General features: G+C 37.9%; 6 protein-coding genes across 7 annotated transcripts; 5 read left to right on the top strand and 1 right to left on the bottom strand.

Moving 5' to 3' along the window:
* Nucleotides 1-3,960: 3,960 nt before the first annotated feature.
* LOC103971306 (GDSL esterase/lipase At1g28590-like) lies at nucleotides 3,961-6,294 on the top strand. Its single transcript, XM_009385297.3, has 5 exons — nucleotides 3,961-4,195; nucleotides 4,287-4,496; nucleotides 4,615-4,763; nucleotides 4,848-5,121; nucleotides 6,004-6,294. Exons 1-5 carry the CDS (start codon nucleotides 3,961-3,963, stop codon nucleotides 6,234-6,236), a joined length of 1,101 nt encoding a protein of 366 aa, XP_009383572.1. The 3' UTR covers nucleotides 6,237-6,294.
* A 4,674-nt stretch (nucleotides 6,295-10,968) lies between these two features.
* On the top strand, nucleotides 10,969-12,134 carry LOC135652974 (nicotinamide adenine dinucleotide transporter 1, chloroplastic-like; the record flags this gene model as incomplete). Its single annotated transcript, XM_065174373.1, has 3 exons — nucleotides 10,969-11,071; nucleotides 11,162-11,256; nucleotides 11,365-12,134. Coding segments are annotated over 3 exons (435 nt in total), but the record flags the coding sequence as incomplete, so codon positions are not given.
* A 14,958-nt stretch (nucleotides 12,135-27,092) lies between these two features.
* On the top strand, nucleotides 27,093-29,158 carry LOC135652973 (GDSL esterase/lipase At1g28590-like). The gene is made up of 4 exons (XM_065174372.1): nucleotides 27,093-27,324; nucleotides 27,479-27,627; nucleotides 27,712-27,985; nucleotides 28,868-29,158. The coding sequence occupies exons 1-4, from the start codon at nucleotides 27,093-27,095 to the stop codon at nucleotides 29,098-29,100; spliced, it is 888 nt and encodes a 295-aa protein (XP_065030444.1). The 3' UTR covers nucleotides 29,101-29,158.
* A 4,696-nt stretch (nucleotides 29,159-33,854) lies between these two features.
* On the top strand, nucleotides 33,855-35,020 carry LOC135652972 (nicotinamide adenine dinucleotide transporter 1, chloroplastic-like; the record flags this gene model as incomplete). The annotated part of the gene is made up of 3 exons (XM_065174371.1): nucleotides 33,855-33,957; nucleotides 34,048-34,142; nucleotides 34,251-35,020. Coding segments are annotated over 3 exons (435 nt in total), but the record flags the coding sequence as incomplete, so codon positions are not given.
* A 15,018-nt stretch (nucleotides 35,021-50,038) lies between these two features.
* LOC135652971 (GDSL esterase/lipase At1g28590-like) lies at nucleotides 50,039-52,104 on the top strand. Its single transcript, XM_065174369.1, has 4 exons — nucleotides 50,039-50,270; nucleotides 50,425-50,573; nucleotides 50,658-50,931; nucleotides 51,814-52,104. Exons 1-4 carry the CDS (start codon nucleotides 50,039-50,041, stop codon nucleotides 52,044-52,046), a joined length of 888 nt encoding a protein of 295 aa, XP_065030441.1. The 3' UTR covers nucleotides 52,047-52,104.
* Nucleotides 52,105-57,044: 4,940 nt separating this feature from the next.
* Nucleotides 57,045-62,271, bottom strand: LOC135652666 (uncharacterized). 2 transcript variants are annotated; one of them, XM_065173767.1, is made up of 3 exons: nucleotides 62,032-62,271; nucleotides 61,807-61,912; nucleotides 57,045-57,325 (listed from the first exon to the last, which is right to left on the bottom strand). In XM_065173767.1, the coding sequence occupies exons 1-3, from the start codon at nucleotides 62,164-62,166 to the stop codon at nucleotides 57,243-57,245; spliced, it is 324 nt and encodes a 107-aa protein (XP_065029839.1). In that variant the 5' UTR covers nucleotides 62,167-62,271; the 3' UTR covers nucleotides 57,045-57,242. The 2 variants fall into 2 exon arrangements, with proteins under 2 accessions (XP_065029839.1, XP_065029841.1); XM_065173769.1 differs by lacking the exon at nucleotides 57,045-57,325 and adding an exon at nucleotides 57,426-57,653 and having other exon boundaries at nucleotides 62,032-62,270.
* Nucleotides 62,272-72,089: the final 9,818 nt, after the last annotated feature.

The raw sequence follows: 72,089 nt of genomic DNA, 5'->3' as shown, positions 1-72,089 counted from the left end.
CAAACTATTCCACCATGATCCGTTGCACCATGTCGCCTCCTGGTGACATCTCTATTGCATTTTGATCCTTGTGGGATGAACTCGAATTGTGATCCCTCCATGTGTGGCCTCTGCCAATACATTGCAGAGTCTCTTCCACCTTCGATTTTGTTCGCTCCTTTAGCAATCGACCTTCATCCACCCACTCTTGGGTCACACCTAGATGAAGCACCGCTCTAGGACAGTCCGTCGCCTAGTAGCTCTCAAAGTCCCCCGACTTCGCTGGAATTAGTGCACCATTGTTTGGATCCTGGGCCTCTACCCCTACTAGCACAATCTTCGCTCCACACCGCTTCCTTCATGGCAACTTGAATAGAAACACTATGGCATATTCTTCAAGAGTACCCACCTCCGCGTCCTCTTGCCCCGTGCCAAGGCCTTCTAAACTCAACTTCGCCTCCGCAAATTGAGTCGCCTTAGTTCCTCCATCAAATGCTTTTCCGAGATAAGGTGCATGTGCCCAAAAGCTATCTTCATCTTTGGCACCATGCAAGATGAGTCTGCTCCGTTAGAATGAAGGACCCATGAAACAACATGATCCTACTCTTGCCTCTGCAAGAGTTCATGTCCTTGACCTTTGTCCAAGGAAAGCATTGTGCCTCTGCTCCATGTTCCATCTTCTATGCTAGCTCCCTTCATGTAGCTTGGATACTTCGCCAAGTTACACCCAAGTTGCTCCGCTCCTCGTTTTGCATTAAGTTGATGGTGGCCCTCGCGCCCACCATTCCACGGGTCAGCCCTCCCTTGAGTCGGATCTCCATATTGACTCCAATTGTGCCTACCGTTGTGTTGCTTTGGGTCTCTCCCCCGCTTGATCTCGCAATGCATTCTCTCGAGCGAGATCATGTGATGACTCCTCGCCGCTTGTTTAGTCCATTGAGCTTCGTGGAGTTGTTGTGTGTTGAGATTCTCCTCCTCAACATGTGAGGTCCGTCCCACATGATTCTCCCTCTAGAGAGCCGGGACTTATCCCTCCTGGATAACTATCCCATTGGAGCAACATCTCTCTCCGTTTCGGAGACCATCATCCCCTTGGACTACTCCGATTTGCTGAATAAACTGTGCATTATTCTGCCTCCTGCAAACGTACTTGCTAGATTGCGACTCCATATCAATACAGCACCCGCTGCACCACTCGAGGCCTAGCAATATGCTGAACTCGTTACACACTTCAGCCTCCTACAGATGTATCCTTCACATGCCGAAGAGAAAGTTTCAATGCTCCATGGCACCAAGTTTCGGTCGCCTTGGGATGGCCGCGAACATTCCATTGTCCGCATACAAGCCCATGTATGAGTATCAAATTCTTTGAGTTAGCAATTCCCCTTACCTCTGCGAGCTTTGCACAACTCTTACGGTCGCTGAGCAACTCATTCCACTTTGCATGGTCTCATCCTTTACCAAGCACCTCGCTTGCCTTGAGTATCATCAAGTATAGTTGTCAACGTTGAGCCGTAGCTCAAGCTCACCCATCCCAACCTTTGTGCGCTCCGCATTCTTCCAAGCTTGCCTGTTCTCGTGGTGTCTCTTGCGCGAAGGGTTGGTCATTCCTCTGAATGCTAATCTTATATGCTCGCTCCTTCGAGCGACTCCTTTTCCCTACATCTCCATACCGGTTTTCCCCCAAATGGTCGCGCGTGTGCTGACTGCTCTCAACGCAGCCCCGCTAGGTCCCCCACGTTTGCATGCTAAGTGTTTCTATGAGTGCTTGTCCCACTCTGATACCATCTATCATAGACTTAGCTAGTTTTGCCTAAGTCGTGCGATACCCTTGCGTGTCCGTCCGCAAAGGTCAGCCTCCTTAAAGCCTCCCATGGTCCCTTAGGACCCACAAAAGAGAAAACGGGTTAGAGAAAATGCCTCACTCGGGATCCACAAGCAAACATTCCAGGAAACACTTCATAGACAATGCAAATTATAAACAGACTTTATAAGCTCTGAACAGTTGCACAACAAATGATCAAAATAGTCCATTACAGACCGAAAATCTCTCACAAGTGTCCACATTACATAACCCTTATTTACAAGCTTAAAGCGGCCACCAAACCCAACTAAAATGAGACTATTAAGTCTTCAGCTGTCCCTCTATATGCTAGGCAAAGTATGAACATACCAAAAGACACGGACATACATAAGCATTACATCAAACATTCTATTTAGAAGTTTGTCCGTGGCATTTCGGGATTGATTTAAGTGAAAATGCCCTACTAAGGTCTCATGCAAGTTTGAAAGTTTTTTTTTAGATAAAACATGAATGAAAATTAATATATTTAAAAAAAATTATATATATTTTTTAGAAGGAAGCAAACAATAGTATAACCATGTCAGAATACAGTGGAACTGAATATTCTTCAAAATTTATGCAGAACATCTATGAAACACATGGATTTGTGAAAATTATTTCTAAATTCTACTTATTTTGGCAAACTATAGAAATATATGAACCAATATAACGATAAAATGAGTTATAGACGATAAAGGTTTTACAAAGGGAGAAAAACAATGAACCATATCATAAGCTAACATAATATTAAAAAGAGTGTTTAGGTCAAATAAGATATTTAAATAGCATTCTCTTTATAAAAACCCAGAAAGATTTTAACCTCTAAACAATTATGAAATGATCAACAACTAACTAAAACAATAATATACTTAGTGAAGGGTTTTTATCTTTTTGATTCAATGCTCTAACACAAAAACCCAACTCTTTAAAGACACCATAACAAGGACAAAAGAGAAGGAAGGAAAATAAGAATAAAATAATAGATAAATATAATAGAAGAAGAAGGATAAGAAGAAAAAGGAGATGGAGGTCTTTATTGAGCTCAGCACCAGCCACCTCCTGTGGAGAGTAACCCATATCTTTCCTCAATTAGGTTAAACCCCTCGCGGATCATATTGGATGGAGTAAATAAAGTTGAACAGGCGATTCAAAAGATATGGTTTTGGGCTTAAAAAAGAGATCTTTGTTGTTCAGGGTGTAAAACAGTCAATATATTTATTTACAAAAATAAATGGAAAAGAAAAAGGCTAATTGAAAAAAAAGAAGAAAAAAAAAGTTTGCATATATAAGTTGGTTTGTGATTTTGAAGATAATAAGTTTCAGTCTCAGCATATTGCCTTTTTAACCCCTTCCAAACTTGATTGGATTATAATTCCCAGTACAATGTAAACCAAAATGATACTTAGCCCTGACATTACCTAAGTAATTAATAATTTCCTGTTTTTGGATAAAATCCACACACAAAAAAAAATTATTAAAAAAAAATTGGATCAATGACGGCTTTGCCAATTGAACCAACACAAAAATGATTTCCCGTGGTAACCTAATTGTAGGAGGCTTTAACTAATATTGAAGAATGACAGATTTGCCAATTAAACCAATATTCTATTGCTGGTACAAGGAACTAGCTCATGCATTGTGAGGAATGAAATGAGGGATGCATGCATAAAGCCAATGGTGATCTTGCCATATTCTGCAGAAACTTTGGTACTCGACGGTTTATACACGGATCACTAGGTCGAGGACTAATGTTGGGTCCAGCCCATATGTGGGCTTGGACAAACTGGGCCGTTTGAATCCAAAAGAAATTAAAAAGAGAAAAAAGAAGGCGAGGAAAGAGATCATATGGCAGCGGGTGTATTGGCGAAGGGAAGAGGAGAAAGAAATAAAGAGAGAAAAATTAGGTTTCTAAGTTTTCTGTTTGATGATTTATCAAACGTTTTCGATCCAAATTTTAAATGGAGAATCCATAAAGAGGAACCCATGAATGAAGAGGAATCCATAAAAAGGAACCCATTTTGATTTATAAATAAGGAAAATATTTCGCTTTAACAGGTTTCCAACAATGGCCTTTGGTACTCGACAATTTATATACGGATCACTAGGTCGAGGACTAAGACATCTGGTTACACGCTACAATGGCCTTCAACGCCAATCTTCTCCTCGTCACGGCATTCCTGTGTCTTCTGAGCGTCCACCATGGACGCGCCTGCTTCCCGGCCATCTTCAGCTTCGGCGACTCGCTGCAGGACACCGGAAACTTCATCAACACCTTTGCCAACACCACCATCAGCAAGCATCCATGGGGCATCACCTACTTTCATAAGGCGACGGGCCGCTACAGCGATGGCCGTCTGATCATCGACTTCATCGGTCTGTGGTCGCTTCCTTTAGAAACTCGACGCACTCCTCTCTTTGTTCTTGTTCCTGACATGGTCTAGGATGCCGGTGGCGATACTTGCAGCACAAGCGCTTGGGCTGCCGCTGGTGCCGCCGTATCGTGGAGGAGGAACTTTCTCACGTGGAGCCAACTTCGCCTTCGGAGGGGCCACGGCGCAGGACCGGAAAGCCTTGGCCGGTCTTGGACTTAATGTTACTAGCTTTATGGACAGGTCCTTGTTCGTCCAGATTGGCTGGTTCAAGGATCTGCTTAAATCCGTGCCATCCCTTGCGGGTAAGATTTCACCGACTGAAAGTGTCATCTATCTTAGCTTCCGATGAGAGAGAGAGAGAGAGAGAGAGAGAGAGAGAGAGAGAGAGAGATTGACAGTCGTCGATTCTTGGATTGCCAGATCGCACGTTCTTGGGCAACTCGCTGTTCATGATGGGAGAGATCGGAGGCAATGACTTCAACGCGGCGTTGTCCCAGAACAAGCCGATAGAGAACATAAAAAATGCATTTGTTCCCGGTGTGGTCCGAACGATCAGCTCCGGTATCACTGTAAGTGTAATAACACGGTGAACGCTTGTTGTTGAGGAAGCTTTAATTTCTTCCATCTTTTTCACTTCATGTTTTGAACGCAAGACTTTAATCGAGCTCGGCGCCAAGAACTTCATCGTTCCCGGAAACCTACCGATTGGCTGCATTCCGGCGTGGCTGTCAAAGTATAAGAGATCAGATCCTGGTTACTACGATGCAAACGGATGCATCAAATGGTTGAACGACTTCTCGCAGTATTACGGCAGCAAGCTGCAGGATGAGCTGAACAAGCTCAAGAGAGCTCATCCGGAAGCGAACATCTACTATGCTGATTACCATGGCGCCGGAATGAGGTTGTTCTCCAATCCAAAACAATTCGGTGAGCTTCCTCATCTTCCATGAACGCAACCTATGTTGTTCCTCTGCGGCTCGAGTGATAGCCACCCTCTTCGGTGATCTCTTTCTCTTCTCCTTCCTCTATTTCCACTTCAATTTCCAGAGTTAAATCTTTGAAGAAAGGTCTAGAAAAGAACAAGTTTGCTGGGATTTCGAGGTAGGAGTCCTCGTGAACGACTACACTGGAGGAAGACCACAATCCAAACTGCAGTTGGACAAAACACACTGCAATTCTACTCAGCATATTTAGATTTCCTCTTTGGTAGGCATAGAAGACCACTCTTCTAGGAAATCTAAATATTGACAAGAAGCAATATCATCATCTCCTCTTTTTTTTTATCCTTGCTCAACAGAATGTCTTGTCACGGAAATGGTATTCTTTCCATCTTCACTCAGTAATTACTCTAAAGCCAATATAGCCAACATCTAACCAAAAAAAATAACATCTTACTTTCCTCTTTTAAGGACAATTCGTTGTAAAAAAGGCAAAAAAAAGTGATTCGGCTTCATGCAATGATTAACTAATTAAGTTGAAATCATTAATTCAAAATATTTAAGCTCATGTTCGTGACAGTATACATATAAAGCTAAGTCAATTCAGGTCCTTACTCACTTTCATGTATGACTAAATCAGACCTTTTTTTTCCTACTATACATACCTCAACCATCACTCTGTTGCATTCGACTCATTGACTTCAGATACGTAAACTCAAATTCTTATAATAATAATATAGGTACCAAATTCTTATAATCCAATTTAAATCACTCCCCATGTTAGATTAAACTATCCTCCATCAGAACTCCTTATATTGTCGTTTATCTAAATATATAATTAATTAACGTGGATTTATTTGTGTTGTTGCAGGTATTGCAGAACGATTCGTTGCTTGCTGTGGAGGCAATGGTCATGGGTGCGATGAGACTGGACCTGTTTGCAGCAATCCATCAACCTTTGCCTCTTGGGAAGGATTCCACCCAACCGAGGCATTTTATCATGCCGTTTCTGATGGACTCATCAGCGGGCCATTTGCTATTCCTTTGTTGAAGCAAACCTGCTCAAAGCATGCTCAAAAGAGAGCTTACACGTTGCATTATTAGCCATGACACATGATAAGTAGACCAAAAGATGCAAAGGCTGCAGTTCGCTGAGAGAATAAGATGCTCAGAAACCATTGTTGAGGCTGCAGACATATTTCAAATAAATCTTCATGCTTGTTTAATGATTGGTACATCCAAGTTCTCTTTCTCTCTCTTTTTTTCTGTCTTTGCTCTGTGTGTGTTCACAAGTGAAGACCACATTTGATTCAGCTATGCTTTATTCACCATGGATCAATTAAGAGCAGCCATTCCACCACTAAAATCTTCCTAGGAACCAAATGTTGACCTCGGACACAATCAAGGGTAATCGAAATCATGTGGTGGAATGACAAAGAAAATTATTACATGCGAAACCTAGATGCATGAATATATACGAAGGATGGATTAAGATTAGTCCCATATTATATATATATATATATATATATATATATATATATATATATATATATATATATATACATATATATATAGTGGTGGTTTTCGTTTTTCATCATCATAGATAAAAATATTGAAAATAGAACTTTTGAAATTTGAGAAAATGTGATGAATAAATGATAGAATGATTTCATTTGCTATTTCGGGCTTATACTTAAAATATTGTCAGTGATTTCTGTAGTAATTTATAGGATTGTTATTTTTTGTTAGCCTGAGTTGGATTAGGATATTTATAGTTGTACCTTTCTCAATATATTGTCTCTCACCAAAAGAGATTATGGTAGTCATTAAGGTGTCTAGGTAAACTTTGATGTCAAGTAATTCATGTTGAAAGGACTCAAACCTTTTATTGGGACTGCGTAAAAGTTAATATCTTTATCTATCAAGCAAAAGATGCTTACAAAGCTGATCACTTCTAGTAGACATGGTAGAGATACCAAATAATCAACCCTAAAGCAATGCTTAACATGATGGGAGAATTGGTAGGATGGATAAAAAATAAAAAGATAGCAAAGACATAAATAGAAAAAGTGAGAAAAACTTGATTTTGTAGAAATGTTAATTTAGCCAATAAATAATAAATGTTGGAGCTCAACACGTACCTCGATGGTTAAGGAGGAGCACTTTGAACATCTAATTGAACAGAAGAGAAGAAAAGAAGATAAGAGATTATGATATGATGTTTAGCAATCGATCACAGGGTCTTTGTTACAAGTTGGTTGAGGAGAGGACATGAGAAGAAAGGAAGGTAAGAGATAATCTTAGACTTGCTTCAAGTCTTCTGACTCAAAAAAATTATAGTCTCATAATTGACCTCTTTATATAGTTCACAAACATAAGAGAAAAAAGAAAGTAACTAATAAGAAAGAAACAAAAATCATCTTTTAATCTTGTAAAATAATCTTCCTTCAATGCACATGATGTCCTTCCTTTCTTGTAAGATAATGATTCTTATAATATTCTCTTTTATTTATTTATTTTATTGTTAATGTAGGAAATAAGATCTTAACTGCCTAGTAGGATGTTGTCAAGTGGCAATCTTAAAACGTTAATTAAACTCGAATCCAAGTTTATCATCAATCCAAAATGATTCGAGTCAGCATTTTTTTTCTTTTCACATCTGTGAAATGTAGCATGATTTCCTTAAAAGATTTAACGTAAAGGAAAAGAGTACAGTGTAACATTTAGAAACCATTGTCACTAATCCACTAAAATTATTTTGAAAACAACAAACTGAGTTGGAATGACTTAAATATTGAATAAATATATAACCCTTTTTCGCAATCAAAGTGGTCATTTTCAATCACCAAAATATCACCACTCGAATGCTTAGAAATTTCTTTGACAGCAAGAACATCCATCCACATGTGGTGATAAGTTAATGATTCTTATCACGTACAAGTGCTCTCTACAAACTTGTGTGGCTTCATGCGGTAGGCACACCTCTATCATATCAAACACTTGCAAGTTGTTTCAAGTCACTCTCGATGTAAGAATAAATTGTTAAGAGTGTTAGAAGATTTCCCAAAGCATCTGAGTTGGCTTATAGGATAGTAACGGATTCATTCTGATGCCAAAGCATCATTCATTCTGAGATATTCTAAAGCAGCCTCACTGCAGACAGAATAATGCTGGATTTCTCTACTGCTACATGTAGCTCTCCTTCAGGTGATTCAAACTGCTCAAGCCACTAGAATGCAGATTGGAACATTAATGCACATCCATCCCCATCATCGCATTTGATTATACGGCAATGATTTGTACAAATCCACTGTTCACCATGAGCTCCACCTATTCTTTGTTTGTACTTGTTTAGCAAGAAAACATTCCTCTTGTAATAATGTTGGAAAAGCATCAGATGCCAACAGGAAATTTTGCCTATATGTCCTCCAATGTCACAACTCCTCTATAACAGTGTACAGCTTTTCTATATTTTTGCAAAGGTAAATAAGAATTTTATTTAGGTATCCACAAGTATATATCTATATTTTTGCAAAGGTAAATAAGAATTTTATTTAGGTATCCACAAGTATATATCTATATTTTTGCAAAGGTAAATAAGAATTTTATTTAGGTATCCACAAGTATATATCTATATTTTTGCAAAGGTAAATAAGAATTTTATTTAGGTATCAACAAGTATATATCTATATTTTTGCAAAGATAAATAAGAATTTTATTTAGGTATCCACAAGTATATAGTGGTGGTATCACACAGAAGCCTCCACTGCAAATATACCATTCAGAAACAGAAAATTATGCAGGAATGAAATTGGTAAAAGAACACCCTATTTCAGATATACAATAAATTATATTCTGAACTTTTATCTTCTCCTTGCTCTCACTTTCAGCAAATGCATCTTTGCTGTTGTTGTTGTCTTTATAAATTCTACAAATCACTGGAAAACTAAATGGACTGTCTTGGACATTGTAGCTCTAGTTCTTTTGTATTGGTCTTCCTAATTGTCCTTGTGGTATATTTTATTGAATGAGATTGCAGTTCTCATTTGATAAATCTTTTATTTATGACAAACTAGTGTTTTAATAACATATAGTATTTTACACTTCAAGCATTAAACCCTAGTTTTTTTTCCCATAAACTTCTGGTTTCATTGGTAAGTTAAGGTATTTTATATACCTTCTTGATTGGATATAAGTCAAACTTGAGTTATTTATATTGGTTATAGAAATCATAAGTAGAAGAGAGAGAGAGAGAGAGAGAGAGAGAGAGAGAGAGAGAGAGTATATTATCTATTTTGTTTAGGTTTCATCTTTGTTATATGCTGCCTTCCTTTTCAGTTCATCCTTTATTTTAATTTCTTCTTCCTCATTTTATTTATTTGATCAAATTTGGGATACATGTTTTACCCTTCGTCTGCTGTTGCACACAACCCAATCGGCCAACTTTTCTTCTCACCTTCGAAGCATGCGCTTATTGCGTTAGTGCTCCATTCAAAAAGTTGGATATGGTAAATACATTCTTAACCAGTCTTTAGACCGAACTGGATCTAAAGAACAAGAATAAATCTACATAAAAGTTACTTAAAACCTTTTCTAGTGAAATTTACTTCACTACATCAATTAAAATAATCATATGGCTAAAATGTGAGTGGATATCTACCAGTCCTACCAAGCTCCATGGTATGTCTTCTTCCTTGTTAGATTTGAAAATAGCATTAGATGCCAATACTTCCCACATGCCGTCTTTATTATTTGTCCTTCTCAAAAGAGATCAGGGAAGATATTAAGCCAGATTCCTATATCATTGACTTGAGTCAACAAAGGGCACAAGACTCTATAAAAGCCGAAGGGCAGCACAGCAAGTTCAGCAGCAGCGGCAACCCAGCACACCTCCTTGAGACCTCCACTTCCTCATGGCGCCACAAGTTCAGCAGCAGCAACCCAGCAAGTCGACTGTCCTTGACAAGGTGGGCAGGGAAGCATTTGACATGATAGAGGTGTCCTTGGGCAGGAAAGGAAGGCCGCTACTACCTCGCAGCTTTCACCGCCACAACACTCCTCAAAAGAAAGAGCCAATGCTCGACAGCATCCAAGCTGCAAAGCAGTTTAATGGAGTTTTGTTTGTGGAGTCTGCTGGCCTCAAGCAGCGACACTAAGAAACTTTTCGTGGGCTTACCTAAATCACCTCTTGTTTGGCACATAGTTTCTTCTATAGCTACTGTGTCTCTCCTGCGGCATAGCTAGCCGAGGAGATCCATGAGATCTTGCATCTATATATTTAGTGGTGTGCTAGAAACAGTGTGCTGCTCTTGTAATTTCTATAAAGATCTTGATGTAGAAAAGCAGTGTGAAAAAGGTCTATAAAGGTCATCATCTTTTTTGTGAATGCTTAGATGTTTATTCTACATGAAACAAGCCTTTTGACAGTCCATGGAATCCAAATTACAGCAGAAGAATCTGTATAACCTAAGGTGCAGGAAAAGCCTGTGGAGTCACTTGCGTAAGTTTCTTTAATGAACAGGAAATATTTAGAGCTAAAACTAGTATTTTTATTGCACGAGGATGTGCGACCAAATGATATAGCATACCTTCATTCACGGGAAATAGTTATGCAACAAGGAAAGATTGTCGTGGTTGATATCATTGTCCTCAACTAATGTATTCAATATCGAAGCTCACAGATAACAAAAAAGTTGGGAAGAGTTGAATGATAAATGGATTGGAACAGAGAAGGGGGACGGTTAACTGTCAAGTTGCAAGTCAAGGCTATATCATACATGGTGGTGATCGAAAATGATCACTACTTGAATATCATATTAATTGAATGTGCTGATATTATGTCTTGCACAGTGGTCTAGTGCCTGCTTTGGCAGGGATAAGCCATGTTGCCATACAGTTCCCTGCATATGAGAAGATTAAATGTTGCCTGGCTGAACGAGGTATTATCTATCATTAATCTGAAACTATATAGTTAAGTTATTATAAATCTATTAATTTCTTCTTTGCATTAATATATGCTCTTATGTTAGATAATACTACAGTTGATTCGCTTACTGCTCGTGATGTAGCTGTTGCTTCATCTATCTCAAAGATAGTTGCATCGACATTGACCTACCCTCATGAGGTAACTTCCTCTAGCCAAGGATATTAAAGTCATTCACCATGCCAAACAAATTTACCATAGACAGCATTAAGTTTGTCTCCATTTTCCATAATTATCTTCTTATGATAGGTGGTACGGTCAAAGCTTCAAGAACAAGGTTTTCATGCTGAGATGCAGTATAAAGGTGTCATTGACTGCATAAAAAAAGTCTTTCGGAAAGATGGTATTTCTGGATTTTACCATGGTTGTGCAACAAATTTGCTTCGAACAACTCCAGCTGCTGTAATTACATTTACCAGCTTCGAGATGATTCACAGATTCCTAACCAATTTATTCCCACCCGAATCAAATCCACATGTGCTGTAATCAGGGATGATGCTCTGTCTACAAAATGTTGTCCTTGATGAACCAGCCAACACATACATTCTGTGCCATGCTGCAATTCTTTTACCTGAAGGCTGCCTTCTGGTACTGACCTTATGACTTCAACTACAATCATGAGCTATGACAAACTTCCGGTGATGAAAAAGGAAGTAGGAAATTTTGGATCTATAGAAGAACATGTCGTATTTGGAAGCATAAAGCAATTGGATGACCACTGAAATTATTATTAGTGAGCTTTTGAGTTCTTTTGGTGTTCATTTGTTGTTACGCAAGATTTTGCATTCTATAAGAACTAAAAAAATTCATGCTATTTTAGGGATGAGATGCTGAGACAAAATTGTCACTAGTGAACTACGATTTTATTTGGAGCTCATTTTTTTGGGATAGTTATTGGTAAATCAGAATTGTAAAACTGATGCTGATCCATTATTCATAGTCATTTAATATGTTATAGAAGACAGCAAAATTAGTGTGCGGGTCCTACACAACAGATATGGCTACCAAATTTTTGGTCACTATGAATTGTCTCAAATCTCTGTGCTTCTCTTCTACCAAAGCTCACAAGTAGTTCCTTGTCATCCATATCTAATTATCTTTTTTTTATTTCTCTGTTGCAGCCATATAGTTTTTTTCTCAGAGTAGAATGAGATGCATAAAATCTGCACTTGGGTTCGAATTTACGAAGGAGAAATCATGTGGTATATATATATAATTTGACATGCAAGGATTTTAGATAAACTTGATACTGATGCCAAAGATGCCTTTGTGGTGTAACTCCATTTGGTAGCTTCTTAAAAAGCTTTATTTTTTACTGGTGAGATTATTACAAATTATGCAGCATTTAAAGCTGACCTACTATAATGATCTGTGGACTAATGTAATGATCTTCTCATCGCATCTAATATTGTTTATTTCTCATAAGAAATATTTTATAATTATATGTCTTCTTATTGGTATCACTTGTATAATATGATTAACATTTCTATACCTAATAGCGGTCATTTCATAAGAGCATGGAAATTTTGATTTCTCAAGACAATGACGTGAACAATTTTTATTCTCTGAATCTACTTTAACTATTTTAAAGATATCTGCACCTATAATTTGATTTTAGTATCCAAGGATTTAAATTTTAAATTATACCGTAATTATAATTTGATTTGAGTACGAGAAAATATATTATAGTATCCAAGGATTTAAATTTCAAATTGTACCACCTGTATCGAGCAGTACATACCAGTCCTCCAGCAGATCGATATGCAGACCACCTATTATCGGGCGATACACTTGAAATACGGTGTTGTATCAGATGGTAACAATCGAAATTTCAATTGTATCGCCCTGTAACAATATTCCAACAGTCAATTTAATCGTTGAAATCTTTTCTATAAGCTTTTAAACCCATCATCTCACCTATTATACTCCATTTCACCCTCACACTCTTTTAGCAACGAGTAGCAAAAGTAGAAGCTCTAATATTCACCAATACATGTCTTAGGAGTTGTTTTGGACATATGTGATTCATAATGATTAACCTACGATCTATAAGGAAATCTAGGGGCGTCATCACATGCGTAGTGGAAGAATAGAAAACAAAATCCCCAAATTTCTCATAAATTATGTTCGTCGTAGTGCGAAGATTAGTGCGCAAAATCCGTAAAATCGAAAACTATGTATATGAAAGATTATGTTTTACCTAGGGAGATTGTATATCCCTGAATCCCTATAGATTTGTAGGAGAGGATGAAAGAAGTCAAGCACCCTCCTCTCTAGTGATGATCCACACAGTAGGGCTGCAATGACGCTCCTCAAATCTCCAAGTCTACTATTTGAGGAGAAGAGGAGAGGAGAATAGGAGATGACAACCAAGAGAAGCTCTAGTCTATGAACTTTGGTTCTCTCCTATTTATAGAGGCCCTTGTCAACTTAACCATAATGGATCCTACCCTATTGGGTATTGGATTTCCATCCAACTATCTAAGCTTCTTAAATTAGTGGATCTCTATCCAATAATCTCTTATTGGCTCTTATTGGATCTCATCTATAGAATCTAATAATTCAGGAGCTTATTGGATATCCAATAAGATAGGGGCTCCGACGGATATCTTACATCCGAACCTCTACTCGTCACAATGCTTACCATATGTGTGTGACCCTCTATACTTAATATCGAGCTGGCCATGAGTCATACCTATCAAAACTCCTTCTGGCTCAGTGAATTATTAGACCTAATATCCTAGAGACCTACTAGGCCACTACGCCGTAATCCCCAAACGATACAGGCGAATCCAATCCATTAGACCTATCTGTCCTCAATTACTATGTATCTATAGTTTCTCATTCATCTAATATCTCAAAAACTGTATACTGGGCATAGTACCATCAGGCCCATATAGTTTCTACTTGAGTCTCCCTCAAATCGGATTCTCCCGGAGAACTCTTTCTCTCTTAATCCGAATGACCCTAGCTAGGGATTTGTTTGAGCAAGAACACATAGGATATTCTTTTCATGACACCGAGAGTGGATGATCCTCTATCAACACTCAATAGTATTGGAAAATCTTAGGGGCGACATCATATGCACAGCGAAAGAATATAAAAAATAAAATCCCCAATTTCCCAAAAAGATATTCATCGTCGTGCGAAGATTAATGCATAAAAATCCATAAAACTTAAAAATTGTATATAGAATAGATTGTATTACCTATAGAGATTATATATCCCTGAATCCTTATAGGACTCTAGGAAAGTGTGTCGGAGGTCAAGCGCCCTCCTCTCTAGCGATGATGCACACAGAAGGGTTGCGACGATGCTCCTCAAAACTCTAGACCTACTCTGAGGTGGAGAGGGGGAGGAAAATAGGAGAGGCAAGCAAAGACTCTAACCTATGAACCATTGAATCCCTCCTATTTTTAGAGGTCCCCTATCAGCTTAACCATAATGGATCCTCCTATATTAGGTATTGGATTACCATCCAACTACCCAAACCTCTTAGATTAGTGGATCTTTATTCAATAATCTCTCAGGGCTCTTATTGGATCTCGTCCATGGGATCCAATAATTCAGGGGCTTATTGAATATCCAATAAGATAGGGGCTCCGGTAGATATCTCATATCCGAACCTCTACTGATCGCAACGCCTACCATATGTTTGTGACCCTCTAGGCCTAATATCGAGCTGGCTGTGAGTCATATCTATCAAAACTCATTCTGGCTCAGTGAATTATTATCTCCATAATAATTCACTCGACTTATCGATTACGGACGTACTAGGCCACTACGCCGTAGTCCCCAAACAATATAGAGGAATCCAATCCATTGGACCTGTCTATCCTCAGTTATCATGTACCTATAGTCCCTCATCCATCTAATATCTCAAAGACCGTATATCGGGCTCTAATCGGATTTTCTGGAGAACTTTTTCTCTCTCAATCCGAATGACCTTAGTTAGGGATTTGTCTAAGCAAGAACACATGGGACATTCCTCTCATGACACCGAGAGTAGATGATCCTCTATCGACACTCAATAGCCCTCGTAAGGTTGACTATCACTCTTGAAGATCGACTGTGCTAGATCTGGGATATCCAAACCTATAAGTCTGGTATTAAAGAGTGGAGCACTCATATAAGACATCCTTGATGTTTCAAGTCTAAGGACCAGATACATCACTGGGATCACAAAATCGCTGTCTGACAATAAGGCATCATCAACCATCTAGCATTTCGTAAGCGCATCAATCAGTGAACTCATTCTCCACTGAGCACCTGTACTATATCCCTAGTGTCCCTACACAAGCAACTATGAGACCAGCTATATCCATCATATGGACGGGTATATAGCATACCGGTCTATCTGGTTATCTCGAGTAACCTATGATTGGGATTATTTAGGATTTATATTTAAAGGCGGATCGATTTCATTATCATGATCTCATCACGATCTAATTTTGATTACACAGATCTAAGGACATCACTATATATATATATATATATATATATATATATATATATATATATATATATATATATATATATATATATATATATATATATATATATATATATATATATATATATATATATATATATATATATATATATATATATATATAATATAAAATGATAAAATATCAAATAATATAATGAGCAAAAATAATATGTATCATGTCATATATGTCATCACTCATGTGATTGGCTTGTAGGGCACCTATAACTAGCATAATCATCACCACATTAATGTATCAATGATAAACATTGTATCAATGTATTATTTCGTAGGATCAATTTCATGATTGGGTCTAACAAATATATCATATCGGTATATAGATACATAGGATCGAGGATCTCGATCCACCACCTATGAAGGGTTGTCGTTCATTTTGGTGACAGAATTAGCAATCAGGTATATATATATATATGTGTGTGTTTGTCTGATTATTTAATTTATTAGAATCTTAAAGTTTATATTATAACAAAACAATCTAATAATTCAAATAATTTTTCTATAGATAATTCAATATTAATAGAACGACAATTCGTTTCGAATAAAAATTGCATAAGACTATTCCTTAAAACCTAATATAGATATATGATACTATTCTTACTTAATTTATATTGATTTTGGTAAACCATATATATTTATTTTTAACTTAAAAATTATATTCTAATTATTCTTCGAAAATAAATAAAATATATATTTATTTTTAAAGAAGTTTACACCTAAATTAGGTGTATTGCTCGGTACATCGTATCGTACTATACCGAATAGAGCTCGGTACATCGGTGTGGTATAATATTATTATTATTTGAACATGAGTCTTAAGTCATGAATATTTAACTACCTTAGATAATAGAATTATATCAGTATGACAAATCAAAATAATCATAAACTTCATTAAGTACTATCTTTCATGCAAGATAAATATTTAGTATATTAACTCTAAATTTTCTTTTTAATACCAACCGTAGAGCATAATTAATATTTACCATTATTACTTCTTAAACACATATAGCATGATTTCATAAGACATTTTTAATCAAAATTATTTTTTTATTAAACATATAATTTTTATTATCATTTTTGAAATTACTAGCATGATCCTAATTTTTGTATTTTTCATTACATTATTAAACATTTAATTTTTTTAAAAAAAATTTATATAATTTTTTAAATAAAATTAAAAATAACTCATGAAGAACATCAAGTAATTTCAAAGTAAACTAAGGGAGTTTCATTTGAGTTGTTTACCTCATTGTAGAAAACTGTTAAGGCATAGTTTGCCACCTCGCCTTTGTTGATTTTTTCTTCGTCTTAGGAGGAGCTCGATTCATCCCAATTTGTATTTTTTTTCTTGCGTTCATAGTAAGTAGTTGCGTTCTTTTTGTGCTTTAATTTTTGTTTCATGAACTTTTTAAATTTCATGAATAATTCAAGTTCACCATCACTTGAGCTTATGTTCGAGTGATCTTCAATTGTTCTAAGTACCAAATCCTTCCGGTTCTTTGGAAGGTGATTTTGTTCATCATGTTCATTATGTGCATTATGCACCATTTCATATGTTATCAATGAACCGATAAGTTCTTCAAGTAAAAAAATATTTAAATCTTTTGTTTCTTGTATTGTCGTTACTTTCAATTCCTAAGTTTTAGAAAATGATCTTAAGATCTTGTTAATAAGTTCAAAATTCGAAAAACTTTTACGAAGTACTTTTAAACCATTGACGATATCCGTAAAATGGGTGTACATGTCAACAATGGTTTCACTTGGCTTCATTCAAAAAAGTTCAAAATCATGTATTAAAAAATTAATTTTTGAATGTTTTAATCTACTTGTGCCTTCGTGAGTGATTTTAAGAATATGCCAAATGTCGAAAGCCATTTCGTAAGTAGAAACCTGATTAAACTCGATTTTGTTTAAGGCACAAAGTAGAGCGTTCATAGCTCTAGTATTTAAAAAAAATGTCTTCTTCTCCAAATCATTTTAATCTTTTATTGGAAGAGAAGACCTTTTAAAACCGGATTCAACAATATTCCATAAGTTCAAATCCAAAGAAAGCAAGAAAACTCTTATTCGAGTTTTCCAATATATGTAGTCCATCCCACCATTGAAAAAGGGAGGACAAATGAGAGAGTGACCCTCTTGAAAGCTGAAAAGAGTCATTTCTCTTGGGTGTTAAACCAACTGAGAAATCATGAGGCTCTAATACTAATTGTTAGGATCAAGAGGTTGGTCAACACTAAGAGGGGGCGGGTGAATTAGTGCAGCGATAAAATAACATCGGTTTAAAAACTTTATTGTGATAAAATCGGTTTCGTAAAGATGTTAACTTGAAAGCGTGTTCGTAAAAGAGTAGTGGATGTAAAGAGTAAGTAAGGAGGTTTGCAGTTAAAATAAATTGCACAAATAAAATGTAAACCAGATTTTAGAGTGGTTCGGTCGTTGTGACCTACATCCACTTCGTCGATTCCTCTTCCGTCGAGGCCATCGACATCCACTATTAGTCTTCTTCAATAAGCGAAGACCAACTACCTTTTATACCCCTCTTCTCCTTTTCTCGGGTTTAGGAGACAACCCTTACAAGCACTCACTCCTCTCTTACATAATTCTAAACTTAAGAGTGGAGGAGGGAATTTCTAAAGAGATTGCAACAGCGTTTCTTCACTTTTAAAATCTCTACGCTTGTGTCTTTTAACCAGGGATGAGAGGGGTATTTATAGGCTTCAAGTTGATTCAAACTTGGAGCCTAAAAACATCTCATCCCGGGTTTCCCGGGCATGAGCGATACCACCACCTGCGCTGGGTGGTACCACCGCTAGTGTCAGTCTGATACTAACACTACACTCGACGGTACCACCGCCTGACATAGTCTTGAAGATTATGCCACAACGGTATCACTTCTTTGGGCATTGTTTAGGCCTTTTCATTAGGCCCAACATAATTCTTACATGGGCCTAGCTAGCCCCTAATTGGGTTATCCTAAATCCAAATCTAATTACATACTAATTACGATTCCTAAGACTTTTGCTAAGCTAAATAAGTCCCTATGTCTTGGTTTCTTCCGGCGAGCTTTTGACGATCTTCCAGCGAACTTCCGACAATCTCTCGGCAATGTTCCGATAGACTCCCGGCAAGCTCCTGGACTTCACGATAATCTTCTTGGGGAGTTCCGATGAGCTTCTCTAACAAGCTTTAAAACATCTCGGCTGGTTCCGCCAGAACTTCCGACAAACGTCCGGACTTTCGACGAACTCTCAAACTCCCAACGAAATCACGTCCTTGACTCTGGGACTTTATTTTGCTTCATGCCTTGCTATCGTAGTTAATCCTGCACATGTAAAACACACTTCGATCTAGACAATTAATACTAAGCATTAATCATGTTGTCCTACATGACATTGGTCCCTCGACGTTTCGTCTAATTCTTCGGTGCATCGTCCTCTCTTGCGGCCTATTTCCCAATCTACCAGTTGACTCTGTAACTCCGATATCCTTGGCGCAATATCTGCTCTTCTTGGCTCGATGCCTGAATCCATGGCCTGAAGCCTTCTGTTGATACGTCGACTGATCCTCCGGCCCGACGTCTAATCTTCTGACATGTTTTCCTCCGGCCCAATATGATTCTTTCTGCTTTAATTGTCTCATCCTGATTGAAGCATCCTACGTCACTCAAAACACAGATTAAAATATAAACACTTATCAATTGGTTTCATCATCAAAATCCGAGATTCAATAGATTTTGCTAAATCATATATATTTATTCCTAACTTAAAAATCATATCCTAATTATTCTTCGAAAATAAATAAAATATATATTTATGCTCAGTACATCGTACCGTACCATACCAAATAGAGCTCGGTACATCGGTGTGGTACAATATTATTATTATTTGAACATGAGTCTTATGATCATAAATATTTAACTACCTTAGATAATAGAATTATATCAGTATGACAAATCAAAATAATCATAAACTTCATTAAGTATAATCTTTCATGCAAGATAAACATTTAGTATAATAACTCTAAATTTTCTTTTTAATACGGACCGTAGAGCATAATTAATATTTACCATAATTTGATTCTATTTTTTTTAATGAAAGAACTATTATATCCCTTATGATTCCTATATAATCTTGATAAATTACATTAATGCACTTTATGAACTTGATATTTCTGATACTTTCAGTCTTCCCACGAGCTACTTTCATCCACAATTGAAAACTATGTATTGGACATATATCTTATAGCTTCTTGTTGCAACATATTTGATCTTAAAATTTTATCAAATCACATATTCTTTCAAGGCTCATAGAATTTCTTTCCGGTCTCAAAATACCTATAGAAAGATATTTATTGGATTAGAAATTAATATATAAAAATATATAATAAATTAAATTTAATGTCATTCAAATATCACACTTGACCAAAAAAAAAGATCAAAATGAAGAACTATCATTTAACAAAACACTATCATCTTGGCTATCACCATATTCAACAAGTATTTGTTCAATGCTATGATACGTACCCTCACTTAAAACAACTCACTCACTAATGACATTAAATGTATCTTAACCTTTAACCTATTCTTGTAATTTTTTCTTCAGCTAATTTATTTTCAAAGACATCACAATTATTATCATCTTCATGATAATAAAATAGACTATTCAAATATATGCTATGATTGACAAAATCTGAGCAATTTGGTATTTAGCTTTTACCTACACATGGTGTATGACTATCAATACTATTAAAAACTAAAAATACTTGTTCGGGAAGAGGATTATCCCTATAATGAGATCATTACAAAAATAAACATATAAGCTAAAAAAATAAATACATGTAAATTAATATTCTAATAGGAGAAAAATTAGCATAATTTTGACCTTTCTATCACGGACTTAGCTGGTTTTGCCTAAGTCGTGCGGCACCCTTGCGTATCCGTCCGCAAAGATCGGCCTTCCCAAAGCCTCCCATGGTCCCTTATGACCTACAAAAGAGAAAACGGGTTAGAGAAAATGCCTCACTCACGATCCACAAGCAAATATTCCAGGAAACACTTAATAGACAATGCAAATTACAAACAGACTTTACAAGCTCTGAATAGTTGCACAATAAAGGGTCAAAATGGTCCATTATAGATCGAAAATCTCTCACAAGTGTCCACATTATACAACCTTTATTTATAAGCCTAAAGCGGCCACCAAACCCAACTAAAATGGAACTATTAAGCCTTCACCTGTCCCTCTACATGCTAGGCAAAATATGAACATACCAAAAGACACGGATATATATAAGCATTACATCAAACATCCTGTTTAGAAGTTTGTCCATGACATTCTCCCCCACTTATTCCTTCGACGTCCTCGTCGAAGCATTTGTGAACACTACAACTCCTCGCCTTTGCTGAGTCTTCAATCTCCTACTCCAGCTGCAATGCGCCTCTTGGCTCTCAGCTGCTCTCCATTGTTGTTTTTGAGTAGTCGAACCTTTGATCCGCTATGCTACTTCAACTCACTAATGACTTTAACTCTAGTGTAGGGTTGTCTGAGTTGTGTTGATCCTTATTGATTCCTGCGAATCCTCTAGATGAAGGAAAATACTATCCTTACTACGCCAGTCTCTCAAATGCCTCATGCTGCTTGAATTGGGTGGATGCTTATTGGAGCTTTAACGAGCATCGTCTCACAAACTTCTGAATTTTTGGGTCCTTCCTCCACAAAATTTGCTCATTGACTCTTTTTTCACTTAGTTGTCACTTCCAACTAGGTTCGCATTACTTCCGCTTTCGATTGACATTTCGTTGGGAAATGAAACGGACAATCTACTTTCAGTAGAACTAATCACCGTTAATGAGGATTTGACAACTATTATCTTCCATTATCTTCGAAAGGTCTTTGAACTTGTGCAGAGCTCCTCTGCTGGATAGATAAGAGAATTAGAGTACTCGGTTTCGCCTATTCTCGTAAGGGTTGAGAAGGCAAAGGTTACTTAACTTCGCTTGCCTCCTCGAGGTTGTACTCCATGCATCGAGTTGGTTACTGGCCTTCGCCTGCTTTTTGCTCACACTTCTGAAGCACTTGAAGTGTTTGCACTCCTTGCGTTGAGTTAGTTACTATGATTCACCTTCTCAATGTCATCGAACTTCTGGAATGCAAGAAGTTTTCACCCCAACTTGGAGTAATTCTCTAATAGATTTGGTCTCCTCTAGGATTGTACTGTCTTCTCCATCAACCCTACTGCCTACTCCACTGAGTAGCAAAGGTACAGCATCGCATACTACCTGCTTCGTTCCTTGGTCGTGCACTCTTGCCAGACCCGAAGTCCTTAACTTTCGGCTATCTTGATGAGAAGCTCGTTGACACTAGTCTTACGAAGTTCCTTGGCCTTTGCCCTTCAGCCTTGTCTCAGTACTTAGAGTTTGCCTCTGCATGCTCCACCTTCTCGGCCCCTTTCACGACCAATCACTCTCCCTCCATGAGAGCAAGGGATCAATGACTTTCATGGAAGTCCCATCTCTACGGTACCATAGCGCTGCCATGCCCATGGCCCTATTATCCGTAACCTCGCATCTGCATCTTTTTTCTTCACGATTAGTAGATATGTCTCTGTGGCACTCCTCCGAGTCCACCTCCATTCTAACTGATGCTTGATTTTGGGTAGCTAAGTCCCTCTGGACTCGTCGTCGCTTCCTCGCCCATTTCGACTACTTGCTTCAATACCTCTGTGTTCTCCAAACAGCTCCCTTTGGTCGATGGAAAGACAGACTGCAACTCCCATACATGGCCTCTGCCATCACGTTGTAGGATTTGCACTGATTTTGTTCTCCTTAGCTTCATTGGTAGCATCGTTCGCTTACTCGACCTTGTCCTCTGACTTGCTGGGCTCCCTTAAGCGAATATGGGCTCTGGAGTAGTCTAACTCTCCAGCTGCTTTGATCATACCTTTGCATGATCAAGTCCCTCCCCTGGGACTCACTAGTACTTGCATTCGAACTTTTCCCTTGGTGGAACATAGCCCCCATATGTTGATGGCCAAGGCCTTCATCCGATGCAAAATTCGATGCACGCACGGAAGACCCACCTCTACGGTACCATGGCCTTCACTCTTTGAATCCATAGTCATTCTTACCGTCATGTTATTCACCGAAGTGGAGCTTCCAATAGCTCCCGATCATACCTCCATACGATCTAGTCCCTCACGGGACTATATCGTGTGTATCGTATTGCCACAAACTATTCCACCATGATCCGTTGCACCATGTCGCCTCCTGGTGACATCTCTATTGCATTTTGATCCTTGTGGGATGAACTCGAATTGTGATCCCTCCATGTGTGGCCTCTGCCAATACATTGCAGAGTCTCTTCCACCTTCGATTTTGTTCGCTCCTTTAGCAATCGACCTTCATCCACCCACTCTTGGGTCACACCTAGATGAAGCACCGCTCTAGGACAGTCCGTCGCCTAGTAGCTCTCAAAGTCCCCCGACTTCGCTGGAATTAGTGCACCATTGTTTGGATCCTGGGCCTCTACCCCTACTAGCACAATCTTCGCTCCACACCGCTTCCTTCATGGCAACTTGAATAGAAACACTATGGCATATTCTTCAAGAGTACCCACCTCCGCGTCCTCTTGCCCCGTGCCAAGGCCTTCTAAACTCAACTTCGCCTCCGCAAATTGAGTCGCCTTAGTTCCTCCATCAAATGCTTTTCCGAGATAAGGTGCATGTGCCCAAAAGCTATCTTCATCTTTGGCACCATGCAAGATGAATCTGCTCCGTTAGAATGAAGGACCCATGAAACAACATGATCCTACTCTTGCCTCTGCAAGAGTTCATGTCCTTGACCTTTGTCCAAGGAAAGCATTGTGCCTCTGCTCCATGTTCCATCTTCTATGCTAGCTCCCTTCATGTAGCTTGGATACTTCGCCAAGTTACACCCAAGTTGCTCCGCTCCTCGTTTTGCATTAAGTTGATGGTGGCCCTCGCGCCCACCATTCCACGGGTCAGCCCTCCCTTGAGTCGGATCTCCATATTGACTCCAATTGTGCCTACCGTTGTGTTGCTTTGGGTCTCTCCCCCGCTTGATCTCGCAATGCATTCTCTCGAGCGAGATCATGTGATGACTCCTCGCCGCTTGTTCAGTCCATTGAGCTTCGTGGAGTTGTTGTGTGTTGAGATTCTCCTCCTCAACATGTGAGGTCCGTCCCACATGATTCTCCCTCTAGAGAGCCGGGACTTATCCCTCCTGGATAACTATCCCATTGGAGCAACATCTCTCTCCGTTTCGGAGACCATCATCCCCTTGGACTACTCTGATTTGCTGAATAAACTGTGCATTATTCTGCCTCCTGCAAACGTACTTGCTAGATTGCGATTCCATGTCAATACAGCACCCGCTGCACCACTCGAGGCCTAGCAATATGCTGAACTCGTTACACACTTCAGCCTCCTACAGATGTATCCTTCACATGCCGAAGAGAAAGTTTCAATGCTCCATGGCACCAAGTTTCGGTCGCCTTGGGATGGCCGCGAACATTCCATTGTCCGCATACAAGCCCATGTATGAGTATCAAATTCTTTGAGTTAGCAATTCCCCTTACCTCTGCGAGCTTTGCACAACTCTTACGGTCGCTGAGCAACTCATTCCACTTTGCATGGTCTCATCCTTTACCAAGCACCTCGCTTGCCTTGAGTACCATCAAGTATAGTTGTCAACGTTGAGCCGTAGCTCAAGCTCACCCATCCCAACCTTTGTGCGCTCCGCATTCTTCCAAGCTTGCCTGTTCTCGTGGTGTCTCTTGCACGAAGGGTTAGTCATTCCTCTGAATGCTAATCTTATATGCTCGCTCCTTCGAGCGACTCCTTTTCCCTACATCTCCATGCCGGTTTTCCCCCAAATGGTCGCGCGTGTGCTGACTGCTCTCAACGCAGCCCCGCTAGGTCCCCCACGTTTGCATGCTAAGTGTTTCTATGAGTGCTTGTCCCACTCTGATACCATCTATTATAGACTTAGCTAGTTTTGCCTAAGTCGTGCGATACCCTTGCGTGTCCGTCCGCAAAGGTCAACCTCCTTAAAGCCTCCCATGGTCCCTTAGGACCCACAAAAGAGAAAACGGGTTAGAGAAAATGCCTCACTCGGGATCCACAAGCAAACATTCCAGGAAACACTTCATAGACAATGCAAATTATAAACAGACTTTACAAGCTCTGAACAGTTGCACAACAAATGATCAAAATAGTCCATTACAGACCGAAAATCTCTCACAAGTGTCCACATTACATAACCCTTATTTACAAGCTTAAAGCGGCCACCAAACCCAACTAAAACGAGACTATTAAGTCTTCAGCTGTCCCTCTATATGCTAGGCAAAGTATGAACATACCAAAAGACACGGACATACATAAGCATTACATCAAACATTCTATTTAGAAGTTTGTCCGTAGCATTTCGGGATTGATTTAAGTGAAAATGCCCTACTAAGGTCTCATGCAAGTTTGAAAGTTTTTTTTTAGATAAAACATGAATGAAAATTAATATATTTAAAAAAAATTATATATATTTTTTAGAAGGAAGCAAACAATAGTATAACCATGTCAGAAAACAGTGGAACTGAATATTCTTCAAAATTTATGCAGAACATCTATGAAACACATGGACTTGTGAAAATTATTTCTAAATTCTACTTATTTTGGCAAACTATAGAAATATATGAACCAATATAACGATAAAATGAGTTATAGACGATAAAGGTTTTACAAAGGGAGAAAAACAATGAACCATATCATAAGCTAACATAATATTAAAAAGAGTGTTTAGGTCAAATAAGATATTTAAATAGCATTCTCTTTATAAAAACCCAGAAAGATTTTAACCTCTAAACAATTATGAAATGATCAACAACTAACTAAAACAATAATATACTTAGTGAAGGGTTTTTATCTTTTTGATTCAATGCTCTAACACAAAAACCCAACTCTTTAAAGACACCATAACAAGGACAAAAGAGAAGGATGGAAAATAAGAATAAAATAATAGATAAATATAATAGAAGAAGAAGGATAAGAAGAAAAGGAGATGGAGGTCTTTATTGAGCTCAGCACCAGCCACCTCCTGTGGAGAGTAACCCATATCTTTCCTCAATTAGGTTAAACCCCTCGCGGATCATATTGGATGGAGTAAATAAAGTTGAACAGGCGATTCAAAAGATATGGTTTTGGGCTTAAAAAAGAGATCTTTGTTGTTCAGGGTGTAAAACAGTCAATATATTTATTTACAAAAATAAATGGAAAAGAAAAAGGCTAATTGAAAAAAAAGAAGAAAAAAAAAGTTTGCATATATAAGTTGGTTTGTGATTTTGAAGATAATAAGTTTCAGTCTCAGCATATTGCCTTTTTAACCCCTTCCAAACTTGATTGGATTATAATTCCCAGTACAATGTAAACCAAAATGATACTTAGCCCTGACATTACCTAAGTAATTAATAATTTACTGTTTTTGGATAAAATCCACACACAAAAAAAAATAATTAAAAAAAAATTGGATCAATGACGGCTTTGCCAATTGAACCAACACAAAAATGATTTCCCGTGGTAACCTAATTGTAGGAGGCTTTAACTAATATTGAAGAATGACAGATTTGCCAATTAAACCAATATTCTATTGCTGGTACAAGGAACTAGCTCATGCATTGTGAGGAATGAAATGAGGGATGCATGCATAAAGCCAACGGTGATCTTGCCAAATTCTGCAGAAACTTTGGTACTCGACGGTTTATACACGGATCACTAGGTCGAGGACTAATGTTGGGTCCAGCCCATATGTGGGCTTGGACAAACTGAGCCGTTTGAATCCAAAAGAAATTAAAAAGAGAAAAAAGAAGGCGAGGAAAGAGATCATATGGCAGCGGGTGTATTGGCGAAGGGAAGAGGAGAAAGAAATAAAGAGAGAAAAATTAGGTTTCTAAGTTTTCTGTTTGATGATCTATCAAACGTTTTCGATCCAAATTTTAAATGGAGAATCCATAAAGAGGAATCCATAAAAAGGAACCCATTTTGATTTATAAATAAGGAAAATATTTCGCTTTAACAGGTTTCCAACAATGGCCTTTGGTACTCGACAATTTATATACGGATCACTAGGTCGAGGACTAAGACATCTGGTTACACGCTACAATGGCCTTCAACGCCAATCTTCTCCTCGTCACGGCATTCCTGTGTCTTCTGAGCGTCCACCATGGACGCGCCTGCTTCCCGGCCATCTTCAGCTTCGGCGACTCGCTGCAGGACACCGGAAACTTCATCAACACCTTTGCCAACACCACCATCAGCAAGCATCCATGGGGCATCACCTACTTTCATAAGGCGACGGGCCGCTACAGCGATGGCCGTCTGATCATCGACTTCATCGGTCTGTGGTCGCTTCCTTTAGAAACTCGACGCACTCCTCTCTTTGTTCTTGTTCCTGACATGGTCTAGGATGCCGGTGGCGATACTTGCAGCACAAGCACTTGGGCTGCCGCTGGTGCCGCCGTATCGTGGAGGAGGAACTTTCTCACGTGGAGCCAACTTCGCCTTCGGAGGGGCCACGGCGCAGGACCGGAAAGCCTTGGCCGGTCTTGGACTTAATGTTACTAGCTTTATGGACAGGTCCTTGTTCGTCCAGATTGGCTGGTTCAAGGATCTGCTTAAATCCGTGCCATCCCTTGCGGGTAAGATTTCACCGACTGAAAGTGTCATCTATCTTAGCTTCCGATGAGAGAGAGAGAGAGAGAGAGAGAGAGAGAGAGAGAGAGAGAGAGAGAGAGAGAGAGAGAGAGAGAGAGAGAGAGAGAGATTGACAGTCGTCGATTCTTGGATTGCCAGATCGCACGTTCTTGGGCAACTCGCTGTTCATGATGGGAGAGATCGGAGGCAATGACTTCAACGCGGCGTTGTCCCAGAACAAGCCGATAGAGAACATAAAAAATGCATTTGTTCCCGGTGTGGTCCGAACGATCAGCTCCGGTATCACTGTAAGTGTAATAACACGGTGAACGCTTGTTGTTGAGGAAGCTTTAATTTCTTCCATCTTTTTCACTTCATGTTTTGAACGCAAGACTTTAATCGAGCTCGGCGCCAAGAACTTCATCGTTCCCGGAAACCTACCGATTGGCTGCATTCCGGCGTGGCTGTCAAAGTATAAGAGATCAGATCCTGGTTACTACGATGCAAACGGATGCATCAAATGGTTGAACGACTTCTCGCAGTATTACGGCAGCAAGCTGCAGGATGAGCTGAACAAGCTCAAGAGAGCTCATCCGGAAGCGAACATCTACTATGCTGATTACCATGGCGCCGGAATGAGGTTGTTCTCCAATCCAAAACAATTCGGTGAGCTTCCTCATCTTCCATGAACGCAACCTATGTTGTTCCTCTGCGGCTCGAGTGATAGCCACCCTCTTCGGTGATCTCTTTCTCTTCTCCTTCCTCTATTTCCACTTCAATTTCCAGAGTTAAATCTTTGAAGAAAGGTCTAGAAAAGAACAAGTTTGCTGGGATTTCGAGGTAGGAGTCCTCGTGAACGACTACACTGGAGGAAGACCACAATCCAAACTGCAGTTGGACAAAACACACTGCAATTCTACTCAGCATATTTAGATTTCCTCTTTGGTAGGCATAGAAGACCACTCTTCTAGGAAATCTAAATATTGACAAGAAGCAATATCATCATCTCCTCTTTTTTTTTATCCTTGCTCAACAGAATGTCTTGTCACGGAAATGGTATTCTTTCCATCTTCACTCAGTAATTACTCTAAAGCCAATATAGCCAACATCTAACCAAAAAAAATAACATCTTACTTTCCTCTTTTAAGGACAATTCGTTGTAAAAAAGGCAAAAAAAAGTGATTCGGCTTCATGCAATGATTAACTAATTAAGTTGAAATCATTAATTCAAAATATTTAAGCTCATGTTCGTGACAGTATACATATAAAGCTAAGTCAATTCAGGTCCTTACTCACTTTCATGTATGACTAAATCAGACCTTTTTTTTCCTACTATACATACCTCAACCATCACTCTGTTGCATTCGACTCATTGACTTCAGATACGTAAACTCAAATTCTTATAATAATAATATAGGTACCAAATTCTTATAATCCAATTTAAATCACTCCCCATGTTAGATTAAACTATCCTCCATCAGAACTCCTTATATTGTCGTTTATCTAAATATATAATTAATTAACGTGGATTTATTTGTGTTGTTGCAGGTATTGCAGAACGATTCGTTGCTTGCTGTGGAGGCAATGGTCATGGGTGCGATGAGACTGGACCTGTTTGCAGCAATCCATCAACCTTTGCCTCTTGGGAAGGATTCCACCCAACCGAGGCATTTTATCATGCCGTTTCTGATGGACTCATCAGCGGGCCATTTGCTATTCCTTTGTTGAAGCAAACCTGCTCAAAGCATGCTCAAAAGAGAGCTTACACGTTGCATTATTAGCCATGACACATGATAAGTAGACCAAAAGATGCAAAGGCTGCAGTTCGCTGAGAGAATAAGATGCTCAGAAACCATTGTTGAGGCTGCAGACATATTTCAAATAAATCTTCATGCTTGTTTAATGATTGGTACATCCAAGTTCTCTTTCTCTCTCTTTTTTTCTGTCTTTGCTCTGTGTGTGTTCACAAGTGAAGACCACATTTGATTCAGCTATGCTTTATTCACCATGGATCAATTAAGAGCAGCCATTCCACCACTAAAATCTTCCTAGGAACCAAATGTTGACCTCGGACACAATCAAGGGTAATCGAAATCATGTGGTGGAATGACAAAGAAAATTATTACATGCGAAACCTAGATGCATGAATATATACGAAGGATGGATTAAGATTAGTCCCATATTATATATATATATATATATATATATATATATATATATATATATATATATATATATATATATATATATATATATACATATATATATAGTGGTGGTTTTCGTTTTTCATCATCATAGATAAAAATATTGAAAATAGAACTTTTGAAATTTGAGAAAATGTGATGAATAAATGATAGAATGATTTCATTTGCTATTTCGGGCTTATACTTAAAATATTGTCAGTGATTTCTGTAGTAATTTATAGGATTGTTATTTTTTGTTAGCCTGAGTTGGATTAGGATATTTATAGTTGTACCTTTCTCAATATATTGTCTCTCACCAAAAGAGATTATGGTAGTCATTAAGGTGTCTAGGTAAACTTTGATGTCAAGTAATTCATGTTGAAAGGACTCAAACCTTTTATTGGGACTGCGTAAAAGTTAATATCTTTATCTATCAAGCAAAAGATGCTTACAAAGCTGATCACTTCTAGTAGACATGGTAGAGATACCAAATAATCAACCCTAAAGCAATGCTTAACATGATGGGAGAATTGGTAGGATGGATAAAAAATAAAAAGATAGCAAAGACATAAATAGAAAAAGTGAGAAAAACTTGATTTTGTAGAAATGTTAATTTAGCCAATAAATAATAAATGTTGGAGCTCAACACGTACCTCGATGGTTAAGGAGGAGCACTTTGAACATCTAATTGAACAGAAGAGAAGAAAAGAAGATAAGAGATTATGATATGATGTTTAGCAATCGATCACAGGGTCTTTGTTACAAGTTGGTTGAGGAGAGGACATGAGAAGAAAGGAAGGTAAGAGATAATCTTAGACTTGCTTCAAGTCTTCTGACTCAAAAAAATTATAGTCTCATAATTGACCTCTTTATATAGTTCACAAACATAAGAGAAAAAAGAAAGTAACTAATAAGAAAGAAACAAAAATCATCTTTTAATCTTGTAAAATAATCTTCCTTCAATGCACATGATGTCCTTCCTTTCTTGTAAGATAATGATTCTTATAATATTCTCTTTTATTTATTTATTTTATTGTTAATGTAGGAAATAAGATCTTAACTGCCTAGTAGGATGTTGTCAAGTGGCAATCTTAAAACGTTAATTAAACTCGAATCCAAGTTTATCATCAATCCAAAATGATTCGAGTCAGCATTTTTTTTCTTTTCACATCTGTGAAATGTAGCATGATTTCCTTAAAAGATTTAACGTAAAGGAAAAGAGTACAGTGTAACATTTAGAAACCATTGTCACTAATCCACTAAAATTATTTTGAAAACAACAAACTGAGTTGGAATGACTTAAATATTGAATAAATATATAACCCTTTTTCGCAATCAAAGTGGTCATTTTCAATCACCAAAATATCACCACTCGAATGCTTAGAAATTTCTTTGACAGCAAGAACATCCATCCACATGTGGTGATAAGTTAATGATTCTTATCACGTACAAGTGCTCTCTACAAACTTGTGTGGCTTCATGCGGTAGGCACACCTCTATCATATCAAACACTTGCAAGTTGTTTCAAGTCACTCTCGATGTAAGAATAAATTGTTAAGAGTGTTAGAAGATTTCCCAAAGCATCTGAGTTGGCTTATAGGATAGTAACGGATTCATTCTGATGCCAAAGCATCATTCATTCTGAGATATTCTAAAGCAGCCTCACTGCAGACAGAATAATGCTGGATTTCTCTACTGCTACATGTAGCTCTCCTTCAGGTGATTCAAACTGCTCAAGCCACTAGAATGCAGATTGGAACATTAATGCACATCCATCCCCATCATCGCATTTGATTATACGGCAATGATTTGTACAAATCCACTGTTCACCATGAGCTCCACCTATTCTTTGTTTGTACTTGTTTAGCAAGAAAACATTCCTCTTGTAATAATGTTGGAAAAGCATCAGATGCCAACAGGAAATTTTGCCTATATGTCCTCCAATGTCACAACTCCTCTATAACAGTGTACAGCTTTTCTATATTTTTGCAAAGGTAAATAAGAATTTTATTTAGGTATCCACAAGTATATATCTATATTTTTGCAAAGGTAAATAAGAATTTTATTTAGGTATCCACAAGTATATATCTATATTTTTGCAAAGGTAAATAAGAATTTTATTTAGGTATCCACAAGTATATATCTATATTTTTGCAAAGGTAAATAAGAATTTTATTTAGGTATCAACAAGTATATATCTATATTTTTGCAAAGATAAATAAGAATTTTATTTAGGTATCCACAAGTATATAGTGGTGGTATCACACAGAAGCCTCCACTGCAAATATACCATTCAGAAACAGAAAATTATGCAGGAATGAAATTGGTAAAAGAACACCCTATTTCAGATATACAATAAATTATATTCTGAACTTTTATCTTCTCCTTGCTCTCACTTTCAGCAAATGCATCTTTGCTGTTGTTGTTGTCTTTATAAATTCTACAAATCACTGGAAAACTAAATGGACTGTCTTGGACATTGTAGCTCTAGTTCTTTTGTATTGGTCTTCCTAATTGTCCTTGTGGTATATTTTATTGAATGAGATTGCAGTTCTCATTTGATAAATCTTTTATTTATGACAAACTAGTGTTTTAATAACATATAGTATTTTACACTTCAAGCATTAAACCCTAGTTTTTTTTCCCATAAACTTCTGGTTTCATTGGTAAGTTAAGGTATTTTATATACCTTCTTGATTGGATATAAGTCAAACTTGAGTTATTTATATTGGTTATAGAAATCATAAGTAGAAGAGAGAGAGAGAGAGAGAGAGAGAGAGAGAGAGAGAGAGAGAGAGTATATTATCTATTTTGTTTAGGTTTCATCTTTGTTATATGCTGCCTTCCTTTTCAGTTCATCCTTTATTTTAATTTCTTCTTCCTCATTTTATTTATTTGATCAAATTTGGGATACATGTTTTACCCTTCGTCTGCTGTTGCACACAACCCAATCGGCCAACTTTTCTTCTCACCTTCGAAGCATGCGCTTATTGCGTTAGTGCTCCATTCAAAAAGTTGGATATGGTAAATACATTCTTAACCAGTCTTTAGACCGAACTGGATCTAAAGAACAAGAATAAATCTACATAAAAGTTACTTAAAACCTTTTCTAGTGAAATTTACTTCACTACATCAATTAAAATAATCATATGGCTAAAATGTGAGTGGATATCTACCAGTCCTACCAAGCTCCATGGTATGTCTTCTTCCTTGTTAGATTTGAAAATAGCATTAGATGCCAATACTTCCCACATGCCGTCTTTATTATTTGTCCTTCTCAAAAGAGATCAGGGAAGATATTAAGCCAGATTCCTATATCATTGACTTGAGTCAACAAAGGGCACAAGACTCTATAAAAGCCGAAGGGCAGCACAGCAAGTTCAGCAGCAGCGGCAACCCAGCACACCTCCTTGAGACCTCCACTTCCTCATGGCGCCACAAGTTCAGCAGCAGCAACCCAGCAAGTCGACTGTCCTTGACAAGGTGGGCAGGGAAGCATTTGACATGATAGAGGTGTCCTTGGGCAGGAAAGGAAGGCCGCTACTACCTCGCAGCTTTCACCGCCACAACACTCCTCAAAAGAAAGAGCCAATGCTCGACAGCATCCAAGCTGCAAAGCAGTTTAATGGAGTTTTGTTTGTGGAGTCTGCTGGCCTCAAGCAGCGACACTAAGAAACTTTTCGTGGGCTTACCTAAATCACCTCTTGTTTGGCACATAGTTTCTTCTATAGCTACTGTGTCTCTCCTGCGGCATAGCTAGCCGAGGAGATCCATGAGATCTTGCATCTATATATTTAGTGGTGTGCTAGAAACAGTGTGCTGCTCTTGTAATTTCTATAAAGATCTTGATGTAGAAAAGCAGTGTGAAAAAGGTCTATAAAGGTCATCATCTTTTTTGTGAATGCTTAGATGTTTATTCTACATGAAACAAGCCTTTTGACAGTCCATGGAATCCAAATTACAGCAGAAGAATCTGTATAACCTAAGGTGCAGGAAAAGCCTGTGGAGTCACTTGCGTAAGTTTCTTTAATGAACAGGAAATATTTAGAGCTAAAACTAGTATTTTTATTGCACGAGGATGTGCGACCAAATGATATAGCATACCTTCATTCACGGGAAATAGTTATGCAACAAGGAAAGATTGTCGTGGTTGATATCATTGTCCTCAACTAATGTATTCAATATCGAAGCTCACAGATAACAAAAAAGTTGGGAAGAGTTGAATGATAAATGGATTGGAACAGAGAAGGGGGACGGTTAACTGTCAAGTTGCAAGTCAAGGCTATATCATACATGGTGGTGATCGAAAATGATCACTACTTGAATATCATATTAATTGAATGTGCTGATATTATGTCTTGCACAGTGGTCTAGTGCCTGCTTTGGCAGGGATAAGCCATGTTGCCATACAGTTCCCTGCATATGAGAAGATTAAATGTTGCCTGGCTGAACGAGGTATTATCTATCATTAATCTGAAACTATATAGTTAAGTTATTATAAATCTATTAATTTCTTCTTTGCATTAATATATGCTCTTATGTTAGATAATACTACAGTTGATTCGCTTACTGCTCGTGATGTAGCTGTTGCTTCATCTATCTCAAAGATAGTTGCATCGACATTGACCTACCCTCATGAGGTAACTTCCTCTAGCCAAGGATATTAAAGTCATTCACCATGCCAAACAAATTTACCATAGACAGCATTAAGTTTGTCTCCATTTTCCATAATTATCTTCTTATGATAGGTGGTACGGTCAAAGCTTCAAGAACAAGGTTTTCATGCTGAGATGCAGTATAAAGGTGTCATTGACTGCATAAAAAAAGTCTTTCGGAAAGATGGTATTTCTGGATTTTACCATGGTTGTGCAACAAATTTGCTTCGAACAACTCCAGCTGCTGTAATTACATTTACCAGCTTCGAGATGATTCACAGATTCCTAACCAATTTATTCCCACCCGAATCAAATCCACATGTGCTGTAATCAGGGATGATGCTCTGTCTACAAAATGTTGTCCTTGATGAACCAGCCAACACATACATTCTGTGCCATGCTGCAATTCTTTTACCTGAAGGCTGCCTTCTGGTACTGACCTTATGACTTCAACTACAATCATGAGCTATGACAAACTTCCGGTGATGAAAAAGGAAGTAGGAAATTTTGGATCTATAGAAGAACATGTCGTATTTGGAAGCATAAAGCAATTGGATGACCACTGAAATTATTATTAGTGAGCTTTTGAGTTCTTTTGGTGTTCATTTGTTGTTACGCAAGATTTTGCATTCTATAAGAACTAAAAAAATTCATGCTATTTTAGGGATGAGATGCTGAGACAAAATTGTCACTAGTGAACTACGATTTTATTTGGAGCTCATTTTTTTGGGATAGTTATTGGTAAATCAGAATTGTAAAACTGATGCTGATCCATTATTCATAGTCATTTAATATGTTATAGAAGACAGCAAAATTAGTGTGCGGGTCCTACACAACAGATATGGCTACCAAATTTTTGGTCACTATGAATTGTCTCAAATCTCTGTGCTTCTCTTCTACCAAAGCTCACAAGTAGTTCCTTGTCATCCATATCTAATTATCTTTTTTTTATTTCTCTGTTGCAGCCATATAGTTTTTTTCTCAGAGTAGAATGAGATGCATAAAATCTGCACTTGGGTTCGAATTTACGAAGGAGAAATCATGTGGTATATATATATAATTTGACATGCAAGGATTTTAGATAAACTTGATACTGATGCCAAAGATGCCTTTGTGGTGTAACTCCATTTGGTAGCTTCTTAAAAAGCTTTATTTTTTACTGGTGAGATTATTACAAATTATGCAGCATTTAAAGCTGACCTACTATAATGATCTGTGGACTAATGTAATGATCTTCTCATCGCATCTAATATTGTTTATTTCTCATAAGAAATATTTTATAATTATATGTCTTCTTATTGGTATCACTTGTATAATATGATTAACATTTCTATACCTAATAGCGGTCATTTCATAAGAGCATGGAAATTTTGATTTCTCAAGACAATGACGTGAACAATTTTTATTCTCTGAATCTACTTTAACTATTTTAAAGATATCTGCACCTATAATTTGATTTTAGTATCCAAGGATTTAAATTTTAAATTATACCGTAATTATAATTTGATTTGAGTACGAGAAAATATATTATAGTATCCAAGGATTTAAATTTCAAATTGTACCACCTGTATCGAGCAGTACATACCAGTCCTCCAGCAGATCGATATGCAGACCACCTATTATCGGGCGATACACTTGAAATACGGTGTTGTATCAGATGGTAACAATCGAAATTTCAATTGTATCGCCCTGTAACAATATTCCAACAGTCAATTTAATCGTTGAAATCTTTTCTATAAGCTTTTAAACCCATCATCTCACCTATTATACTCCATTTCACCCTCACACTCTTTTAGCAACGAGTAGCAAAAGTAGAAGCTCTAATATTCACCAATACATGTCTTAGGAGTTGTTTTGGACATATGTGATTCATAATGATTAACCTACGATCTATAAGGAAATCTAGGGGCGTCATCACATGCGTAGTGGAAGAATAGAAAACAAAATCCCCAAATTTCTCATAAATTATGTTCGTCGTAGTGCGAAGATTAGTGCGCAAAATCCGTAAAATCGAAAACTATGTATATGAAAGATTATGTTTTACCTAGGGAGATTGTATATCCCTGAATCCCTATAGATTTGTAGGAGAGGATGAAAGAAGTCAAGCACCCTCCTCTCTAGTGATGATCCACACAGTAGGGCTGCAATGACGCTCCTCAAATCTCCAAGTCTACTATTTGAGGAGAAGAGGAGAGGAGAATAGGAGATGACAACCAAGAGAAGCTCTAGTCTATGAACTTTGGTTCTCTCCTATTTATAGAGGCCCTTGTCAACTTAACCATAATGGATCCTACCCTATTGGGTATTGGATTTCCATCCAACTATCTAAGCTTCTTAAATTAGTGGATCTCTATCCAATAATCTCTTATTGGCTCTTATTGGATCTTATCTATAGAATCTAATAATTCAGGAGCTTATTGGATATCCAATAAGATAGGGGCTCCGACGGATATCTTACATCCGAACCTCTACTCGTCACAATGCTTACCATATGTGTGTGACCCTCTATACTTAATATCGAGCTGGTCATGAGTCATACCTATCAAAACTCCTTCTGGCTCAGTGAATTATTAGACCTAATATCCTAGAGACCTACTAGGCCACTACGCCGTAATCCCCAAACGATATAGGCGAATCCAATCCATTAGACCTATCTGTCCTCAATTACTATGTATCTATAGTTTCTCATTCATCTAATATCTCAAAAACTGTATACTGGGCATAGTACCATCAGGCCCATATAGTTTCTACTTGAGTCTCCCTCAAATCGGATTCTCCCGGAGAACTCTTTCTCTCTTAATCCGAATGACCCTAGCTAGGGATTTGTTTGAGCAAGAACACATAGGATATTCTTTTCATGACACCGAGAGTGGATGATCCTCTATCAACACTCAATAGTATTGGAAAATCTTAGGGGCGACATCATATGCACAGCGAAAGAATATAAAAAATAAAATCCCCAATTTCCCAAAAAGATATTCATCGTCGTGCGAAGATTAATGCATAAAAATCCATAAAACTTAAAAATTGTATATAGAATAGATTGTATTACCTATAGAGATTATATATCCCTGAATCCTTATAGGACTCTAGGAAAGTGTGTCGGAGGTCAAGCGCCCTCCTCTCTAGCGATGATGCACACAGAAGGGTTGCGACGATGCTCCTCAAAACTCTAGACCTACTCTGAGGTGGAGAGGGGGAGGAAAATAGGAGAGGCAAGCAAAGACTCTAACCTATGAACCATTGAATCCCTCCTATTTTTAGAGGTCCCCTATCAGCTTAACCATAATGGATCCTCCTATATTAGGTATTGGATTACCATCCAACTACCCAAACCTCTTAGATTAGTGGATCTTTATTCAATAATCTCTCAGGGCTCTTATTGGATCTCGTCCATGGGATCCAATAATTCAGGGGCTTATTGAATATCCAATAAGATAGGGGCTCCGGTAGATATCTCATATCCGAACCTCTACTGATCGCAACGCCTACCATATGTTTGTGACCCTCTAGGCCTAATATCGAGCTGGCTGTGAGTCATATCTATCAAAACTCATTCTGGCTCAGTGAATTATTATCTCCATAATAATTCACTCGACTTATCGATTACGGACGTACTAGGCCACTACGCCGTAGTCCCCAAACAATATAGAGGAATCCAATCCATTGGACCTGTCTATCCTCAGTTATCATGTACCTATAGTCCCTCATCCATCTAATATCTCAAAGACCGTATATCGGGCTCTAATCGGATTTTCTGGAGAACTTTTTCTCTCTCAATCCGAATGACCTTAGTTAGGGATTTGTCTAAGCAAGAACACATGGGACATTCCTCTCATGACACCGAGAGTAGATGATCCTCTATCGACACTCAATAGCCCTCGTAAGGTTGACTATCACTCTTGAAGATCGACTGTGCTAGATCTGGGATATCCAAACCTATAAGTCTGGTATTAAAGAGTGGAGCACTCATATAAGACATCCTTGATGTTTCAAGTCTAAGGACCAGATACATCACTGGGATCACAAAATCGCTGTCTGACAATAAGGCATCATCAACCATCTAGCATTTCGTAAGCGCATCAATCAGTGAACTCATTCTCCACTGAGCACCTGTACTATATCCCTAGTGTCCCTACACAAGCAACTATGAGACCAGCTATATCCATCATATGGACGGGTATATAGCATACCGGTCTATCTGGTTATCTCGAGTAACCTATGATTGGGATTATTTAGGATTTATATTTAAAGGCGGATCGATTTCATTATCATGATCTCATCACGATCTAATTTTGATTACACAGATCTAAGGACATCACTATATATATATATATATATATATATATATATATATATATATATATATATATATATATATATATATATATATATATATATATATATATATATATATATATATATATATATATATATATATATATATATATATATATATATATATATATATATATATATATATATATATATATATATATATATATATATATATATATATAATATAAAATGATAAAATATCAAATAATATAATGAGCAAAAATAATATGTATCATGTCATATATGTCATCACTCATGTGATTGGCTTGTAGGGCACCTATAACTAGCATAATCATCACCACATTAATGTATCAATGATAAACATTGTATCAATGTATTATTTCGTAGGATCAATTTCATGATTGGGTCTAACAAATATATCATATCGGTATATAGATACATAGGATCGAGGATCTCGATCCACCACCTATGAAGGGTTGTCGTTCATTTTGGTGACAGAATTAGCAATCAGGTATATATATATATATGTGTGTGTTTGTCTGATTATTTAATTTATTAGAATCTTAAAGTTTATATTATAACAAAACAATCTAATAATTCAAATAATTTTTCTATAGATAATTCAATATTAATAGAACGACAATTCGTTTCGAATAAAAATTGCATAAGACTATTCCTTAAAACCTAATATAGATATATGATACTATTCTTACTTAATTTATATTGATTTTGGTAAACCATATATATTTATTTTTAACTTAAAAATTATATTCTAATTATTCTTCGAAAATAAATAAAATATATATTTATTTTTAAAGAAGTTTACACCTAAATTAGGTGTATTGCTCGGTACATCGTATCGTACTATACCGAATAGAGCTCGGTACATCGGTGTGGTATAATATTATTATTATTTGAACATGAGTCTTAAGTCATGAATATTTAACTACCTTAGATAATAGAATTATATCAGAATGACAAATCAAAATAATCATAAACTTCATTAAGTACTATCTTTCATGCAAGATAAATATTTAGTATATTAACTCTAAATTTTCTTTTTAATACCAACCGTAGAGCATAATTAATATTTACCATTATTACTTCTTAAACACATATAGCATGATTTCATAAGACATTTTTAATCAAAATTATTTTTTTATTAAACATATAATTTTTATTATCATTTTTGAAATTACTAGCATGATCCTAATTTTTGTATTTTTCATTACATTATTAAACATTTAATTTTTTTAAAAAAAATTTATATAATTTTTTAAATAAAATTAAAAATAACTCATGAAGAACATCAAGTAATTTCAAAGTAAACTAAGGGAGTTTCATTTGAGTTGTTTACCTCATTGTAGAAAACTGTTAAGGCATAGTTTGCCACCTCGCCTTTGTTGATTTTTTCTTCGTCTTAGGAGGAGCTCGATTCATCCCAATTTGTATTTTTTTTCTTGCGTTCATAGTAAGTAGTTGCGTTCTTTTTGTGCTTTAATTTTTGTTTCATGAACTTTTTAAATTTCATGAATAATTCAAGTTCACCATCACTTGAGCTTATGTTCGAGTGATCTTCAATTGTTCTAAGTACCAAATCCTTCCGGTTCTTTGGAAGGTGATTTTGTTCATCATGTTCATTATGTGCATTATGCACCATTTCATATGTTATCAATGAACCGATAAGTTCTTCAAGTAAAAAAATATTTAAATCTTTTGTTTCTTGTATTGTCGTTACTTTCAATTCCTAAGTTTTAGAAAATGATCTTAAGATCTTGTTAATAAGTTCAAAATTCGAAAAACTTTTACGAAGTACTTTTAAACCATTGACGATATCCGTAAAATGGGTGTACATGTCAACAATGGTTTCACTTGGCTTCATTCAAAAAAGTTCAAAATCATGTATTAAAAAATTAATTTTTGAATGTTTTAATCTACTTGTGCCTTCGTGAGTGATTTTAAGAATATGCCAAATGTCGAAAGCCATTTCGTAAGTAGAAACCTGATTAAACTCGATTTTGTTTAAGGCACAAAGTAGAGCGTTCATAGCTCTAGTATTTAAAAAAAATGTCTTCTTCTCCAAATCATTTTAATCTTTTATTGGAAGAGAAGACCTTTTAAAACCGGATTCAACAATATTCCATAAGTTCAAATCCAAAGAAAGCAAGAAAACTCTTATTCGAGTTTTCCAATATATGTAGTCCATCCCACCATTGAAAAAGGGAGGACAAATGAGAGAGTGACCCTCTTGAAAGCTGAAAAGAGTCATTTCTCTTGGGTGTTAAACCAACTGAGAAATCATGAGGCTCTAATACTAATTGTTAGGATCAAGAGGTTGGTCAACACTAAGAGGGGGCGGGTGAATTAGTGCAGCGATAAAATAACATCGGTTTAAAAACTTTATTGTGATAAAATCGGTTTCGTAAAGATGTTAACTTGAAAGCGTGTTCGTAAAAGAGTAGTGGATGTAAAGAGTAAGTAAGGAGGTTTGCAGTTAAAATAAATTGCACAAATAAAATGTAAACCAGATTTTAGAGTGGTTCGGTCGTTGTGACCTACATCCACTTCGTCGATTCCTCTTCCGTCGAGGCCATCGACATCCACTATTAGTCTTCTTCAATAAGCGAAGACCAACTACCTTTTATACCCCTCTTCTCCTTTTCTCGGGTTTAGGAGACAACCCTTACAAGCACTCACTCCTCTCTTACATAATTCTAAACTTAAGAGTGGAGGAGGGAATTTCTAAAGAGATTGCAACAGCGTTTCTTCACTTTTAAAATCTCTACGCTTGTGTCTTTTAACCAGGGATGAGAGGGGTATTTATAGGCTTCAAGTTGATTCAAACTTGGAGCCTAAAAACATCTCATCCCGGGTTTCCCGGGCATGAGCGATACCACCACCTGCGCTGGGTGGTACCACCGCTAGTGTCAGTCTGATACTAACACTACACTCGACGGTACCACCGCCTGACATAGTCTTGAAGATTATGCCACAACGGTATCACTTCTTTGGGCATTGTTTAGGCCTTTTCATTAGGCCCAACATAATTCTTACATGGGCCTAGCTAGCCCCTAATTGGGTTATCCTAAATCCAAATCTAATTACATACTAACTACGATTCCTAAGACTTTTGCTAAGCTAAATAAGTCCCTATGTCTTGGTTTCTTCCGGCGAGCTTTTGACGATCTTCCAGCGAACTTCCGACAATCTCTCGGCAATGTTCCGATAGACTCCCGGCAAGCTCCTGGACTTCACGATAATCTTCTTGGGGAGTTCCGATGAGCTTCTCTAACAAGCTTTAAAACATCTCGGCTGGTTCCGCCAGAACTTCCGACAAACGTCCGGACTTTCGACGAACTCTCAAACTCCCAACGAAATCACGTCCTTGACTCTGGGACTTTATTTTGCTTCATGCCTTGCTATAGTAGTTAATCCTGCACATGTAAAACACACTTCGATCTAGACAATTAATACTAAGCATTAATCATGTTGTCCTACATGACATTGGTCCCTCGACGTTTCGTCTAATTCTTCGGTGCATCGTCCTCTCTTGCGGCCTATTTCCCAATCTACCAGTTGACTCTGTAACTCCGATATCCTTGGCGCAATATCTGCTCTTCTTGGCTCGATGCCTGAATCCATGGCCTGAAGCCTTCTGTTGATACGTCGACTGATCCTCCGGCCCGACGTCTAATCTTCTGACATGTTTTCCTCCGGCCCAATATGATTCTTTCTGCTTTAATTGTCTCATCCTGATTGAAGCATCCTACGTCACTCAAAACACAGATTAAAATATAAACACTTATCAATTGGTTTCATCATCAAAATCCGAGATTCAATAGATTTTGCTAAATCATATATATTTATTCCTAACTTAAAAATCATATCCTAATTATTCTTCGAAAATAAATAAAATATATATTTATGCTCGGTACATCGTACCGTACCATACCAAATAGAGCTCGGTACATCGGTGTGGTACAATATTATTATTATTTGAACATGAGTCTTATGATCATAAATATTTAACTACCTTAGATAATAGAATTTTATCAGTATGACAAATCAAAATAATCATAAACTTCATTAAGTATAATCTTTCATGCAAGATAAACATTTAGTATAATAACTCTAAATTTTCTTTTTAATACGGACCGTAGAGCATAATTAATATTTACCATAATTTGATTCTATTTTTTTTAATGAAAGAACTATTATATCCCTTATGATTCCTATATAATCTTGATAAATTACATTAATGCACTTTATGAACTTGATATTTCTGATACTTTCAGTCTTCCCACGAGCTACTTTCATCCACAATTGAAAACTATGTATTGGACATATATCTTATAGCTTCTTGTTGCAACATATTTGATCTTAAAATTTTATCAAATCACATATTCTTTCAAGGCTCATAGAATTTCTTTCCGGTCTCAAAATACCTATAGAAAGATATTTATTGGATTAGAAATTAATATATAAAAATATATAATAAATTAAATTTAATGTCATTCAAATATCACACTTGACCAAAAAAAAAGATCAAAATGAAGAACTATCATTTAACAAAACACTATCATCTTGGCTATCACCATATTCAACAAGTATTTGTTCAATGCTATGATACGTACCCTCACTTAAAACAACTCACTCACTAATGACATTAAATGTATCTTAACCTTTAACCTATTCTTGTAATTTTTTCTTCAGCTAATTTATTTTCAAAGACATCACAATTATTATCATCTTCATGATAATAAAATAGACTATTCAAATATATGCTATGATTGACAAAATCTGAGCAATTTGGTATTTAGCTTTTACCTACACATGGTGTATGACTATCAATACTATTAAAAACTAAAAATACTTGTTCGGGAAGAGGATTATCCCTATAATGAGATCATTACAAAAATAAACATATAAGCTAAAAAAATAAATACATGTAAATTAATATTCTAATAGGAGAAAAATTAGCATAATTTTGACCTTTCTATCACGGACTTAGCTGGTTTTGCCTAAGTCGTGCGGCACCCTTGCGTATCCGTCCGCAAAGATCGGCCTTCCCAAAGCCTCCCATGGTCCCTTATGACCTACAAAAGAGAAAACGGGTTAGAGAAAATGCCTCACTCACGATCCACAAGCAAATATTCCAGGAAACACTTAATAGACAATGCAAATTACAAACAGACTTTACAAGCTCTGAATAGTTGCACAATAAAGGGTCAAAATGGTCCATTATAGATCGAAAATCTCTCACAAGTGTCCACATTATACAACCTTTATTTATAAGCCTAAAGCGGCCACCAAACCCAACTAAAATGGAACTATTAAGCCTTCACCTGTCCCTCTACATGCTAGGCAAAATATGAACATACCAAAAGACACGGATATATATAAGCATTACATCAAACATCCTGTTTAGAAGTTTGTCCATGACATTCTCCCCCACTTATTCCTTCGACGTCCTCGTCGAAGCATTTGTGAACACTACAACTCCTCGCCTTTGCTGAGTCTTCAATCTCCTACTCCAGCTGCAATGCGCCTCTTGGCTCTCAGCTGCTCTCCATTGTTGTTTTTGAGTAGTCGAACCTTTGATCCGCTATGCTACTTCAACTCACTAATGACTTTAACTCTAGTGTAGGGTTGTCTGAGTTGTGTTGATCCTTATTGATTCCTGCGAATCCTCTAGATGAAGGAAAATACTATCCTTACTACGCCAGTCTCTCAAATGCCTCATGCTGCTTGAATTGGGTGGATGCTTATTGGAGCTTTAACGAGCATCGTCTCACAAACTTCTGAATTTTTGGGTCCTTCCTCCACAAAATTTGCTCATTGACTCTTTTTTCACTTAGTTGTCACTTCCAACTAGGTTCGCATTACTTCCGCTTTCGATTGACATTTCGTTGGGAAATGAAACGGACAATCTACTTTCAGTAGAACTAATCACCGTTAATGAGGATTTGACAACTATTATCTTCCATTATCTTCGAAAGGTCTTTGAACTTGTGCAGAGCTCCTCTGCTGGATAGATAAGAGAATTAGAGTACTCGGTTTCGCCTATTCTCGTAAGGGTTGAGAAGGCAAAGGTTACTTAACTTCGCTTGCCTCCTCGAGGTTGTACTCCATGCATCGAGTTGGTTACTGGCCTTCGCCTGCTTTTTGCTCACACTTCTGAAGCACTTGAAGTGTTTGCACTCCTTGCGTTGAGTTAGTTACTATGATTCACCTTCTCAATGTCATCGAACTTCTGGAATGCAAGAAGTTTTCACCCCAACTTGGAGTAATTCTCTAATAGATTTGGTCTCCTCTAGGATTGTACTGTCTTCTCCATCAACCCTACTGCCTACTCCACTGAGTAGCAAAGGTACAGCATCGCATACTACCTGCTTCGTTCCTTGGTCGTGCACTCTTGCCAGACCCGAAGTCCTTAACTTTCGGCTATCTTGATGAGAAGCTCGTTGACACTAGTCTTACGAAGTTCCTTGGCCTTTGCCCTTCAGCCTTGTCTCAGTACTTAGAGTTTGCCTCTGCATGCTCCACCTTCTCGGCCCCTTTCACGACCAATCACTCTCCCTCCATGAGAGCAAGGGATCAATGACTTTCATGGAAGTCCCATCTCTACGGTACCATAGCGCTGCCATGCCCATGGCCCTATTATCCGTAACCTCGCATCTGCATCTTTTTTCTTCACGATTAGTAGATATGTCTCTGTGGCACTCCTCCGAGTCCACCTCCATTCTAACTGATGCTTGATTTTGGGTAGCTAAGTCCCTCTGGACTCGTCGTCGCTTCCTCGCCCATTTCGACTACTTGCTTCAATACCTCTGTGTTCTCCAAACAGCTCCCTTTGGTCGATGGAAAGACAGACTGCAACTCCCATACATGGCCTCTGCCATCACGTTGTAGGATTTGCACTGATTTTGTTCTCCTTAGCTTCATTGGTAGCATCGTTCGCTTACTCGACCTTGTCCTCTGACTTGCTGGGCTCCCTTAAGCGAATATGGGCTCTGGAGTAGTCTAACTCTCCAGCTGCTTTGATCATACCTTTGCATGATCAAGTCCCTCCCCTGGGACTCACTAGTACTTGCATTCGAACTTTTCCCTTGGTGGAACATAGCCCCCATATGTTGATGGCCAAGGCCTTCATCCGATGCAAAATTCGATGCACGCACGGAAGACCCACCTCTACGGTACCATGGCCTTCACTCTTTGAATCCATAGTCATTCTTACCGTCATGTTATTCACCGAAGTGGAGCTTCCAATAGCTCCCGATCATACCTCCATACGATCTAGTCCCTCACGGGACTATATCGTGTGTATCGTATTGCCACAAACTATTCCACCATGATCCGTTGCACCATGTCGCCTCCTGGTGACATCTCTATTGCATTTTGATCCTTGTGGGATGAACTCGAATTGTGATCCCTCCATGTGTGGCCTCTGCCAATACATTGCAGAGTCTCTTCCACCTTCGATTTTGTTCGCTCCTTTAGCAATCGACCTTCATCCACCCACTCTTGGGTCACACCTAGATGAAGCACCGCTCTAGGACAGTCCGTCGCCTAGTAGCTCTCAAAGTCCCCCGACTTCGCTGGAATTAGTGCACCATTGTTTGGATCCTGGGCCTCTACCCCTACTAGCACAATCTTCGCTCCACACCGCTTCCTTCATGGCAACTTGAATAGAAACACTATGGCATATTCTTCAAGAGTACCCACCTCCGCGTCCTCTTGCCCCGTGCCAAGGCCTTCTAAACTCAACTTCGCCTCCGCAAATTGAGTCGCCTTAGTTCCTCCATCAAATGCTTTTCCGAGATAAGGTGCATGTGCCCAAAAGCTATCTTCATCTTTGGCACCATGCAAGATGAATCTGCTCCGTTAGAATGAAGGACCCATGAAACAACATGATCCTACTCTTGCCTCTGCAAGAGTTCATGTCCTTGACCTTTGTCCAAGGAAAGCATTGTGCCTCTGCTCCATGTTCCATCTTCTATGCTAGCTCCCTTCATGTAGCTTGGATACTTCGCCAAGTTACACCCAAGTTGCTCCGCTCCTCGTTTTGCATTAAGTTGATGGTGGCCCTCGCGCCCACCATTCCACGGGTCAGCCCTCCCTTGAGTCGGATCTCCATATTGACTCCAATTGTGCCTACCGTTGTGTTGCTTTGGGTCTCTCCCCCGCTTGATCTCGCAATGCATTCTCTCGAGCGAGATCATGTGATGACTCCTCGCCGCTTGTTCAGTCCATTGAGCTTCGTGGAGTTGTTGTGTGTTGAGATTCTCCTCCTCAACATGTGAGGTCCGTCCCACATGATTCTCCCTCTAGAGAGCCGGGACTTATCCCTCCTGGATAACTATCCCATTGGAGCAACATCTCTCTCCGTTTCGGAGACCATCATCCCCTTGGACTACTCTGATTTGCTGAATAAACTGTGCATTATTCTGCCTCCTGCAAACGTACTTGCTAGATTGCGATTCCATGTCAATACAGCACCCGCTGCACCACTCGAGGCCTAGCAATATGCTGAACTCGTTACACACTTCAGCCTCCTACAGATGTATCCTTCACATGCCGAAGAGAAAGTTTCAATGCTCCATGGCACCAAGTTTCGGTCGCCTTGGGATGGCCGCGAACATTCCATTGTCCGCATACAAGCCCATGTATGAGTATCAAATTCTTTGAGTTAGCAATTCCCCTTACCTCTGCGAGCTTTGCACAACTCTTACGGTCGCTGAGCAACTCATTCCACTTTGCATGGTCTCATCCTTTACCAAGCACCTCGCTTGCCTTGAGTACCATCAAGTATAGTTGTCAACGTTGAGCCGTAGCTCAAGCTCACCCATCCCAACCTTTGTGCGCTCCGCATTCTTCCAAGCTTGCCTGTTCTCGTGGTGTCTCTTGCACGAAGGGTTAGTCATTCCTCTGAATGCTAATCTTATATGCTCGCTCCTTCGAGCGACTCCTTTTCCCTACATCTCCATGCCGGTTTTCCCCCAAATGGTCGCGCGTGTGCTGACTGCTCTCAACGCAGCCCCGCTAGGTCCCCCACGTTTGCATGCTAAGTGTTTCTATGAGTGCTTGTCCCACTCTGATACCATCTATTATAGACTTAGCTAGTTTTGCCTAAGTCGTGCGATACCCTTGCGTGTCCGTCCGCAAAGGTCAACCTCCTTAAAGCCTCCCATGGTCCCTTAGGACCCACAAAAGAGAAAACGGGTTAGAGAAAATGCCTCACTCGGGATCCACAAGCAAACATTCCAGGAAACACTTCATAGACAATGCAAATTATAAACAGACTTTACAAGCTCTGAACAGTTGCACAACAAATGATCAAAATAGTCCATTACAGACCGAAAATCTCTCACAAGTGTCCACATTACATAACCCTTATTTACAAGCTTAAAGCGGCCACCAAACCCAACTAAAACGAGACTATTAAGTCTTCAGCTGTCCCTCTATATGCTAGGCAAAGTATGAACATACCAAAAGACACGGACATACATAAGCATTACATCAAACATTCTATTTAGAAGTTTGTCCGTAGCATTTCGGGATTGATTTAAGTGAAAATGCCCTACTAAGGTCTCATGCAAGTTTGAAAGTTTTTTTTTAGATAAAACATGAATGAAAATTAATATATTTAAAAAAAATTATATATATTTTTTAGAAGGAAGCAAACAATAGTATAACCATGTCAGAAAACAGTGGAACTGAATATTCTTCAAAATTTATGCAGAACATCTATGAAACACATGGACTTGTGAAAATTATTTCTAAATTCTACTTATTTTGGCAAACTATAGAAATATATGAACCAATATAACGATAAAATGAGTTATAGACGATAAAGGTTTTACAAAGGGAGAAAAACAATGAACCATATCATAAGCTAACATAATATTAAAAAGAGTGTTTAGGTCAAATAAGATATTTAAATAGCATTCTCTTTATAAAAACCCAGAAAGATTTTAACCTCTAAACAATTATGAAATGATCAACAACTAACTAAAACAATAATATACTTAGTGAAGGGTTTTTATCTTTTTGATTCAATGCTCTAACACAAAAACCCAACTCTTTAAAGACACCATAACAAGGACAAAAGAGAAGGATGGAAAATAAGAATAAAATAATAGATAAATATAATAGAAGAAGAAGGATAAGAAGAAAAGGAGATGGAGGTCTTTATTGAGCTCAGCACCAGCCACCTCCTGTGGAGAGTAACCCATATCTTTCCTCAATTAGGTTAAACCCCTCGCGGATCATATTGGATGGAGTAAATAAAGTTGAACAGGCGATTCAAAAGATATGGTTTTGGGCTTAAAAAAGAGATCTTTGTTGTTCAGGGTGTAAAACAGTCAATATATTTATTTACAAAAATAAATGGAAAAGAAAAAGGCTAATTGAAAAAAAAGAAGAAAAAAAAAGTTTGCATATATAAGTTGGTTTGTGATTTTGAAGATAATAAGTTTCAGTCTCAGCATATTGCCTTTTTAACCCCTTCCAAACTTGATTGGATTATAATTCCCAGTACAATGTAAACCAAAATGATACTTAGCCCTGACATTACCTAAGTAATTAATAATTTACTGTTTTTGGATAAAATCCACACACAAAAAAAAATAATTAAAAAAAAATTGGATCAATGACGGCTTTGCCAATTGAACCAACACAAAAATGATTTCCCGTGGTAACCTAATTGTAGGAGGCTTTAACTAATATTGAAGAATGACAGATTTGCCAATTAAACCAATATTCTATTGCTGGTACAAGGAACTAGCTCATGCATTGTGAGGAATGAAATGAGGGATGCATGCATAAAGCCAACGGTGATCTTGCCAAATTCTGCAGAAACTTTGGTACTCGACGGTTTATACACGGATCACTAGGTCGAGGACTAATGTTGGGTCCAGCCCATATGTGGGCTTGGACAAACTGAGCCGTTTGAATCCAAAAGAAATTAAAAAGAGAAAAAAGAAGGCGAGGAAAGAGATCATATGGCAGTGGGTGTATTGGCGAAGGGAAGAGGAGAAAGAAATAAAGAGAGAAAAATTAGGTTTCTAAGTTTTCTGTTTGATGATCTATCAAACGTTTTCGATCCAAATTTTAAATGGAGAATCCATAAAGAGGAATCCATAAAAAGGAACCCATTTTGATTTATAAATAAGGAAAATATTTCGCTTTAACAGGTTTCCAACAATGGCCTTTGGTACTCGACAATTTATATACGGATCACTAGGTCGAGGACTAAGACATCTGGTTACACGCTACAATGGCCTTCAACGCCAATCTTCTCCTCGTCACGGCATTCCTGTGTCTTCTGAGCGTCCACCATGGACGCGCCTGCTTCCCGGCCATCTTCAGCTTCGGCGACTCGCTGCAGGACACCGGAAACTTCATCAACACCTTTGCCAACACCACCATCAGCAAGCATCCATGGGGCATCACCTACTTTCATAAGGCGACGGGCCGCTACAGCGATGGCCGTCTGATCATCGACTTCATCGGTCTGTGGTCGCTTCCTTTAGAAACTCGACGCACTCCTCTCTTTGTTCTTGTTCCTGACATGGTCTAGGATGCCGGTGGCGATACTTGCAGCACAAGCACTTGGGCTGCCGCTGGTGCCGCCGTATCGTGGAGGAGGAACTTTCTCACGTGGAGCCAACTTCGCCTTCGGAGGGGCCACGGCGCAGGACCGGAAAGCCTTGGCCGGTCTTGGACTTAATGTTACTAGCTTTATGGACAGGTCCTTGTTCGTCCAGATTGGCTGGTTCAAGGATCTGCTTAAATCCGTGCCATCCCTTGCGGGTAAGATTTCACCGACTGAAAGTGTCATCTATCTTAGCTTCCGATGAGAGAGAGAGAGAGAGAGAGAGAGAGAGAGAGAGAGAGAGAGAGAGAGAGAGAGAGAGAGAGAGAGAGAGAGAGAGAGATTGACAGTCGTCGATTCTTGGATTGCCAGATCGCACGTTCTTGGGCAACTCGCTGTTCATGATGGGAGAGATCGGAGGCAATGACTTCAACGCGGCGTTGTCCCAGAACAAGCCGATAGAGAACATAAAAAATGCATTTGTTCCCGGTGTGGTCCGAACGATCAGCTCCGGTATCACTGTAAGTGTAATAACACGGTGAACGCTTGTTGTTGAGGAAGCTTTAATTTCTTCCATCTTTTTCACTTCATGTTTTGAACGCAAGACTTTAATCGAGCTCGGCGCCAAGAACTTCATCGTTCCCGGAAACCTACCGATTGGCTGCATTCCGGCGTGGCTGTCAAAGTATAAGAGATCAGATCCTGGTTACTACGATGCAAACGGATGCATCAAATGGTTGAACGACTTCTCGCAGTATTACGGCAGCAAGCTGCAGGATGAGCTGAACAAGCTCAAGAGAGCTCATCCGGAAGCGAACATCTACTATGCTGATTACCATGGCGCCGGAATGAGGTTGTTCTCCAATCCAAAACAATTCGGTGAGCTTCCTCATCTTCCATGAACGCAACCTATGTTGTTCCTCTGCGGCTCGAGTGATAGCCACCCTCTTCGGTGATCTCTTTCTCTTCTCCTTCCTCTATTTCCACTTCAATTTCCAGAGTTAAATCTTTGAAGAAAGGTCTAGAAAAGAACAAGTTTGCTGGGATTTCGAGGTAGGAGTCCTCGTGAACGACTACACTGGAGGAAGACCACAATCCAAACTGCAGTTGGACAAAACACACTGCAATTCTACTCAGCATATTTAGATTTCCTCTTTGGTAGGCATAGAAGACCACTCTTCTAGGAAATCTAAATATTGACAAGAAGCAATATCATCATCTCCTCTTTTTTTTTATCCTTGCTCAACAGAATGTCTTGTCACGGAAATGGTATTCTTTCCATCTTCACTCAGTAATTACTCTAAAGCCAATATAGCCAACATCTAACCAAAAAAAATAACATCTTACTTTCCTCTTTTAAGGACAATTCGTTGTAAAAAAGGCAAAAAAAAGTGATTCGGCTTCATGCAATGATTAACTAATTAAGTTGAAATCATTAATTCAAAATATTTAAGCTCATGTTCGTGACAGTATACATATAAAGCTAAGTCAATTCAGGTCCTTACTCACTTTCATGTATGACTAAATCAGACCTTTTTTTTCCTACTATACATACCTCAACCATCACTCTGTTGCATTCGACTCATTGACTTCAGATACGTAAACTCAAATTCTTATAATAATAATATAGGTACCAAATTCTTATAATCCAATTTAAATCACTCCCCATGTTAGATTAAACTATCCTCCATCAGAACTCCTTATATTGTCGTTTATCTAAATATATAATTAATTAACGTGGATTTATTTGTGTTGTTGCAGGTATTGCAGAACGATTCGTTGCTTGCTGTGGAGGCAATGGTCATGGGTGCGATGAGACTGGACCTGTTTGCAGCAATCCATCAACCTTTGCCTCTTGGGAAGGATTCCACCCAACCGAGGCATTTTATCATGCCGTTTCTGATGGACTCATCAGCGGGCCATTTGCTATTCCTTTGTTGAAGCAAACCTGCTCAAAGCATGCTCAAAAGAGAGCTTACACGTTGCATTATTAGCCATGACACATGATAAGTAGACCAAAAGATGCAAAGGCTGCAGTTCGCTGAGAGAATAAGATGCTCAGAAACCATTGTTGAGGCTGCAGACATATTTCAAATAAATCTTCATGCTTGTTTAATGATTGGTACATCCAAGTTCTCTTTCTCTCTCTTTTTTTCTGTCTTTGCTCTGTGTGTGTTCACAAGTGAAGACCACATTTGATTCAGCTATGCTTTATTCACCATGGATCAATTAAGAGCAGCCATTCCACCACTAAAATCTTCCTAGGAACCAAATGTTGACCTCGGACACAATCAAGGGTAATCGAAATCATGTGGTGGAATGACAAAGAAAATTATTACATGCGAAACCTAGATGCATGAATATATACGAAGGATGGATTAAGATTAGTCCCATATTATATATATATATATATATATATATATATATATATATATATATATATATATATATATATATATATATATATACATATATATATAGTGGTGGTTTTCGTTTTTCATCATCATAGATAAAAATATTGAAAATAGAACTTTTGAAATTTGAGAAAATGTGATGAATAAATGATAGAATGATTTCATTTGCTATTTCGGGCTTATACTTAAAATATTGTCAGTGATTTCTGTAGTAATTTATAGGATTGTTATTTTTTGTTAGCCTGAGTTGGATTAGGATATTTATAGTTGTACCTTTCTCAATATATTGTCTCTCACCAAAAGAGATTATGGTAGTCATTAAGGTGTCTAGGTAAACTTTGATGTCAAGTAATTCATGTTGAAAGGACTCAAACCTTTTATTGGGACTGCGTAAAAGTTAATATCTTTATCTATCAAGCAAAAGATGCTTACAAAGCTGATCACTTCTAGTAGACATGGTAGAGATACCAAATAATCAACCCTAAAGCAATGCTTAACATGATGGGAGAATTGGTAGGATGGATAAAAAATAAAAAGATAGCAAAGACATAAATAGAAAAAGTGAGAAAAACTTGATTTTGTAGAAATGTTAATTTAGCCAATAAATAATAAATGTTGGAGCTCAACACGTACCTCGATGGTTAAGGAGGAGCACTTTGAACATCTAATTGAACAGAAGAGAAGAAAAGAAGATAAGAGATTATGATATGATGTTTAGCAATCGATCACAGGGTCTTTGTTACAAGTTGGTTGAGGAGAGGACATGAGAAGAAAGGAAGGTAAGAGATAATCTTAGACTTGCTTCAAGTCTTCTGACTCAAAAAAATTATAGTCTCATAATTGACCTCTTTATATAGTTCACAAACATAAGAGAAAAAAGAAAGTAACTAATAAGAAAGAAACAAAAATCATCTTTTAATCTTGTAAAATAATCTTCCTTCAATGCACATGATGTCCTTCCTTTCTTGTAAGATAATGATTCTTATAATATTCTCTTTTATTTATTTATTTTATTGTTAATGTAGGAAATAAGATCTTAACTGCCTAGTAGGATGTTGTCAAGTGGCAATCTTAAAACGTTAATTAAACTCGAATCCAAGTTTATCATCAATCCAAAATGATTCGAGTCAGCATTTTTTTTCTTTTCACATCTGTGAAATGTAGCATGATTTCCTTAAAAGATTTAACGTAAAGGAAAAGAGTACAGTGTAACATTTAGAAACCATTGTCACTAATCCACTAAAATTATTTTGAAAACAACAAACTGAGTTGGAATGACTTAAATATTGAATAAATATATAACCCTTTTTCGCAATCAAAGTGGTCATTTTCAATCACCAAAATATCACCACTCGAATGCTTAGAAATTTCTTTGACAGCAAGAACATCCATCCACATGTGGTGATAAGTTAATGATTCTTATCACGTACAAGTGCTCTCTACAAACTTGTGTGGCTTCATGCGGTAGGCACACCTCTATCATATCAAACACTTGCAAGTTGTTTCAAGTCACTCTCGATGTAAGAATAAATTGTTAAGAGTGTTAGAAGATTTCCCAAAGCATCTGAGTTGGCTTATAGGATAGTAACGGATTCATTCTGATGCCAAAGCATCATTCATTCTGAGATATTCTAAAGCAGCCTCACTGCAGACAGAATAATGCTGGATTTCTCTACTGCTACATGTAGCTCTCCTTCAGGTGATTCAAACTGCTCAAGCCACTAGAATGCAGATTGGAACATTAATGCACATCCATCCCCATCATCGCATTTGATTATACGGCAATGATTTGTACAAATCCACTGTTCACCATGAGCTCCACCTATTCTTTGTTTGTACTTGTTTAGCAAGAAAACATTCCTCTTGTAATAATGTTGGAAAAGCATCAGATGCCAACAGGAAATTTTGCCTATATGTCCTCCAATGTCACAACTCCTCTATAACAGTGTACAGCTTTTCTATATTTTTGCAAAGGTAAATAAGAATTTTATTTAGGTATCCACAAGTATATATCTATATTTTTGCAAAGGTAAATAAGAATTTTATTTAGGTATCCACAAGTATATATCTATATTTTTGCAAAGGTAAATAAGAATTTTATTTAGGTATCCACAAGTATATATCTATATTTTTGCAAAGGTAAATAAGAATTTTATTTAGGTATCAACAAGTATATATCTATATTTTTGCAAAGATAAATAAGAATTTTATTTAGGTATCCACAAGTATATAGTGGTGGTATCACACAGAAGCCTCCACTGCAAATATACCATTCAGAAACAGAAAATTATGCAGGAATGAAATTGGTAAAAGAACACCCTATTTCAGATATACAATAAATTATATTCTGAACTTTTATCTTCTCCTTGCTCTCACTTTCAGCAAATGCATCTTTGCTGTTGTTGTTGTCTTTATAAATTCTACAAATCACTGGAAAACTAAATGGACTGTCTTGGACATTGTAGCTCTAGTTCTTTTGTATTGGTCTTCCTAATTGTCCTTGTGGTATATTTTATTGAATGAGATTGCAGTTCTCATTTGATAAATCTTTTATTTATGACAAACTAGTGTTTTAATAACATATAGTATTTTACACTTCAAGCATTAAACCCTAGTTTTTTTTCCCATAAACTTCTGGTTTCATTGGTAAGTTAAGGTATTTTATATACCTTCTTGATTGGATATAAGTCAAACTTGAGTTATTTATATTGGTTATAGAAATCATAAGTAGAAGAGAGAGAGAGAGAGAGAGAGAGAGAGAGAGAGAGAGAGAGAGAGAGAGAGTATATTATCTATTTTGTTTAGGTTTCATCTTTGTTATATGCTGCCTTCCTTTTCAGTTCATCCTTTATTTTAATTTCTTCTTCCTCATTTTATTTATTTGATCAAATTTGGGATACATGTTTTACCCTTCGTCTGCTGTTGCACACAACCCAATCGGCCAACTTTTCTTCTCACCTTCGAAGCATGCGCTTATTGCGTTAGTGCTCCATTCAAAAAGTTGGATATGGTAAATACATTCTTAACCAGTCTTTAGACCGAACTGGATCTAAAGAACAAGAATAAATCTACATAAAAGTTACTTAAAACCTTTTCTAGTGAAATTTACTTCACTACATCAATTAAAATAATCATATGGCTAAAATGTGAGTGGATATCTACCAGTCCTACCAAGCTCCATGGTATGTCTTCTTCCTTGTTAGATTTGAAAATAGCATTAGATGCCAATACTTCCCACATGCCGTCTTTATTATTTGTCCTTCTCAAAAGAGATCAGGGAAGATATTAAGCCAGATTCCTATATCATTGACTTGAGTCAACAAAGGGCACAAGACTCTATAAAAGCCGAAGGGCAGCACAGCAAGTTCAGCAGCAGCGGCAACCCAGCACACCTCCTTGAGACCTCCACTTCCTCATGGCGCCACAAGTTCAGCAGCAGCAACCCAGCAAGTCGACTGTCCTTGACAAGGTGGGCAGGGAAGCATTTGACATGATAGAGGTGTCCTTGGGCAGGAAAGGAAGGCCGCTACTACCTCGCAGCTTTCACCGCCACAACACTCCTCAAAAGAAAGAGCCAATGCTCGACAGCATCCAAGCTGCAAAGCAGTTTAATGGAGTTTTGTTTGTGGAGTCTGCTGGCCTCAAGCAGCGACACTAAGAAACTTTTCGTGGGCTTACCTAAATCACCTCTTGTTTGGCACATAGTTTCTTCTATAGCTACTGTGTCTCTCCTGCGACATAGCTAGCCGAGGAGATCCATGAGATCTGCATCTATATATTTAGTGGTGTGCTAGAAACAGTGTGCTGCTCTTGTAATTTCTATAAAGATCTTGATGTAGAAAAGCAGTGTGAAAAGGGTCTATAAAGGTCATCATCTTTTTTGTGAATGCTTAGATGTTTATTCTACATGAAACAAGCCTTTTGACAGTCCATGGAATCCAAATTACAGCAGAAGAATCTGTATAACCTAAGGTGCAGGAAAAGGCTGTGGAGTCACTTGCGTAAGTTTCTTTAATGAACAGGAAATATTTAGAGCTAAAACTAGTATTTTTATTGCACGAGGATGTGCGACCAAATGATATAGCATACCTTCATTCACGGGAAATAGTTATGCAACAAGGAAAGATTGTCGTGGTTGATATCATTGTCCTCAACTAATGTATTCAATATCGAAGCTCACAGATAACAAAAAAGTTGGGAAGAGTTGAATGATAAATGGATTGGAACAGAGAAGGGGGGCGGTTAACTGTCAAGTTGCAAGTCAAGGCTATATCATACATGGTGGTGATCGAAAATGATCACTACTTCTTAGTCAATCTCCATCTTTTTTTTCATATATAAATATTTTCGGCAGCTCTAGTTTTCACCTTACTCATCTTTCCTTACATTCTTAAGATTTATTTGCGTCCACTTCTTCTTATGGGATAATTTTGGGTCATACTTCTTGGATGATAGATAATAGGTGAATTATGTTAAAATAACATGAGGATGATTTTTGGTTCACATGGAATGTTGTACTCTCTGCTCATTTTTCACCGCCCACAGAAGCCTTGTTAGCTACTATCACAAAGACAAAACTTCAATCAAGATTAGGATATTCTTCCTGATAGATAGATAGATCATGAACTATAAATACGATATTCGAGTCTAAGTTTAAGCTGAAAGTGCAGATGGGGCCGAGATATACATGCCGTGTAGACGATCCTAAATAAGATAGACAAGCCAAAGATCCGGAGTATAGTACAGGCATCAGATTAGAGGGAAGCACTCACGTAATCATCCAGATTTGAACAAGAGGACAGCCTTCGAATCCACATAAAAGTAAAGGAAGTGGTTGGTCTCATGCGTTACATATGATCCTGCACAGCCAGAAGCCAAATTAAAAAGAATTGCTCTACATAGTTGAGAAACTTGTGGTGAGAATGCAGGAAAAGATGAATGGAAAATCAAATGCTGATGTATCTGCGAAACAGGAATTGCCAGATTGATACATCTTATATGGACTTCACACTTCCAGATAAAATTCATTAACCTAAAATAGTTTGCACAAATACCTCATCAAACACCGATGAAAGGTATAACATAACCCACAAGAAGTTGAAACAATGTTAAAAGAGCGACGACTCAAGTCGTCCTTTGTCTATGGTGGAGAGTACAACAGCGGGACAAATCTGAAGGCATGATTCTCTGACAAAGTCATCAAAAGCTTTTCAACTTTCACTTTTGGAAAGCAACAAAGTAACAAGAATTTAGGACGAAGGATAACTGATAGGAAGCCAGCTTAAGATATACGAATGTACCGGACAAGAAACATAATTATGAAGCATGTATATCGATATGGAATAGCAACACAACACAAGACAAATAGCACAGTACAGCAAATCTTGGGGAGAAAAAAGGATTTGCCGTCGAACCAGTCCAACCATGAACCAGCACTGACCGGTAATAGCCAGCATTTTTTTGTGACACCAGAAAATTTGAGTCATTAAACTGGCCAGTTTATCATTAATAAACCAGTCCGATAGAATACTGAAACAGGTAACAAACTGAGATTTAAATCCTTTGTTTTCTCTTCAAAACAATAAATTCTGAGTGACACCGAAAAATACCATCCAAAAGATAGACAAAGTGTTCTGCCATAGAAAGTGATAATTATAACAAAACTTAAAACAATTACTATTGTGAGAATAGTGTGGTTTAAAAATCACATATGTATCTCTAACTTAAGCAACCAAATGGCAGAAACAAGAGCCAAGAGAAATTCTATTTAGAAACTTTTGGCCATAGATTTTTCCACATTAACGATAAAATAATAGAACATGAGGCACCAATTAATTTCTTTTTTAAACTTCTCAACATTAACAAGATTATAGATCAAAAGACAATACATGACAAGAATTCAAAAACTGTTCTAGCATTTTTATTTCAAACCAAATTTTGTGAAAGTGTAGTATTTCTTTATCAAGAAATAGAAAATGGCAAGGCATAAGCCCAAATTGCTATATGCAAAATCTAATCGTATAATTCCAAAGTATTGTGTGTGCATTTCGGGTGAATAACATTATATTAGATTCTATAAAACCTAGAATGTAAAACATTCTCTATCATGGTTCAATTGCAGAGATATGGTATTAGCTTTGTGCATTTTCTAGTGTGACAAGAGAAGGATTAGTCGGTTCACCATTTAGGGATTACAATTTAATTATGAAGAACTGAATGATTAACATATGGATCTATAACTCCACAAATCAGATGCATGGTCATAAGAGGAAGACTTCACAACTAGAGAATATAAAAAGTTGGCTACCTAGAAATGGAAAGAAAATTTTCAAAGTCCTATCCAACAAAAAAGAGCAACCAAAAGATTATTATTGCACACTCCTTGATCAATCTTAAATTAAGAGTCTCACCATCTTGCTAGCCTCTTAAAAATTTCTGAATGACTAGTCCCATTGACTATAGGGCAACATTCCAAGGACAGCAAATCCCACAAACCATCACTCATTCATTTAGTACTTTGTTATACATGCACTAGATATTGTTCTCTTTTTTTTTACTGTGACCATGAAGGTTTAAGATTCCTTTTGGCACTAGCTGATCACTAACCAAATTGGCCTGATCACCTTAGAATCTTAATTATTTAAAAAAAAACCTAAATCTTTGAAAAATCAGCATAATTTTATGTTTTTTAAATCTGTTTGTTTGATTTTCAAATTATTCTTCCACGAACTTCCATCAATTAATCTGATTTAGCTATCCTTGTTCATAAATCAATGTACCATTATAATATGGTGTCCAAAACATGCAACATCTGAACAATGATGCCATGCAGCACCGGTATATTGCAATTAGCAAATTGAACAGAAACAGCAGCAAAAATGTCTATGGCTATGACAGTCTACAATGATCTGCATGCCACAATACACAGATGCAGCATCAATTTTTCTACGGCCTCACATCCTAGAGACAAAAAACCTTCAGCTAATATTTTGCATCAACTGTTTCAACTGAATATATTCCCTTCAAATAAATGAAACACATCAAATGTGGCACGGGATGGAAAAAGTTTGCTGTAGTGCAACAAAGTGATCAAGAAATGCAGTAGACAGAAGACAATGGATGGAAGCAACGTTGATAATTCCCTCCATTTGTAATATAAACATAGGAAATAAGTATAGCATGAAAAGTATTATTAGAGGAATAAATGAGCTGAGCTGCAAACAATTACTATCATGAAAATGTGTCTGAATTCTTAAGTACCCTTCATTAGAATGAAATTACCTGTATGGTCATATTTTCAGTGCGACACTAATAGGATGGGTGATCCAGGACTCCAATAATACACTCAACAACTCATAGTCACACAACCAAGAGATACATATCACAGGTAAACAGGTCAGGATAGTCCCACTTCATGTCATCTTATGCAGGTGAAAATGATGTTACACTGAAAAGTTTTGGGGCTTATGGGGTGGGGAGGAGGCATTAGACTACTAAACATTAATTACAATTAATACCCTAAGTTTAGATGTAATCCAGAAGCATTTATCAAAGATAGCACATTTGTGATTAATCACTACGATTACAATGGCGACCTAGGTGACTAATGCTCAAATCAAGAAAGAAGTTTTTCTAGGCTAGCAATCTTTCTACTTACAAGTATAATAAGGCTATTCTTATTGACTCTCTCTAGACACCATATATGCAAGAGCATCATGCATCCCACCACCTTTATTTTTTTGCTTGACTTCCAGTTGCTATGAATTTTTTATTCCAGCCACAGATATAACCTCTCTGTAAGGCTGTGTACCCCTCCCAAAATCCCACATTAGAGGAAACTTCATGAACCGAGTATACTCTTTTTAAAGTAAAAAATGAAGGTCGCCAATTAACTAAGCAAATCAGGACAGGGAGATTAAAAAAAGGTGTGATTTTTCCCCATGACGTATAATAAATCTCCTATATACTTAGCACAATAGTTCGAATATGTAATCAAAGTATGTAAACAAAAAGGATATCCCTTTACACTTATCAGCTAACCATCTGAGTCTCCTTGATGACACAGCAAAAAAACTCATACATGAGACTGACTGAGACTATAATAAAAGGACTCAATAGAGTATATAAACAAAGAGGTCCACAAAGGAAGAATATTAAACTCAAGTTTTAGAGCTAATAAATTATTGTAATGAAATAAACTGGAGTAAAATATGCAGAAGCCTACTTATTAGGGTTCAGTTAGAGGATAGACCCAAATTGTAATATTGGAAGGATGATCTTTGGTGCAAGATAATCAATTCAAGAGAACAAACCCTGGATTCCATTACTACCTAAGATAGACTTTATCTATAGATGCAGGGCCACAAAATAATAAGTATTATAATGAGAAATAACACAAAGCATGTGATTTGGAGGGGCAATGCACCAACTTTCTTTTTCCTCTGTAAAACATAGAGGTACAGGGGGTTTACTCTTGGCTTGCTTCCACATATCAGAAGACCTATAGTGATATGCTGGTCAGCTGGAAGATTTCAAGTTCAAAACATTCGCTGCTGCCAACTAGAAATAACCAAGCTCACTACTACAAAAGTAAAAACTGACTTGGAAAATTATTACCAGTATGCAATCAAACCATTTGGTAACTGTGCTCCGATACTCATAATCAGCAAAACTTGTGTACAACTGATAAGAGATGAGTACAAATGAACATATATTGAAGAACCAACATGGAAACTAGCGACATGTCAAAAGGTGAGGCAAGCTTGCAGTCAAAAATATTCTAGCAAACTTGCAACCAGACACGTTATGGAATAACTGTAAGCAAGAATCGGCACTAAATTGCTTAACCCCATTTCTTAATATTAGGATAGAGATCTTAACATTTCTCCAATCTGAAGCTTCGTGTGCTTATCTATAAGTTCATTTATGCTCAGAATGGCGCAATATCCAAAGGCAAAAACCACATCGTATTCTAACTAACATCGTTATAATGCTTCAATAACTCTCCGATCATTAATGTTCATCCTCACAACCAATGCAGCTAAATCAGTATCTCTGAAATCACTCTGCGGCCACAATCTACAGCTAAGTACAATCTGAGGAAGAAATAAGCATTATCGCATGTTTATCATCAAAGTTCTCCAATGCCCGTAACTAAAACTGCTTGCATTTTGGCCTGACCAATCGATCAGTTATCACTCCAATATTCTACGGGTTTTTCTCTACGAAATAAACCAAAATGTGAACTAAAAGATGAACAGAAAATTCGAGAAAATGATTTTTAGGTTCAGAAGGTAAGAATGAAGACAAAATACGAAGGGAAAAAGGAAAGGATGGGTACCAAAGTTGCGACCAACAATGCAATGCCACGTTGCCCCGTACTTCTTATCGAATTCCTTCTTGATGTACTCAGCGATGTCCTTCTCCAACCGGTGCTTCTCGAACGCCTGATCGCAACAACAAGATCACGAAGAAACGAATCAAAGGAGAAATCAATATTCCGCGAGCAAAGTTGTCCTCCGACCGACGAAACGGAACGAAGGAGGCGAGATCAAAGGAGGCGTACGGCGCGGGCGCAGTCGATCGCGTCGTTCCGCATCTTCTCGCTCATGTCGATGCTCTTCAGCACGATCTTCGGCGACGCAGGCGCTGCCGCCACCAGCGCTGCCCCTCCCCCGCCGCTCTTGCTCTCCTCCGCCATCGCTCTGTCCCTCTCTTCGTGGAACAAACGAGGAGAGATCAGAAAGAGGGAGAGAGCAGACCGAAGAAGCTTCAGGCCGAGGAGGATAGCAGAGGACAGGGCGGGGTGTCGTCACCACCATGTGAAGCTAGGATGACTCACCGCATAGGGTGGCCGAGCGCCGCATTGGGCGGTGACCAGACACAGGAAGAGGACCTCCCATTGGTTGCGGAAAACGGCGGGTCCACTTCGAGAATCTTCTCCTGTGTTTGGCGGCGCGGTTGAAACAGGTGATCCGCTACCAACGTGGTGCTGACGTAGGTGAATAGATCGGGTGGGACCCATTTTTGAAAATGACGATTATATATATATTTTAAAAAAATATATAAAATATAAATTCTCAAAATACTACTAACTTTCTAACATTGTGTATGCTATGGGAAAATAAATAAGAAGAAAAGGGAAACAATGAGAAAGAGAGCATATGGAATCTTACCTCTATTGTGCATGTATATATATTAAAAATGATAAAAAATAATAAAATATTATATTCAAGAAGAAAATTAGGATAAATTATTAATTATTCTTGATTAATTAGACATCTATCGAGTTGAGCCATTATTTTTCTGTTAGCAGCACCAGTACCTTGATTATTCTAGGAGAGTCAATTACTCACATATTTTATATCAATCAATGCAGTAGTATCCATGTAATCATTAAAACTTTGAAGTTGACTTTCTGAAAACTGTCTACCCTCCACTTTTTCATTTGTGTACCGAACAGTATTAAAGTCACCAAAAATAATCCATAGTACATTAAGATAGCCATCTACAATGTTAGTCAGATTAGACCATAGAGTATTTTTTTATTGCATACTGTCTGAAGCATATATACGAGTGAAGTTGAATTTATAGTTTTTATTTTTGTCCTCTACCTTAAGATGGATGAATTAATCAGTAGTAGAAATAAATCAGGCATTAATAAAGTTAGGATGCCATAAGACCCATATTCTACCAAAAGTTTTATGAGAGTCATTGGTAAACAGTTCTGCGTCCGGCCATATTAAATTCTTTTGAGCTTGAACGCACGATTGTTTAATTTTTGTTTCCACTAGAATAACAATATCATATATGGTAGACTTGATTATTCTGTTAAGCTCCCGACATTTTTCAAGCTTATTAAGTCCACGAACATTCTAGCAGGTTATCTTCATCAAAAATAAAACAAATGGGAAAGGTAGTAAGGTATTTATCTTACGACTTTGGATAGACAGTTCCATCCTTTTTCTTATCCTTTGATTTTGCATTTTCCTCTTACACAATATCCTTACCTTTTAAGGCTTTATTCTTATATTTATCCACTTCATCCACAACTTGCAGATGTTTAAACTTTAAATACCTTGAGTCATGTAGTCATTGTTGGCAGGGTTTATTGATGCACGATAGAATTATTGAGGCACAATATCCTAGTTAGTACTTGTTGGGGTTGTTGAATCTCGTATTTTGATGATGAAACTAATCGATATGTGTTTATATTTTAATCTATGTTTTGAGTAATGTAGGATGCTTTGATCAGGATGAGACAATTAAAGCAGGAAAAATCATGTTGGGCTGGAGAAACATGTCAGAAGATTAAATGTCGGGCCGGTGGATCGGTCGACGTATCGACAGAAGGCTTCAGGCCATGGATTCGGGCATCGAGCCAAGAAGAGCAGATATTACGCCAAGGATATCGGAGTTGCGGAGTCAACTGGCTGATTGGGCAATAGGTTGTAAGAGAGGACGATGTTGAATCTCGTATTTTGATGATGAAATCACTTGATATATGTTTATGATTTAATCTGCGTTTTGAGTGATGCAGGATGTTTCGATCAGGATGAGACAATTAAAGTAGGAAAAATCATGTTGTGCCGAAGGAACATGTTAGAAGATTGGACGTCGGGCCGGTGGATCGGTCGACGTATCGACAGAAGGCTTCGGGCCATGGACTCGGGCATCGAGCCAAGAAGAGCGGGTATTGTGCCAAGGATATCGGAGTTGCAGAGTCAACTGGCCGATTGGGCAATAGGCCGCAGGAGAGGATGATGCGCCGAAGAATCGAACGAAGCGTCGAGGGACCAATGACATGCCAGACAACTTGGTTAATTGCTTAGGATTAATTATCTCGATCGAAGTTTTGTTTTACATGTGTAGGATTAACTACGATGGAAGTAAGACATGCAGCAGAAGTTGCACCAGAGTAAGACTATGATAACGTTGGGAGTTCGAGAGTTCGACGGAAGTCCGGACAATCGTCGGAGGTTCTACAAGAACAAATCAGAGAAGTCTAGGAGCTTGCCAGAGAAGCTCGTTGGAACTCGCCAAGTGGATCATCGCAAGTCCAGGAGTTTGTCGGAAGTCCGTCGGAGCATCGCCGAAGGTTCGTCGGATGTTCGCTGGAAGCTCGCCGGAAGAAGGATTGACGCACCGGAGCAAGTTGTAGTAAAAGTCTTAAGAAATATCATAGTAAGCATGTAGATTAAGTTAGGAATAGGAGGTGATCCCATTAACTTAATCTGGGGGCAATTGGGCCCTTGACAGATCCAAATTGGGCCGAATGGATCAACCCATTCGGACTAGAATTCTTGCCAGGCGGTAGCACCGCCAGGGTCGACGGTGGCACCACCTAGGAGATGGTCTCCCAGGAAAGCTGGGCGGTGCAACTGCCCAAGTCAAGCGGTGGCACCGGTTGGGCTCAGTCTCCTAGCGAGACTAGGAGGTGCAATAGCCCCAGTCAGGCGGTGGCATCGGTTGGGCTCAGTCTCCGGGCGAGACTGGGCGGTGCAACCGCCCTTGATAGGCTGTGGAACCGCTTGAGCTCGGTCTTCGAGCTCTACCAAGCGGTGCAACCGCCCCTGACAGGCGGTGGCACCGCCTAGAGGCTCAATCTCCGAGCTGCCAGGCGGTTGTACCGTCCTAGTCAGGAGGTAGTACCGCCAGGACCCCGAAAATCCGAGAAAAGATATTTTTGAGCTCCAAATTCAAACCAGTTTGGGGCCTATATAAACCCCACCCTTTCCTGCATGAAAGGGCAACCAAAAGGCATCGAAAATCCAATCTTACTCTGTGATTTTTAGAGCTCAAAAGTATTGTAAAGGCTAGAAGTTCTCCCTCTTTTCTTCCAAGTTTTGATCTTTCAAGAGAGGAGAGAAATTTCTGTAAAGGTTGTCTCCTAAGCCCGTCAAAAGGAGTGAAACTATAAAAGGGTGGTTGGCCTTCACCTATTGAAGGAAGGTCTTTAGTGGAAGTCGATGACCTCGTCGGAGGAGGAAGCCAAAAGTGGATATAGGTCAAGATTGACCGAACTACTCTAAAATTACGATGCTCTCTGGTTTGCATTTCTTCTTGCTGCTTATCTTACTGTAAACCTCCATATGTGTTTTACTTCCTTATTGCTTTTGTTGTACTCCTTTATGAACTCGCTTTCAAGTTAAGTTTCCCGAAAATGACTTTTACGTCGGAATCAGATTTCAACGTACGAACGCAGTTTTAAACGTCGAAAGTTTTCCGCTGCACTAATTCACCGCCGCCCCCCTCCCCTCCCATAGTGCTCTTGATCCTAACAATTGGTATCAGAGCCTGGTATTTCTCATTTCGGATTTACACCCGAGAGAAATGGCTCTTCATGGCTTTCAAGATGGCTTATTGGTTGTTCGTCCACCGTTGTTTAACGGATTGGACTATACTTATTGGAAAACTCGAATAAGAGTTTTCTTGATTTCTATGAATTTGGATTTATGGAATATTATTGAAAATGGTTTTCAACCCCCCTCTAAACCGATGAACGAATAGTCGGATTTGGAGAAGAAGTATTTTTCTTTAAACGCAAAGGCTATGAATGCCTTATTTTGTGCTTTAGATAAAATTGAGTTCAATCGGATTTCTACGTGCGAAATGACTTTTGATATTTGGCGAACACTTGAAATCACGCACGAGGGAATTAGTAGAGTCAAAGACTCGAAAGTTAACATTTTATTGTATGATTTTGAGCTTTTTCGAATGAAGCCGAGAGAAACCATTGTTGACATGTACACCCATTTTACGGATGTCGTCAATGGTTTAAAAGCTCTTAGCAAATGTTTCTCAAATTTTGAACTTGTTAGTAAAGTTTTACGATCACTTTCTAAAGCTTGGGAATTAAAAGTAACGACAATACAAGAAACAAAAGATTTAAATATTTTTCCACTTAAAGAACTTATCAGCTCATTGATGATATATGAAATGGTGCGCAATACACATGATGAACATGATGAACAAAACCACCTTCCAAATAACAGGAAGGATTTGGGACATAGAACATTTGAAGCCCACTCGAGCATAAGCTCAAGTGATGGTGAACAAGAACTACTCACTAAGAAATTTAAAAAATTAAAGAAACAAAAATTTAAGAACAAAAAGAACAGAACTACTTGCTTTGAACGCAAGAAGAAGAACACAAAGTGGGATGAATCGAGCTCCTCCGAAGACGAGGAGAAAATCAAGAAAGGCAAGGTGGCAAACTATGCCTTAACGACATTCAACGATGAGGTAATCGAAACCCCCTTAATTTATTTTGAAATTACTTGATGTTTTCCATGATGTATTTTCTTTTTTAGAATAATTATTATTTTTCTTAAAAATTGTATGTTTTATGTTAATGGAATAAAATGTTAGATTTAAATCTAATGATCACATGTATGTTTTTCTTGAGAAGAAAAATATGTATCTTGATGATTTCTGATTTTGATTAAAACCATGCTTGATGTCTTAATGAAAATATTAAGAAGTTTAATATCATGCTTAATGATGATTCATGGCTATTTTATGAAAAACAAAGCATGAAAAGTTAGATTCATCTAAAAAGAAAAATGTATGACTACAATGAACTTGATTAAAAAATGCCTTGTGAAATCATGCTATATATAATTAAGAAGTAATAATGTGTATCATGTTGATTTCCATTGTTGTTTCTCGATTTTGATTAAATGAAATCATGTTTGATTTGAAGTAATGCATAATGATGTAATGAAAATATTAAATGTTTTGATACCATGATTAACGATTTTATGTATGAGATTTTAAGTTATACATGATGATAAGCATGTGTTATTTTCATGAGTGTATTTGAAAAACATATGGCAAAACCATGTCCGAATGCATGAAAGTGTTAAATTTCATTTTCGGATTTTCTTGATCCTAACAATTTATTTGTGAAAAGCTATTGATCTTGATGGTTTTATGATGAAATTTATTTTTCGATCCTAAACGTTGATGCATGTTTTTATTTAACATAAATGAAAAAGTATGCTAACATGAAATCAATCACTTAAAATAAAATACTTAAAAAAGAGAAAATATATTATCAATGAAATCATGAATCTACTTATGTTATGAATTTTGTGAACCATAAAAACAATTTTGTTGATTTGAATTTGAGATGAGTTCTATCATAATCATGATCTTGATTTCTTGGAATAATATGAGATTTCCTTTGATGATCATTTAAATTATTTAAAAGGAGATTTATCGAAATGATTTATGAAATTTTGGATTCATGACTTGATCTCTCATTTGTTTATGAGATGGTTGAAATCTTTATACCTTTGAATTCTTCTCTTCTCCTTTCAATTTTTGAATTTATGTATGTTATATATTAAAGATTTGAAACCATGTTTGGATATCATGCATACCCAAGAAATGTTGATTTGACAAATTGAATGAGCTGAAAATGAATCATGATTTTTCCTTGTGAGTTCTTGGATTTATTACTTGATTCTCTTTTAAAACAAGATCTCTTCTTTGTACCCCTATGATTTTTCTTGATATTTTATTTAAAGAAGATATTTACTATATCAATCATGTCTTTTGGTATTAAAATGATTTTATCTTTCATGACATGATTTCTTTGTATTTATGGCTTGCATGACTTGAAATGTTTTGGAATGATGCATACATGATTTTTCCCTTAGATAAAAATGCATGCAACACTATGATTTTCCCCTTATATAAAAATGCATGCAATACTATGATTTTTCCCTTATATAAAAATGCATGCAACACTATGATTTTTCCCTTAAATAAAAATGCATGCAACACTTTGATTTTTTTTTAAATAATGTGAAAATCAATAATTATCATTTTATGATAGAATGATGATTTGGAATCATGCATGTAATGATGATTTATATTTTATGATTTGGTATGATGCATATAATGATGAAATAATAATGAATTTGAAATGATGTATGCAATACTTATGATAATGATGTACATGATGTATTGCATATGATGTGTATCATGAATGCTTTAAATGATGAATGTTTGGTATCATGATCAACATGTTGATAAATGCTTAAAAATTTTAATGTTTGAGTATCATGTATGATATGCTCATTAATGATGATTGATCTATTTTTTTGGTATCGTGAATGAAAAATAAGGTTTTTAAAATTATGTATGTTTTAATTTGAATATATAATGATGCACAAATAAGATTGATACTTACCTTTGTCATAATCTAAAAATTGATATAAGGGTCTTCCCTTCTTTTTGACAATGACAAAGGGGGAGCAAGAATTTCTAGCGTAGACATCATGAAAAGAGACAAACTAGCTAGCTTACACAATTCAAGATGAAAGCAAAAATTACACTTCTCAAAAGAGAAGATGCAAATGTAACACTTACCAAATTGTTTGCTTGCCTAGTGTAAAACATTATCTCTTGCTAGTTTGTCATTTTGCTAGCTTGCACTTTGCAAAGAAAGCAAAAATGACACTTCTCAAAAGAGAAGAAAGAGTTTGTTATCTTGAACATCACAAGATTGCCTATCTTAAGAAACAAAAATTGTAAAAATGCTATCTTGCCTATCTCAAGAAGCAAAACTTGCAACTTGCACATTGCAATAGGAAGCAAGAATCATGAGCCTACACAAGAAAGCTATCTTGCATTTGCTTTTGAAATTTTTGCTAGCTTGTATGTACTAAAACTTGCACATCTTTAATTGCTAGGTTGCATGATGATAAAATATGATACTATGTTTATCATGCAATGATTTGAACTTTTTATCTCTAAACACATAAGAGTTGGAACTTCTCCTTTTTGTTGATGACAAAGGGAGAGAAGTATGATGACATGACATGTTATGCATAAGTTTATGATGACATGTTACTTGGATTCTTGAATCCAAGAGTTTCTATCAATAAGCCATATTGATAGGGGGAGTTTGTTTAAACTCCGGGAGTTAAGGTTAACTCCGTCATCAAGTAGTTGTCATCATCAAAAAGGGGGAGATTGTTGAATCTCGTGTTTTGATGATGAAACCATTTGATATATATTTATGATTTAATCTACGTTTTGAGTGACGCAAGATGCTTCGATCAGGATGAGACAATTAAAGCAGGAAAAATCATGTTGTGGCGGAGGAACATGTCAGAAGATTAGACGTCAGGCCGGTGGATCGGTTGACGTATCGACAGAAAGCTTCAGGCCGTGGACTCGGGCATCGAGCCAAGAAGAGCGGGTATTGTGCCAAGGATATCAGAGTTGTGGAGTCAACTGGCCGATTGGGCAATAGGCCACAGGAGAGGACGATGCGCCGAAGAATCGAACGAAGCGTCGAGGGACCAATGACATGCCGGACAACTTGGTTAATTGCTTAGGATTAATTGTCTCGATCGAAGTTTTATTTTACATGTGCAGGACTAACTACAATGGAAGTAATACATGCAGCAGGAGTTATGCCGGAGTCAAGACTATGATCACGTTGGGAGTTCGAGAGTTTGATGGAAGTCCGGACGGTCGTCGGAGGTTCTGCGAGAATAAATCCGAGAAGTCCAGGAGCTTGCCAAAGAAGCTCATCGGAACTCGCCAAGTGGATCATCGCAAGTCCAGGAGTTTGCCGGAAGTCCACCGGAGCATCGTCGAAGGTTCGTCGGATGTTCGCTGGAAGTTCGCCGGAAGCTCACCGGAAGAAGCGATTGACGCACCGGAGCAAGTTATAGTAAAAGTCTTAAGAAAGTAGTTAGCATATAGATTAAGTTAGGAATGGGAGGTGATCCCATTAACTTAATATGGGGGAAATTGGGCCCTTGACAGACCTAAATTGGGCTGAATGGATCAACTCATTCGGACTAGAATTCCTGCCAAGCGGTGGCACCGCCAGGGTCGGCGGTGGCACCGCCCAAGAGATGGTCTCCCAGGAAAGCTGGGTCGTGCAACCACCCAGGTCAGGCGGTGGCACTGCCTAGGCTCAGTCTCCGAGCGAGACTGGGTGATGCAACCACCTTAGTCAAGCGGTGGCATCGGTTGGGCTCAGTCTCCGAGCGAGACTGGGCGGTGCAACCGCCCCTGACAAGCGGTGGCGCCGCCCAGAGGCTCAGTCTCCGAGCTGCTAGGCGGTTGTACCATCCCAGTCAGGAGGTAGTACCGCCAGGACCCCGAAAATTCGGGAAATGACATTTTTGAGCTCCAAATTTAAACCAGTTTGGGGCCTATATAAACCCCACCCTTTCCTGCATGAAAGGGAAACCAAAAGGCACCGAAAATCCAATCTTACTCTATGATTTTTAGAGCTCAAAAGTGTTGTAAAGGCTAGAAGTTCTCCTCCCTTTTTTCTTCCAAGTTTTGATCTCTCGAGAGAAGAGAGAAATTTTTGTAAGGGTTGTCTCCTAAGCCCGTCAAAAGGAGTGAAACTGTAAAAGGGTGGTTGGCCTTCGCCTATTGAAGGAAGGCCTCTAATGGAAGTCAGTGACCTCGTCGGAGGAGGAAGCCAAAAGTGAATGTAGATCAAGATTGACCGAACCACTCTAAAGTTACGGTGCTCTCTAGTTTGCATTTCTTCTTGCTGCTTATCTTACTGCAAACCTCCATATGTACTTTACTTCCTTATTGCTTTTGTTGCACTCCTTTATGAACTCGCTTTCAAGTTAAGTTTTTGAAAATGACTTTTACGTTGGAATCGGATTTCAACGTACGAACGTAGTTTTAAATGTCAAAAGTTTTCTACTGCACTAATTCACCCCCCCCTCTTAGTGCTCTTGATCCTAACAGACGATGCGCCGAAGAATCAGACGAAGCGTCGAGGGATCAATAACATGAAGGACAACTTGATTAATACTTAGTATTAATTGTCTAGATTGAAGTATTTTTTACATGTGCAGGATTAACTATGATAGCAAGGCATAAAGCAAAATGAAGTCCCAGAGTCAAGGACGCGATTACGGTGGGAGTTCAAGAGTTCGTCGGAAGTTTGGACGTTCGTCAGAAATTCTAGAGGAACCAGCCAAGAAGTCTCAGAGCTTGCCAGAGAAGCTCATTGGAACTTACCAAGAATATCGTCGTGAAGTTCAGGAGCTTGCCGGGAGTCCGCCAAAATATTGCCAAGAGATCGTCGGAAGTTTGCTAGAAGATCGCCGGAATCTCGCCGGAAGAATAGACATAGGGACTTGTTTAGCTTAGTAAATGTCTTAGGATTTCGTAGTTAGCACGTAATTGGGCTTAGATTTGGGCCAACCTAATTAGGGGCTAGCTAGGCCTATGTAAGAACTATATTGGGCCCAATAAGAGGCCCAAATAGTGCCCCAAGAAGTCTCATCGTCATGACACAATCTTCGAGACTATGTCAGGCGATGGTACCGCTAGTCTGGGTGGTTGTACCGCCCCTAGCAGGGTGCCAGGTGATGGTACCGCCCAGCACTGTTCCCCAGGTGGTGGTACCGCCAAACCTAGGCAGTGGTACTGCCCAAGGTAGTGTCAGCGTCAAAATGACACTAGGTAGTGGTACCGCCCAACGCAAGCGGTGGTACCGCCCATGCCCAGGGAGCCCAGGATGGGAAAGTTTTAGGCTCTAAGTTTGAATCAACTTGAAGCCTATAAATACCCCTCTCATCCCTGGTTAAAGCACACAAGCACAGAGAGTTTAAAAAGAAA

The sequence above is a fragment of the Musa acuminata genome, chromosome BXJ3-11 (genome assembly GCF_036884655.1).
Source record: "Musa acuminata AAA Group cultivar baxijiao chromosome BXJ3-11, Cavendish_Baxijiao_AAA, whole genome shotgun sequence".
In the NCBI taxonomy this organism is placed as follows: domain Eukaryota; kingdom Viridiplantae; phylum Streptophyta; class Magnoliopsida; order Zingiberales; family Musaceae; genus Musa; species Musa acuminata.
Note: the sequence above shows the minus strand (reverse complement) of the source record. Positions and strands in the feature narration are given on the sequence as shown.

Coding starts and splice junctions, on each gene's coding strand:
- LOC135652973 (XM_065174372.1), top strand. CDS start 27,093: ATGCCGGTGGCGATACTTGCAGCACAAGCACTTGGGCTGCCGCTGGTG. Junction 27,628..27,711: donor CGATCAGCTCCGGTATCACT/GTAAGTGTAATA, acceptor TTTGAACGCAAG/ACTTTAATCGAGCTCGGCGC. Junction 27,986..28,867: donor CTCCAATCCAAAACAATTCG/GTGAGCTTCCTC, acceptor GTGTTGTTGCAG/GTATTGCAGAACGATTCGTT.
- LOC103971306 (XM_009385297.3), top strand. CDS start 3,961: ATGGCCTTCAACGCCAATCTTCTCCTCGTCACGGCATTCCTGTGTCTT. Junction 4,497..4,614: donor ATCCGTGCCATCCCTTGCGG/GTAAGATTTCAC, acceptor TTGGATTGCCAG/ATCGCACGTTCTTGGGCAAC. Junction 5,122..6,003: donor CTCCAATCCAAAACAATTCG/GTGAGCTTCCTC, acceptor GTGTTGTTGCAG/GTATTGCAGAACGATTCGTT.
- LOC135652971 (XM_065174369.1), top strand. CDS start 50,039: ATGCCGGTGGCGATACTTGCAGCACAAGCACTTGGGCTGCCGCTGGTG. Junction 50,271..50,424: donor ATCCGTGCCATCCCTTGCGG/GTAAGATTTCAC, acceptor TTGGATTGCCAG/ATCGCACGTTCTTGGGCAAC. Junction 50,932..51,813: donor CTCCAATCCAAAACAATTCG/GTGAGCTTCCTC, acceptor GTGTTGTTGCAG/GTATTGCAGAACGATTCGTT.
- LOC135652666 (XM_065173767.1), bottom strand. CDS start 62,166: ATGGCGGAGGAGAGCAAGAGCGGCGGGGGAGGGGCAGCGCTGGTGGCG. Junction 61,913..62,031: donor CGATCGACTGCGCCCGCGCC/GTACGCCTCCTT, acceptor TGTTGCGATCAG/GCGTTCGAGAAGCACCGGTT. Junction 57,326..61,806: donor CATTGTTGGTCGCAACTTTG/GTACCCATCCTT, acceptor CTGGCTGTGCAG/GATCATATGTAACGCATGAG.